The sequence below is a fragment of the Saccostrea cucullata genome, unplaced genomic scaffold (assembly GCF_032062105.1).
Source record: "Saccostrea cucullata isolate Sc308-1 unplaced genomic scaffold, CSIRO_AGI_Scuc_v1 ctg404, whole genome shotgun sequence".
Lineage (NCBI taxonomy): Eukaryota > Metazoa > Mollusca > Bivalvia > Ostreida > Ostreidae > Saccostrea > Saccostrea cuccullata.
The window spans coordinates 237154-309242 of record NW_026928866.1 but is presented as its reverse complement, the minus strand read 5'-3'; the positions used below and the strand labels follow the sequence as shown (position 1 = coordinate 309242).

The window sequence follows — 72089 nt, the reverse complement described above, 5'->3', positions numbered from 1 at the left end:
TTTTTAAAATACTGCCACAAGCCTGATACTTCTATCACAAGTACATGTAACAATGAATGAAAAAAAATAGCTTCAGAGACATTTTAACGTTTTTTTTTTTTAATTCGATGCTAAAGTCAAGATGTTAAGAATTATTCATTGCATTGAGAAAGATATATTTTGAGCAGAATAAATTTTAAAAAGCTTGTATAACCTTCTTTACATATAATATTTTGAAAATACGAGTGTATGCCTTTATGGGATTTTTTTTAATCATATATACCTGCCAACCCAACATTTTATAAACATGTATTTAAAGTATTTTTTTCTTGGAAATCATAATGGAAAAATTTAGTTACATTGTAGTAGAATGATATCTCATCAAGCTATTATTTTATAAACGTATTTTAAGATATCTAAAAATTAACCTGTGTCTGCATCTAGAATATTATCGGAAAGGCGCTAATAAATTAATGTCAAAAAAAATGCAGAACATAATTAAATGTACAATACATACATGAATATGAATTCTTTTTTCCAGAAAAGGTAAACCGGCGTGATTAAATTTTGTGCCGTGATACCCTTCCATATTTTATCCTTTTCTGTTGTTATTGAACATCCTTCTTGACTATGATATTAATGATATTGATACTTTCTTCTATTTGTATGGTAAGAAATAAGTTGAATTTTGATAGAACCCCCTCCAATCATTTATATCATTTATACATGTACATTCCTTGAATGAGTTTCATTGTTTGTGTGATTCAATTTAATATCGAAGTGAAATGTAATAAGCACGAATATGAACAGCTTTTTGATACTTGTAAAAGAGTTACAGTATCAATCAGGTATAGTGCAATTAAGAATACATAAATAAGAAAAAAGATGTGTCAACCCCAATTTTTATACAGAAAAAATTTTAGGAGCGTGAGCCCCCCCCCCTTCCCGTGCTTTAATACCAAATAATAGACAAGTAGACAGAATAAGGATTGAAAACGGAATACGCAGACTTTTGGCAGCATTTCCCTTGCACCCCCCCCCCCCCCCCCCGCTACATGTATTTATGGTATACAAATTGCTCTCCGCCGTAAGTTTGGTTAAAAGATTAATTTCGCTAAAAGTATAATTTTCTTTCCCTGATTTCTATAACATTTAAATTGAATTCTGTCAGTAAATCTGGTGCAGTTTTTAATGACATGACGTTTTTTTATGTTATGTTTTTTTATGTTTATGTTTTTATGTTAGGCTTATACATCCTTCAAATTACTCGCAGACGTTAAATGACGTAATTTTTTATTAATTTTCACTTCAGAATTTAAAAGATTTCTATTCGGTTAATTTTTTAAAACACAATTTTATCAATTAGAGCTTATTTATTTTGGGTATTTTGTAAGCAAAAGGAAACGTCCACGGATACGCCCCCGGAAGTAGTAATGCATTGCATTGTGGGATATTCCCCTAATGTTAATAAGTCTTTAATGAATTCTTAAATATTTAATGATTCATTAAGTAATAAGACTCTAATAAGGGTTTTGTACAAAACAATTTAATGATTTTGTTAAATAATGTATCATTAAGAATTTAATGAATCATTAGGCTTAATAATTCATTAAATTTAATGAATTGTTAAATAAATACAACCGGGTCCTGGACATTATTTATTGAACAGCCCTCGTAATTTGTACATCATTTGGGGGAGATGAGGTCACATTATATTTTACATCATTCAAACTAATGATCACACTATTTTGAACGACAATGAAGAAACAGGAAGATACTTTAGGTCATCTTATATTGTTAGTCAATAGGGAGGCCAGAAGACACCTAATATTTAACATAAATATTGAGACCAAAAGACTCCTTGTTTAGTCACCTGAATCAACTCATATGACTTATTGCTATCTGCTTTTCTCTGCAATCCCTTCAACCAATTTTGGTATAAAGATTTTATGAGGGAAAGGGAGATTTTTTAAATCATGTTCCCTGCCCTCCACCCACTGAGGCAAGAAAGTTTGGACGAAACTACTACAATTGATGAAATCTTTAAAAATCTTTTAAGCGACACACATACCGAGCAGCGTGTCGAGTAGTTGACTACTTGGCATGCCCAAGGACTCTCCCACAAAGATATAAAAAGAACCCGCGGCAAGGAACCTCAGAGCTGCAAAAATTTATAATAAGATCGGTAGCGCCACATTCCTCTCTGTTGGATGGTTGAATATCAAGCCAAAAAGGAATAGATTGGACTCTGGTCGAAAGCAAGAGCGAGAAAAAAAACCTCTTCCTCCATATCCTCCAAAGGTTCTACCGAACTCAAAAAACTCGTGGTCTCTTCCTCCTTCGCTGTTTGATATTATAAATGTTCAATTTTGTTCCGTAAGACGCCATATTGAATGTGATCAATATTCGCCAAACTTCAACACCTTTTTCAGATGTCTAACTAATTCAGCTCAAAAGTCAGACCAAACTAAGAAAGCGAGACTGAGACGACATAATTATTTTCATGGCACACCTAACGTGAGACTCAAACCAAAATCTGAGACCGTCTCAAATTCTAATCTCAAAAGTGAGCTGGTTAAGTTTTATGACCCCAGAGCCTTACATGAAAAATGGTTCTCTATTTTGTCACTCTATAGATAATTTTTTTCTTTGAGTAGAAAATTCCACAGTTCACTCTATTATAATTAGCAAGAAAATTTGTGAACTTTATCATCGTGAATCACATATGTGCATTTTTACAGGTAAAACTTGTATAACTGTGTGATCTAAATGCAACTTCAAAATTTTGTTATACCTTCTATATGTGTATCACGTACTTATAACATCTTTTTGTATTAAGGAAAGAGGCACAAACAAAAACTGCACAGCTCAGTCCGACCCTGCGCAAGATTGATAAAAACGTCATAAATAGAAGCCTGCATTTTTAGCAAATTACATGCGTTTTCAAACTGTTTTAGTGTCTTCAAATGTGTACACACCGTTGAAAAATTGTTTAAACCAATCTCAAATCAATAAACTAAATACATTAGTTTTGAGCATTTTACAAATTGATTTCCCTTCATCCTTCCAACGGCAGTAAAGCACAATTTATTTTGATTAGGCGCTGTCCCGTTCGGGACGGCCTACGACGCCTTTTTCTGTAGATATTTGACACATACTTGTTAGGGTTTTTGTTTAGTATTTTCACTGTCTATATAGTAAGCGATACTTAAACGATATAAAAAAATTAGTCTCTTCATTAGTGTAACATATAATTTTTTTTTTAAACTTTGAATCGTTTTATATAGAAATAATCGTTTTAAACACTTTATACAAGAGTGTATGGAATTTTAACCTTGGTCTGTGCGCACTATCTGGATCTTTAAAGACCCCGGTTTCTACAAAAATATTAAGTTATCGAGTGAATTATAAATAAATCATTCTGACCTTTTTTTCGTACGAAATATTTTGATATACAATAGATTTATAGAGAGACATTTATTTTAACAAAAACGTCATTGTTCTTGAACTTTTTGAACAATCATCCTACAATAGCTCAAAAAGTTTTTGTTCGATGATCATCTTTATCCATGTATAAAGAGAAAGTCTGCATTTTTTGCATTAGAACATTAGAACCAAGTACATGAATAACTAATCATTAAATACTTACTACTAATTATTTACTTTTACATGTAACTACTAAACTACTATCTATTACTTAAAGCACTTACCAAAAGCAAGATGGATGTCCGTGCTTTAGATATGTCCATTCACGGTTCAGGTTTCCTAAACCAATTTCGTCCCTTAGCTGTCAAAGTAAAAAATAAATCATATCATGCTTTGTTCATATTAAAACCACTCTTACAAACTGTATTTTGGTGATATTTGTAACAACTCTATCTTTCATTTGTTGCGAAGAAAATTATGTAAACCCATATCAATATTTCTCAAAAGCATAATACTTTAATGTGCTTCCTTTCACGTGTCCAACTGACGAGATAAAAACAATTCATTACGTGACCTTGAACTTTTCTCTCATGGCAGTGCACGGATCCTAAAACCCGAACCACATAGATACCATGCAATGTCAAAATTTCAAGGATTATTATAGTTTGTTTTGCTTCGCATGGAGATATTTTTTACATCTAAAGAAATCATATTCAAAATAAATTCAATAGGTATATAGTTTTAGGAAAAGAACGAAAGATATAGGGTTCTTGAAAAAAAAATGTTGCATATGTATTTGTAGTGACCTATAAATCTGCAAACTCAGCTACAGGCCTATACAAGGGCTTGGGAACCAGATGGATAACTAAGCCAGTATCAGGTTGCAAACTCAATTAGTGTTCCAAAGTTGTTTCATACCAAACTACTCCCCGTCATATATTTGTTAAAATGTACAGTGTGTATTTTTATTGTTAGGGAAAAGTTTGCTTGGCAAATCAATCCACTGACATTTTAAGCCTTTAAATATCCTATTTATCCAGATAAAGCCTTGAAATACTAAAAGTAACCCGTCATGACCTACATGTTTTGATAAAACACTGAGAATTCATGAGGATTCTGAGACAGTGAGTACCTAAAATATTTAAAACCATAAACTTATTGAGGTAGGTCACAGTGACCGATATTTCAGTACCATTACTTTCTCGGCCAGGAATGGGTCCTTAAAGTGTCATTTTTCTATTGAAAACAGTTTGAAAAAGGTTTGATCGCAAAAATCAATCGTCGAGAACTAGTTTATCCCCGTTAAATCGCAAAATAAAGTATTTGCAAATAAAAGTTGATTTACACTACATGATTTAATACATGTAGCATTTCACACTAAAACAAAATAAAAATTTTATACCATCTTAAAGTTACATGTATTTAAACTTCAAATTTTTGAATGGGTTTGATTTACACATCTTTGCACTCTCACAAATTTTACTTTTATTCTTTATACTTAGGTAAAGTGGAAATCTTGTTGTGTATTAATGAAAAATCTTAAAACTTTAATTCAGAAAAAAATAATTATATTCAGAATAGAAATGTTCTGAAGCAGAATCCCTTCACAAGTATCGTACTCTCGCGGTAAGTGTTGTGTACAGAGTTTAGCAAATTGAACACACCCGTGAAATGTACACAGTTTTTTAAAACAGGACACGAGCTCTGTTATTGTTTATGTTTGCGATTCTACGGGTGTGTTCAATTGTTAACGTCTGCTCACCAGAAATGCACGGACTGACAATATACTGTGTGCATGTTTTACGTTCGAACATTTCTACTCTGAATTTCCTAGATTAAAGTTTTAAAATTCTTAAATTATATACAAGAGTATTGCCACTTTTCCTTAGTATTATGAATAAAATTAAAATCTATGAAAGTGCAAGGATGTTAAAATCAAATCTGGTCAAAAATTTGAAGATAAAATATCATTTAAATGGACTTAATTTTTGATATACTTTTGTGTGGAACGCTATTAAATATAGAAGTCGTAATATATTTTAAGGGAATCTTTTTTTTTTTTCAAAATCATTTATTTAATAAAGTACAATATAACAAGGAGGCAATACTTCCGCAGAAGCCCTCTAGTAATACCACACCAGGGGTGCCAGGAGCTCCCTGGATCGATATAATATTATATAATGTATCTCCAATATTTGAAAACAGAATTTTTTTCATATTATACTAATATATATTATTATTGACGTTTCATTTTCATACATGTACATATACTTAAACATCCTAAGCAAATTGGAACCATTTTTATATTGCTATTAAAGTCTACCATTATACTATTATATGATTATTGACTTCATTTTCGTACATATACATAAATATCTCAAAGCACATAAGCATTATTTTTATATATAATAACAAAGTATACGTTTAACACCAACCGTTGAATGACCCTTGTTGCAGTGGAGATTGTGTGGGAAAAAAAAGTCTATATCAATCTCATTGTAACTAGTATTTAGGGCCAGATCACCCTCAAATACGGGTCTTTTTATGTTTTACAGCTTATAAACAATATGTAGAGTTTTGTAATAATATAATAAGATTGTAAAAAAAAAAAACATATCACAATGAATGAATCTTACAAACACATGAATATTTTTTCCTCACATACATATATATAGTTTGATCTGGCTTTACATCTTCATTTTAAGATATTCATCTTGCGCATGTGAGTTAAGACTACATATGGAAATTTCTATACAAAATATCTAATTAAATTCCATAATTGCTCTACTTACCGCACAAAAAAAAATGCTAAGACTTGTTTTCTAATACATTATTGGTACCCACGACATGCAATAGCCAGTTTACATTATGCCGTCATATTATGACGTCAATGACCTGTACTACACAAGGTTATAAGAAACATCAACAAAATCGCTTCGGCGCAAGGGCATACCTTACTTTGTTTACAGAAACAAGGTATCAAAAGACGCAGGATATTCCAAGGATTTAAGATATTGCTGCACAAATGTCGGCAGTGCAATTGGTTACTTACTATTCGTGCAGTTTTAAGTTTCAACAGGGTAAAAATTACTGTCCAGGGTAAGTTTCATAACATTTTTATCAATTGAGAAAGTGCATAGGATTTGTGCAGCAATTTTATTATTTTTAAGAATATTCACCTTAATATTATACATTGTTTATTTTGAATTAGATAGGATAGGCCCTTGCGCAGAGGTAATTTTGTTTATATGATTTAATACCTTGAATGGGAGAGAACAATGACGTCATAATATGACATCATATTGTACACTTGCATTGAAAATCTGTGTGTACTGAGTATGTATCAGAAAATCAATTTGAACCTTCTCTGTACATAAAATATACAAATTATGAATTTTCAGTAGCTTATTTGCAAAAAAATATCCATATTAAGCCTTAACTCACTTGCGTGAACATACTTTAAACATAAAGTTTCCAATTACATGAAAAATGACATAGTAAAAAAAAAATTGTGTGCCTTATAGTGGATTAAAAAATGTGAATACATGAATACATATACATGTTTATAGTTTATCACGGCATCTGATACTGCCATTTACAGAATTAATACTGTCATTTTACTATACCTAGTATTAGAAGGAATTTTGAAACATATAATTTATTTTCATTTTGAAATTCGTCAAATCATGTGATTGTAATAGTAAAAAATTCGATTTCATTTCATTTTTGAATGCATTTTTAATACTAAAGTCAGTTATTTTTATATTCTCATATTTAATTTTATTTCTTGTTTTCCATATGACCCATTTAAAGATACATATTAAGATGTTATTAACGGTTCTTTGGGTTTGCGGTTCCTTCAAGTATCCTAATATTATTGTTTGTTGGTCAATTTGTAAAGTTCCATTTATTTGTAGCACATTTTTAATTATATCTTCTAGTAATTTGAGTGTTGTTTTCACTTTTGTGCAATGGTAAAAGAGGTGTTGTTGATTTTTTTTTTTTATGATTTTTACACAAGTTGCATAAACCATTGGATAGTCCGATTTTACATAATTTGTCTTCGGTGTACAAAATATTATGCACGCATTTCCATTGGAATTCTTGAATTTTATTTTTAACTTTCAGTTTTGAAATACTGTCCCAAACTAAGTTCCACTGTATGTTATTTTGATATATATTTTCCCATTTTTCTTGACATTTTGGAATTAGTGTCTTGTTTAATAGTTTTTCTATGTTCTTTAACTTAATATCTTCATATGTTACCACTTTATTCGTATCTCTTTTTATGAGTAAATTATTATTCAATTTATAAGGGAGTTTTGTTTCGCTATTAGATATTGAGTTATTTCTTTTCAGTATTGGATAAAATAGTTTAGGAATGGCTGATTTTATTTTACTAACTAAGGGAATCTTAACTTCAAATCTGTGTCCATGCAGCCTTTGATATAGACATAAAATTTCAAAAGTAGGTCTCGTTGACCTACATACATTTCATCTGATCTGTTGAAGACCTTAGATGTTATTAAAAACATAAACCATTAATTTAAAATAATAATAATAATAATAATTATAAATCATTGTGACCTATTTTTTCTGTTGGCATACGCCAGGAACCCAAATGTATCAACAGACGGAAATTGATCATCATATCCATTTAAATTTCCAAAATATGTTTTGAAATCATTTGGAAAAAAATGATAGCTAAAGATAAAAAGTATGTCACTGTGTAATACTTTTTCAAGTAAACATGATATGACGTCCTTAGACTTCAACTGACAAGATTTCATAATCATAATCCCTGAAGTGAGCAAAATAGCAAAGTATTAACAAAACATGAATTTTAGCCAACTTTGAAATTACATTGAGATCACGCCTTTTGTCCAAAGGTGATGACTTGAATAATTTTTAATCTAAATAAATGATAATCTACTAAGTTATTTTTGAAAAGTAGATGTTATAGGAAACATAACACATGTTTTCATTTACTAATTGTCTTCCGTTGTTAAGGTTTTTCCACCCTAAAAATTTTGATGGTTCAAAGTGGATTGATTGATTGATTGTATATTGTTTAACGCCCCTCTGGAGAATTTTTCACTCATATGGAGACGTCACCACTAGCCGGTGGAGAGCTGCAAATTTTGTCCTATACTCGGGCCCAACTCAGGGCCATTGAGCAGTTAGGGATCTTTTTCGTTCCAGCACTTACTGCGACACGGGACCTCGGTTTATATGGTCTCATCCGAAGGACCTGGAATTCGAACCTGCGAGGTAAGGATTGACTCCTTATTTCGCGACTCTAGAGCAGACGCTCTAACTACTGCGCGGACAACTAGGTTCAAAGTAGAAAAACTTCATTTATTTTCACAGAATATTATTTAAATTAACTTATAATTGCATAAATTAAAGTTGCTATATTTTTTAAGACTATTTGACATCTCGTGCAAGCGCGGGAATTTTTTTTTATTTGCAGACAGCTTTATTAACCAAAGAAATCCTTGGAAATCAGCAATAAGTTAAGGAACATGTGTAAATATTCAGTACAATCTTCTTTTTTTATTTCTTTAATTTAAAAGTATCAATTAAATCAGCATTTTCTGCTAACGTGTTAAAAAGCAACTTTATTTTGATATCTGTTCCCTATGTCATACACAATGTACTATATGAATTTATTAATTAATATAGTCATTTTAATTGAATTAGAAAATTATCGTAATTGCTTTACTTCAAGTAAATCTTTCCATAATACAGGTGCTCTAGTTCTTTTACATCATGCAGCTGAAGCACAATGTACACATTCACTGTAATTGTCAGGGTTTTAGTAATAATTAGCTTTTTCACCCTAGGAGTATATGTTTATACAATCTAAGAGGTATAGAAATGTTTAATATTAAAGACCTCACATATATACAAGATAAAACAGAAACAAAAACAAAACAAAACACTGAAATGAATATTTTGGAAGTACACACCTTTGAACATTTTTTGGTAAAGCGTATAGCATGAAAGGTTTCATTTCACTTACTATATTTTAAGAAAATAAATTTAGTCATTAAGTGAGGTTTTCTTATAGCAAGTTTATTACTTTTAATTATGAGAATAGTATTTTGAGTTCGATGACATGATGCTTTTTAGCTGAAAATATGCACATATAGATTTTAAAGGGTTTGATGTCATCTGACGTTCTAGAATTTTCATTTTCACTCAAGAGTGAGATTATACGGCGCCGCTGGAGGACCAGATAAAAACATATTTTTATTTCTTCGGACAAATTAGAAATTCGTTAGGACGTATTAGATATTCGTTAGGACGTATTAGATATTCGTTCGGACAAATTAGAAATTCGTTCGGACAAATAAGTTAGTTGCTCGGACGAATTAGATTTTCGTTCGGACAAATAAGAAATTTGTTCGGACAAATTAGTTATTTCTTCGGTCAAATTAGTCATTCGTTCGGACGAATTAGTTATTTGTTCGGATGGATTAGATATTTGTTCGGACAAATTAGATATTTGTTCGGACAAATAAGAAATTTGTTCGGACACATTAGAAATTTGTTCGGACAAATTAGTTTTTTGTTCGGACAAATTAGTTATTTGTTCGGACAAATTAGATATTTGTTTGGACAAATTAGATGTTTGCAAAAATTATCTTTTATAGAGAGATATACAATTTGTCTATTCAGGAGGATTCATCCCTTTTTAATACATAAATAGCTCTTTGGATCATGACATACACACGTTGCAACTATACATGTGCTATTTAAGTCGGGTGGATTGATTGAAAATATTCGGAAATATTTTTTTTATACCGGTATACATGAATATTGTAGGCCTAAAGTCTGCCATTCTGAAATATATTATTTGAGAGCCAACTAGTAAATTCAAAGGGTCAGTTACTTCTTATCAAACATCTTTTCACTTCCCTCCCTGACACATTCATTAGATTTAACATTAAAAACATCATCTGGTTCTACCAGACAAACATTTGTCGGTGGTGTTAAATTGGTAACACTCTAGGTGCCAGTAGTCCGTAATCGCTTATTTGAAAAGATGAGATCCACTCCTTAAGGTTTTATTCATACTGCAGGCAATCGGTACGGAAAAAATTAAACATTGGAAAAGTACCCCCCCCCCCCCGAAATAGGACTGTCAACTATATTTAATAACTATAATAAATAAACTTAAGATTCAAAATATCCAGCCTCTTTTTTGATAGGTCTTAATTAAGCGGTTAGCTTTGCTAAGCACTTGATGGCATGTGTCCAATTTTTATCAAAACCGGAAACTTCCATAAGGCGCTACCTATCGACAACGGAAAATTGTCAATGAAATAAATCTATAATTGTTGTATTTAAAAAAGTTTATGCATTTGGTGTCGAGATTAAATTTCCGCGACATCAGCGGATGGCGATCTGGCCCTGTGACGAAATTCGAAGTCAGCATGAAGTTTAGCAGATAACATTATCAACGCGTTAAAAATAAACTTAAGGAAGAAATGTATAGCAAGAAATATCATATTTGAACCCAATGCTACAAAAAAAACCAATAAGCATTTCCGATTAATGTGTTAAATGTAAGCCTGAATCAAACAAGTGGTCAAAATGGCGTTGGACACCTTGTGTATTTATATATAGAAGGAGTAGAATGTTTTGATATTTGGCTAATTTAGAGACTTACTGAAAAAAATTCAGGTGCCTGTGATTAATTATAAGGCACCGCTCATGAACAATAGATATTTGACCGAATTATGCCACTGGGCACAGGGAGGGCGGGTTAATTACTGGCTAAAGAGGTTTAAAGTTATTACTGACTGCAAAACATCGAAGAATCCCTCGATCGAGTTTCATTTTCCAAAATATTAAGGCATCACTTTAATTAACTTAGGTAATACTAGTACACGAAGGAAGCCTTTATATAGAAATACTGAATACTTCTGTAAGTTGTATAGTTATAAAAAAGATGATAAAAGCTTTGTTTTCAGGGAAAATTGATTTTCAAAAAGTGGGAATAGGTAGAACGAATCCACATGTTGACCTGCAATGAGCTTACGAAACTGAAGCTCTCTGAAATTACTGTAATTAATTCTCTGCTTGTCCATCCGTTTTTCTCAGACTAGCCAGTTAAAAAGATCTATGTACCGTACTCCAAATCAATTAAACTAAAGAATTTGAATTATTTTTTATTTTTTTTTTTTTGAGTTGTTTGCTATAGAGCCTTTACAGTTACCTAATTTTAGAATCAATAGAGCATGAAAGCCAATAAAATTTGCAACATCTACATAATTTTATTTTCGTTCTGAGCATTTTGGACGCCACTAATGGAAAAATTAGGGACAATTTTTGAAATTGAACTTTCTGTGTTTCAAACTAAAAATCGGTTGATATTTTGAAACAAACATTTGTGATAACAGTCTGGGATGTTATTGGTTATACCATTTAGTTAAATACTACAACATTCATTGTGTCTGCTTCTTCACTGATGATACTGGAAAAAGATATGCATGCCTACTTTATTATCATCATTCAATGCATTTTTTGTTATTGTACACTGTACATATTCGATGAAAGCATGCTAACCGCTTTTAAGTACTTTCAGTACTTTGATTTTTTTGGTGGGGCTTACTAGCTGTGACATTTATAGTTTTACTTTTATACCGCTGTTTCCACATTTAAGAATGTCGTGATAAAGGAACAAAAAGAGGGAATCTAATAAGTCCATCTCCACTGGATTCTTTCTGAGATCGTTAAAAAGCTATTATTAAGTATCTATATAAATTTTATTCTATATCAAAATATCAGAAAAGTGTATGAATTGAAGAATGCAGATATAATATTGATCAAATAAAACACACGCCTCTTTCCGGGAAAAGGATAAAACAAATATATTAATACATGTACGTTCCTAGAAAGTGTAGTAAAGTTTAAAAACACCAGAATTTAATGCAAGTTAAGCTTCTCAATCATTAAGTCAACCGATCTTTCTGAAATAGGGGGTGGGTTGTTTCTTGAATATATTTTTTTTACATACTTTCATTTATACATTCATTCATGATTTATTTTTCCCATAAAATGGGTTGGTTTCATAAATCCCCTTTCTAGTAGGTCATTTGCCTTTCAAACCTTCGAACTGGTACTCAACTCTAAAAGCGTATAAACAAAATTAAGAAATGCTTAAAGTGAAATTAAATAGTTTGTTTGACTACATGCACCTCTCCAATAAAGGAAGGGGCTATAATTATGTTCTGTAAATCAATAGACTAGGGAATATACCAGATTGACCGGTTGACATCCTAATTTGCCGGCTTGCGAGTCATAGGAACAACATGAGATCAGTACTCACAGGTTCATTGTTGTAAAGTTTTCTTAATTCACAAACAGGAACATTTAATTGAAAACTCAATGGGGACCTTTTTTCATTTTATAAACATTATATGTACCAGATTGATTGATTGATTGAATGTTTTACATCGAACAGGCAATATTTTAGCCACATATCAGCCACGTATGTACAAAAATGTATTTCAAAAATCATGTAAATGTCATAATTTATAATTGCAGGGTAGTGATTATATACATAAAAATTATAAGAAAGAGATCAACATTAAACGACATATATTCAATATATTTATTGATGATGTTGTTCGTTAAAGTTATTATCTAAGAATAAAAATAAAATGAACCGTCTTGGTGCAAAACGCACATTAATCGCGGTGTCCTGACAATTCACATTTTCTCGAAATTGTCCTTACAAATTACGAATTCGTCCGAACGAATTTCAAATTCGTCCGTGCAAATGACTAATTTATCCGAACGAATATCTAATTCATGCAAACAAATAACTAATTCGTCCGAATGAATTTCTAATTTGTCCAAATAAATATCTAATTCGTCCGAACAAAATTCTAATTCGTCCAAACGAATTTCTAATTTGTCCAAATAAATATCTAATTCGTCCGAACAAAATTCTAATTCGTCCAAACGAATTTCTAATTTGTCCGAACAAATATCAAATTCGTCCGAACAAATATCTAATATGTCCGATCAAATAACTTATTTGTCCGAACAAATTTCTAATTCGTTCAAACGAATTTTTAATTTGTCCGAACGAATATCTAGTCGTCCAAACAAATTTCTTATTCGTCCGAACGAATTTCTAATTCGTCCAAACGAATTTAAACTGTCCGAACAAATATCTACTTCGTCTGAATAAATATCTAATTCGTCCGAACGAATATCTAATTTGTCCGAACAAATAAAAATATTTCTTTTTACCTGGCACTCCAGCAGCGCCTTAAGATTATACATAAACGGTAATATATTACAGTCATTTTTTAAATTAGTTATCACATCTTGTTATTTTTACTACAATTAAATCATTATTTGATTGAATAATTCATTAAAGGGGGTCAATGAAATTATGAAACACATTGCTTGCTGTCAGTTTCATTTAAAAATAAAATGTCTGTTACAAAGATCCACAAACCAGAACCACCAACAATTGTTTTTGCTTTTTCGAAGCTGTTAACCGTAAAAGGGGAAAGACTTTTAATCACGTTTACGATAATTACTATTTAAGTGAAATCTGAAAATAGTTTATGGCAACACCTCACAACTAGTGTATTCAAAGAGGTGATATTGTGAACTATGGTGCAAATGTATAAGAGTATATTTGCATCATTGATTAATTTATAACTAGATGTTAGACCTAAATAAGCAGAAGCGCATTTCAGCATTAAAAATCTTTCATATTTAGGTAAAAGCTTTATAAAAAATTTGTTAAACTGGTTTGAATACAATAATCCGATGCTGAGATTTCCAAAACAATTGTTTCTTTATGAAGATCTGTGCATGGGGAATGTAAAGAAAACTTATTTACAGGAGAGAGAGTTATTGCTCTTAGGAACATTTTTTTCAGGATTGAATGAAATATAATATATATTTTCAAAATTCTTTTTCTAAGGAATAATATTTACATGTATTATACTTATTGAGAATTTTTCCATTGAGTAGGAATTTAAATTAGTTAGTTTTTTTTCTCAACGGAGCTAAACGCTCAAGTGAGCTTATCTGATCACCCTATGTCCTCTGTCCGTCTGTTTGTCCGTCTGTCTGTTAACTTTTTACATTTTCAACTTCTTCTTAAGAACTACCGGGCCAATTGTAACAAAGGATCTTTCGTATAAGGGAGTTTAAAATGTTAAAATGAAGAGCGAAGTACTCTTACGAGGGGCAATAATAATTAAAAGGTAAAAGTAGGGTAGGGTTCCTAAAAATATTCTTCAAAAGAAACACTGGTCCTTAAAAGCTACAATTAATGCGGAAGCATCGTCATCAAACTTCATCACCTCATTACTCTCTAGGGTAGGGGGGGGGGTTAAGAGAAAATCAACGTTTTCCATAAAAGTATATTGGCAAAATCTCGAAAAATCTTCTCCTCAAGAACCATTGGGCCAGAATGATGATACTTATATGATAGCAACCTGGGCAAGTGTAGATTCTAAATTTTTAAGATCAGGACGGGGGACGGGGCATAAGTAGTATCACAATAGAGGGAATCGGGTAAAGAACTGCATCTTCGTAGCTTTTTTTCAGGTGAGCAATGTGGCCAATAGGCCGTCAATTTAAAATAACCATGACATCACAGGATAAGGAAATGCATGAAAGGTCGATATCCTTATTTGTAATGAAATCATAAAACAGACCTCTTGTGTTTAAAATACTCTGTGACAAATTTGACTAAAATAAGCAAAGGTTTGAAATCTGACGCATATTCTAAAATGTTTGTACACACGACAAAAATGGCCATAGAATTAAATGAACTTTTTAACCTTTTACTCAGAAGAGCTACAACATATGAAAAGGTTGATCTTGCCCCACTAATGTCAAAAAATTAGGTCCATACATCTGCAAGTTTTGGCATCTTCTCGTCCTCGAAGTGACGTTAAACAATTCATAACAAAAATAGAACAACAAAATTATTATTTAGCGATATACCTTGAATCGATTTGCTTTAAAAGACAAATAAGTTTACATTTACACATTTATACACTGAATTGACGACGAATTTTTCCGTTTTTCTCGATCATGACAATGAGCACACGGCGGGTGTGACCCGTCAACAGGGGATGCTTAATCCTCCACATAACCTGTTCTTACCTCCATATCCTTCTATGGTGACATCACAACTCGCCGGTGGAAATATGCAAAATTTGATTTATGCTTGGAATTCAGTATCTTTGAACAGTGAGCATTCTCATTCGTGTTAGCACTCACTCAACACATGACATCGGTTTTAATGGCTTGATCTAAAGGATTTATTTATCTTTTACGTTTCACAGTAGGATTCGACAGATATTAGGTAGCCGATTTGGGGGGAGGGGGTTCAAATGATCATATACTGAAAATGAATTTAGGCTCTGAAATCTGCTCTTTTGTTATAATCAACCATTAATGATGAGCAAAGGTGTATTCATTAAAACTGTGAAATGTCTGGCCCCAGGGTCAATGGTTCCTGTGGGGTGGCGTGCTTATGATTAAATAGTGGAAATGCAGTTTTATTTATTTCTCTGATCTGCCTCTTGGTACATGTTTACCGGTTAGATAATCGAAGTAAGCAAGCACAGTGTATTAATATGATTAGCAATGATTGCCATTTTCAAAATTGTAAATTTCCTGTCCTCGAGTTTAAAGCACGAACCAAACTGAAAGTTCGTACTTGACATATAAGTCCCTGGGCCTCTTTTCATACAAACATCAATTATTTATAGCGTATGACGTATGATCAGAATTTCCAAAAGCAATGTTTTGATAGGAATGAAATATCAAACAATACACATAGATTTGATTGTTGCTGCTGGTGTGTTGTGCTGTATGTTTCCAAACCATGATACTAAAAATACTATTAACTGGGTACGTTTTACTTATGAAAATATTTACTATGAAAAAAGCTTTAAAATTTGTTTTTGAGATAACAATTTGCTAGAATAAAAGATGTGCATGGAGTAACTTTAAAGATCTGAACAAGTATTAATTTCTAAGAATGTTTAATCAGCGATTAACAGAGGGCACGTTCTATATTATAATCTGTGCAGCATTTGTTGGCATGAAAATACCTTGTTGATACTGAAGTTAAATTCGTCTTTATCTTGATATTTGCAAGTCGGTCCATCATCCCTGTAATGAAAATGGAAACAGCATATTTTATACATATTCATTTCTACATGGTTTGTATCTTGATTAATGTGATTTGAATTTTTTTTAATGAGGTCTTCCAACCGAGAACCTTATGTTTTCGTGCTGATTCCTTTTCCCTTTTATCCCAATTTCACCCGAGACAATGTCGGGGAGACGTATTGCTATTGTACAAACAATAATGCAGTCCGCACTATTTCTAAAAGATTGCTTTGTTAATCTTGAAAAAACTCCAACGTCATAAACATAAGCAAGAAAATACAAAGCCCCGTGGATTTTATGAGGAAAAACAAAGTGAAAAAAATCAAATATCAAATAGGCAGCTGATTTTTACCATTTTACCTTTCCTATTAAAATTTACCTTGCTTGGTATATTTTCTAAAGTGTATGATACAATTCTAGTGCCAAGGTAGCATATTCTGAATTTGTTTTAATCTGTAAACCTTTACTTAGTGTGTTTTGTCCATATGTGTAGTTATACTTAAATATTATTAAAACTTTCTAAATCTATTTTATTCTCCAGTTCGTAGGAGGAAAAAATCTAAGAATTCTCCACTTTTCTAAACTTGTGAAATAATATTAAGTCTCCTCCAAAGAAAAAAAAAGTTTGTATCATTTTTTTTTAAATGTAAAGAAGCCTCAAACGAGAAACCTTTCTATGTTCGATTTCCCATGTTACATTATAAAGGTCTTCTCTCTTCACGTTATTTACCTTCTACTGATTCTGTTGTTTCTTTTCCACTATCATTAAGGTCTTCCGTCTCCAACGGAAGACCTTGTTATTCTTCGGATTCTTTTTCCCTATAATTATTTAGGTCTTCTGTCTCCAACGGAAGACCCTTCTATTATTCTATTTTTTTCTTTTACTTTTATTATTATTTTTCTTCTTCCTTTTTCTTTACAATTTTTGTTGAGAAGATTTCTCAGAAATGACTCGACCGATTTACTTGAAATTTTCACAGAAGAGGTATCTTTATCAAAACCTTATATGTTTTTTTCATTTTTTTGGAATTCACTTAGGGTCGGAAGTTATTGCTCTTTCAGAGATTTTTTAGGGTCTCCTTGTTCATGAGTAAACTCAAATACGACATTAGTTAGAGAGTTAAAATTTTCGGCGATGATAGACGACACATTGTTGAATTGCACATTGGATTTAAATTTTTTCTTAAAGGTCCAAAATGGAAGCTCAGTAGGGACTTAAATCTAAGACACGAATCATGCGTGGATTTTCGAGACATTTTGTATCAAATCTTTTAAAGTTTAATTATTTTGTCAAGAAATACTGGACAATATTTGTGGGGAATGCCGAGATCTTTAATATGATACCAGTAACAAAGTGCTGCTTCATCACATTAAGGACAAAATGTGGCCAAAAGTATTCATTCAATAACTGTTTAGCAATCAGTATTTTGTTATACATTACTGAAGCAAAAATGTTTATCTCAGCAATCTATAACTATATATTATAATTTTTAAGTTGTATGTTACAAAGTTAGGGGCCACAAGGGGCCAGAATTTTTAATCTTAGACGCTTTATATCTTGAAAATGAGAAATATTTTGATAAGTATTATTGAACAAAGGGTCTGGGCACTCAAATCAGGGGCCAAGAGGGGACAAAAGTCTTCAAACGATAACTCATTATCAGTTAATATTTTGTAATACATTACAGAGGCAAAGATGTTTATCTCAACAATCTACAACTATATATAATGATACCCATGTCGTGGTATATAATTAGGGGCCACAAGGGGCCAGAATGCTAAATCTTTTAAGCTTTATATCTGGAAAGGGGGAAATATTTTAATGAGTAATATTGAACAAAAGATCTTCAAAGGAATGTTCTGAACAATATGCAAACTTTCATTTATTGCTAAACGTCCCCATTAAGGAGTTGAAGGGCTGGCCAAAAATATTTCTTCGCAAATATCTCATAAACGAAAAACAATCTCTGAATAGTTGTTGAACAAAAAGTGTTCAAAATCCTAAGGACTTTTAGATAAAATCAAGAAAAAGGGTCAGGGCACTTAAATAAGTGTCCAAGAGGTGCCAAAAGTCTTCAACCGATATCTCATTATTAGTTAATATTTTGTAATACATTAATGAAGCAAAATGTTTTAATCAACAATCTACAACTACATATAATGATTTTCGTGTCGTATGGTACATAATTAGGGACCACAAGGGACCAGAATGCAAAATCTTTGAAGCTTTATATCTCGAAAGTGAGAAATATTTTGATAAATAATATTGAAGAAAAGATGTTCAAATTAATGTTCTGAACAATATGAAACCTTTCATTTTCGCTTAATGACCCAATTAAGGAGTTGGAAGACTGGTCTCCAAATATTCTTTTTGCAAATAACTTGAAAACGAAACGGTATCTCTGAATAGTTGTTGAACAAAAAGTGTTAAAAATCATTAGAAGTTTAAGGTAAAATCTAGAAAAAAGTCTGGGCAATGAAATTAGGGGCCAGGATGAGGCCAAAAATCTTCAATCGATAACTCTTTAGCAGGTTATAATTTGTCATTCATTACGGAAGTAAAATGTTTATCTTAACCATCTTCAACTATAACATGATTTGAATGTCGTATGGTGTTTAGTAAGGGGCCAAAAGGGGCCAGAATACTAAAACTTTGACGCTTTATATCAAAAAAGAGGGAAATATCTTGATAAGTGATATTGAACAAAAGATGTTCAAAATAATGTTCTTAACAATATGCAACCTTTAATTTTTAGCTAAACGTCCCCGTAAAGGAATTGAAAGGTTGGCCTCTTTCTTCTGCAAATAACTCTAAAACGAAAAAGAATCTCTGGATAGTTATGAAACAAAAAATAATCAAAATCCTTAGAGCTTTAAGGCGATATAAAAAAACGGGGCCGATTCCTATAATTAGGGGCCATGAGGGAACAAAAGCCGATTTTTTAAGTCTTTAATGTTCAATTTCTTAATTAATTCATTATTTAAGAATGAAAATCTCAATCGAAATCTTATCTCATCAAAAATCGGACGGAAGACCCACTCGTTGCTCGCAACGAGATCGTATCTACAGACCCTGAGACGTGCTACTACCCCAAAAAAGCGTGTGGCTTACGTGCGCTTTCCATTTCGTGCAAACCGTGTAGTGTTTCGTGTAAACCGGGCAGCGTTTCGTGCAAACCATGTAGCGTTTCATGTAAACCGTGCAGCGTTTCGTGTAAGCTCCAAAGCGTTTCGTGTAAACCGTGTAGCGAGCGTGCGAAAAGTGTGTGAAAAACGTGCGAATTTCGTGTAAGAACCGTGTGAAAAACGTGCGACTTTCGCGCAAGAATGTGTTAGATTCATTTGGAAGTCATTTCATTTTAAATATGGCTATCGATGGGTCAGGATGTAAAATTCTATTAGTATTTTGTAACTAAATTAGTTATGCTTGTGATATTAGAGGAGTAAAAACAAAAAAAAAATGGAACAACAAAATGAAATTAAACGGTAATGTATGATTTATATTTGTTTGACTTCGTTTCCTTCTATAGAAAATGTGTTCAAATAAATCAGCTACAGATGTACAACAATTTTAAAGGCATTGTATTCAATATACCATATGTATCAACGCGATCGTGGCTTCTTAAATATTTTTTTCTCAAAGAAAGAAATGCCGGTAATATATATTTTTTTTTTAATTTAAATCAAAAATATATCAGGACTCCTCTCTTGTCTTTTCATTTGAATTGATGTGTCATTTCATATCTTTTAATACATAAAACTGTTGATCAATATTGTCAAAAAATGGATTTTATAATTTTAATTCACATGCACTGACGACCATATCTTTATAAACGAGGGGGGGGGGTAAATTAAATTACTAGTCTTTCATTTTTTTTGTTTTAGCTTTCAATATAATGTTAATTTAATTAAATGTTTAATTTTCTATTCTTGTTTAAATTTTTTGCTAAATATATGCGCATATACACCCCTTAAAAATGTATTGGAATCGTCTTTCTGCCTTTCAACAACAGCCATCACGGGCTCCCAGTGCATTGCAACTGAAAACCTGTTTTGCTATATGTACATGTTGAGTTCACGGCTTAATGACACCTGAAAATTACGACTGGATTTTATTTTTTTAAAAATAAAATGGTTCTATAAATATTTGATTGGTACAACTTATAAATAAGCGGGTTTCATCTTTTCATCTATTTATAAATCCTAATTTCTAGCCGTAAACAGTAAAAAATATACTGATTTGATAGCCTTTTTATGAATATCATGTAAGAAAAGCTTAGGAGTAAATCATGAATAATTGTATATTATTTGTTTTATAACTCATGTACTTTTAATTTCATATAAGATATTTCAGTTTTCTTGTAATATACCTGAATGCCGGTGTCAAGATCGATCTATATTGTATGTACAATGTATAGTCAAATGCCTCGACTATTAATAAATGTACACATTTAAACATACGTTTAGTCCTGTTTTGAAATGAAGGGTTTTACAGTATGATGGGTATTCTGATGCTTTTTGATAAACTTCATGTAAAAAGAGTAGAATAGATTAATACATGTAGATCACATTACCCCCCCCCCCTTTACCGGTTTCCCTCCTATTGATAATAGAGAGGTTTAGTTACACGTTTTGCGACGAACTTGTACGGGTGACGTCATCAATTGTTGTGTTCTTTGAAATCATGACGTCAAATTCGACGTGTAGCTACAAGTTTAGAACGTGTAATACACTGTCTACACGTACGACGTAAACGGGTAAAGTTATGGATTAAATTCTTTATTTTTTTTATTCAGTTAATGGACTTTTATGCAATAAAACAAGAACACTTGTCTATCTAAATAAATATTGAATGATGATTTGATAATTCCATCAAAGTATTTGTATTTTTATCAGTGAAAAGTTAAACTTAAACTGATACCAAACAACAAGTTTATTTCGTACGCAGTTTTCATTTAAAGAAGATCCCGCCAATGCACCAAATAAAAATTCTTGGCGGTTATTTTTCCCTTCATATCATTTTTTATCAAAACCTATTTTAACACCTCTACATTCTTTAATTTTTTAAAAAAATATATTTTCTATCAAATGGCACTAGTAACTTAACAAAAATATAACCACTCGCCTAATAAGTTATATGTAGTTTGTGTAACGTCAAGTGCTTGTGGAGATTGTATTCATTAACTATTTTTATCCCTTTTGTACTAGCACTTGAGAAGATCTAAAGCAAACACGTATTTAAAGAAAGGGGGCGGTGTCTGATTTTGGTTTTAACAATGTATTGATGTATTAAATTTTATTCAACGTCTCCTTTCTAGACGTTATAGTCATTGAGCCCTCACGTTTTATCGATTTCAAAAGGTACTCTGTTGGAACCCCCACCCCTCCACAAAGTGCAAAATGTGGTCGTTTTTTTTTTATTCGTCAATTAAATATTTTTATGTTTGCCTCCATTTTTAAAATGATGCAGAATTAAAAGCTTGTCCTGTAGAGATACTAGGTGACAAAATATTTAGAGTACTTCACTGCAGTGAGATGGCAAAAATATATAATTTTTCATAGTTTATGATATCTATGATTAGAAGAAGTATAAATCCAATTCACCATTGATTTGTCTAAATAAAAAAATAAATACAATGCCGTTCAATTAATTTACTGTACTCTCCAATCACGAAATTTGCATACGTACACATGTACGTATAACTAAATCGTGTTATCGATGTTGACGTCAAATATAACGTGTACGTCAAAGTTACGCGTACACGTTGTTACGTTACTTGTAACTAAACCTCTCTAATGATTGCGTAAAAAATCTTTAAAAATGTATCAATAATCGTTAGTAAAGTATATCGGCAAATTTAATTTATAATTTAAAATCAAAATCACAAAAAATAATCCCCCTACAGAAATCAAACACAATGTAATCAATATTATTAAAAAACAATGAGTTTATTTTCCTGCGGTGAGAAATCGAATTTGTGTTCAATTAATTAAATCAATTTATCAAATTATACTCGTAAAAAAATTACATTGAAATGAATAACTAATACCTGTATATAAAAATTGTATTTTATTAAACAGTAATTCAGGATATCCGCATTTCGTTTTTAAACAGTTGGATAAATAAATAAATAAATTCGAACTGACAATTATTTTTCAATTAATTACAACTGTCAGAGTATTAAATATTTCTATCGGTTTTTATAATACAAGTGTACTAAATTTAATTTAAACAGCTGCTTAATGTGGCTTTTTGACCGAATTTCATTGAATTAATGATAAAGCAGTAACAATGCCCGAGATATTCCGTGTAGAAAAATCCAAACAGAGGCCAAACCGTGCGAGAATCGTGCACAAAGCGTGTGAGAAAAACGTGTACAAAGCGTTTCGTGCAGCCTTTCGTGTAAACCGTGCAGCCTTTCGTGCAAAGCGTTTCGTGTAAACCGTGTAGCGTTTCGTGCAAACCGTGTAGCGTTTCGTGTAAACCGTGCAGCGTTTCGTGCAAACCGAGTAGCGTTCGTGTACCGTTCGCGCAGGGAGCGCGTGGGGTAGTAGCACGTCTCAGGGTCTGTAGTTATTATTGAGGTTTTCCGTTTCCAACGGAATACCTTTTTGTTTTCGTTCGTTTTTTCCTATTATAAAGGTTTTCCGTCTCATAAGACCTTTTTGTTATTGTTTGGTTCCCAAATTCTTACCAATTTTGTGCACGTGATTTCTCGTGAACTACGGAGCCAATTCTCATGAAACTTTCACATCTGATAGATATTGATCTGAACCTTAATGGAAGTTTTTGTTGATGACCTCACTTTCGGTCGTGAGATATCTACAATTTCCTGATTTGAAATTGCAATTTTGTCTGAACTAAGTAGCGAAAACTGATTAAGATATGAACTGGAGACTTATTTGAGATGATATAACTTTACTCATAGCTTTGCAGAATCACCTTTTCATGTCCCGATAATACTTCCGGTCGCTACGAGAAGCGAAGTTAAAAAACTTAATTTTTCAACTTTTCTTTTATTATATTTTTGTTTTTGATATGAATAGATACCCTTTTACGGAAGCAAAATATGTAATTTGTTTGAAAATCGAAAAAGCCAATCTCGAGATATTTGCATTTGAAAACACGAAGCGACGATCCCTATGGCTAAATAGTTAGCGCGTTGGATTGTCCAGCGGGCGACCCGGGTTCGATCCCCCATATGACAAAAAAATTTTATCATTTTTTCTGCTCGAATTTTCGATATCATTTAACTTTGGACCATTTGGAACAATATATTATACACTTTTACGCATATCTTGCCTTATCAGCGGTCACGAAGGGCCAGAATGTCAAATCTTTGACGCTTTATATCTCGAAAATGGGGAATATTTTGATAAGCAATATTGAACAAAAGATAACGAGAATAATGTTCTAAACAATATGTATACTTTGAATATTTGCAAAACGGCCCCATTAAGGACTCGTAAGAGTGGCCCCTATATATTTCAATTTTGCATATCTCCACAACGAGTAGAAATCTCTGAATAAGTGTTGAACAAAAAAAATCTAAAAAATCACAAGACCTTTGATCTGATATCAAAAAGGGGTTGACCCCTCAAATTAAGGGCTCAGAGGGACCAAAACCTTTTATCTATAACTCTCTAATGAACAATATATTGTTAAACATTACTGAAACAGAAGTGTTTATCTTATCGATTTGCAACAATATATGATACAATTTTGATCATATGTAGCGAAATAAGGGGGCAGAATTTCAAATCTTTGACCTTTCATATCTCAAAAATGGGGAATATATACAAACCCTGAGACGTGCTACTACCCCACAAGCTCGCTGCACGAACGGTACACGAACGCTGCACGGTTTCCACGAAACGCTACACGGTTTACACGAAACGCTTTGCACGAAAGGCTGCACGGTTTACACGAAAGGCTGCACGAAACGCTTTGTACACGTTTCTCACACGTTTTGTGCACGATTCTCGCACGGTTTGGCCTCGCATTGGATTTTTGTGCTCGGAATATCTCGGGCATTTTTACCTCTTTATCATTAATCCAATGAAAATCGCTCAAAAACCACATTAAGCAGCTGTTTAAATTAAATTTAGTACAATTGTTTTATAAAAACTGATAGAAATATTCAATACTCTGATAGTTGTAATTAATTGATAAATAATTTTCAGTTCGAATTTATTTATTTATTTATCCAACTGTTTAAAAACGAAATGCCGATATCGTAAATGACAGTTTAATAAAATACAATTTTCATATACAGGTATTAATCATTCATTTCAATGTAATACTTTAAGAAGTATAATTTGATAAATTGATTTAATAAGTTGAACACAAATTCAATTTCTCACCGCAGGAATATAAATTCATTGATTTTTAATAATATTGATTATATTGCATGTTTTTGATTTCCGTAGGCGGATAATTATTTTTTTTATTTTGATTTTAAATTATAAATTAAATTTGCCTATAGACTGTACTAACGATTAATGAAACATTTTTAAAGATTTTTTTTACGCAAGAATTATCAATAGGAGGGAAACCGGTTAAGGGCGTAAAAGGGAGGGGGTAATGTGATCTATTAATCTATACTATTCTCTTTCTCTTTTTACATGAAGCTTATCAAATTACATCAGTATACCCATTCATACTGTAAAATCCTTCATTTCAAACCAAGACTAAAAGTATGTTTGTATGTGTACATTTTTTAATAATCGCGACATTTGACCATACATTGTACATACAAAAGAGATCGATCTTTATACCGGCATTCAGGTATATTACAAGAAAACAGAAATATCTTAGATGAAATAAAAAAGTACGTGACCTATTAAACAAATAATACACATTTATTCATGATTTACTCCTAAGCTTTTCTTACATGATATTCATATAAAGACTTCCATATCAGTTCTGTTTGTTTTACTGCTTACGGCTAGAAATTCGGATTTACAAATAAAAGATGAAATCCGCTGATTTATAAGTTGTATCATCAAATAGTTATAGAACCATTTTATTTAAAAAAAAATCCAGTCGTAATTTCCAGGTGTCATTAAGCCGTGAACTCAACATGTACATATAGCAAAACAGGTTTTTATTTGCAATGCCCTCGGAGCCCGTGATCTTGTTCACAGTTGAAAGGCGGAAAGAAGATTCCAATACATTAATAAGGGGTGTATCTGTGCATACATTTAACAACGAATCTAAACAAGAATAGAAAATAAAGCATTTAATTAAACTAACATTAGATTGAAAGCTACAACAAAAAATTAATGACTGAACTGTCTTGTAATTTAATTTAACAACCCCCCCCCTCGTTTATCAAGATATAGTCGTCAGTGCACGTGAATTAGAATTATAAAATCCATTTTTGACAATAATGAGCAACAAGTTTTATGTATTAAAAGATATTAAATGACTCATCGTTTCACATTTAAAGACAAGAGCCGAGTCCTGATATATTTTTGATTTAATTTAAAAAAAAAAGAGATTATTACCGTTATTTCTTTCTTTCTTTGAGAAAAAATGTTTAAGAGGCCACGGTCGCGTTGATACATGTAGTATATTGAATACAATGCCCTTAAAATTGTTGTGCATAGCTGATTTATTTGAACACATTTTCTATAGAAGGAAAAGAAATCAAACAAATATAAATCATACATAACCGTTTAAACTAACTTTGTTGTTCCATTTTTTTTACTCCTATAATATCACAAGCATAACTAATTCATTTATAAAATACTAATAGCATTTCACATCCTGACCCATCGATAGCCATATTTAAAATGAAATGACTTCCGAATGAAATTTACACGACTCTTGCACGAAAGTCGCACGTTTCTCACACGGTTATTACACGAAAGTCGCACGTTTCTCACACGCTTTTAGCACGCTCGCTACACGGTTTGCACGAAACGCTTTGGAGATTACACGAAACGCTGCACGGTTTACACGAAACGCTACACGGTTTGCACGAAACGGAAAGCGCACGAAAGCCACACGCTTTATTTGGGTAGTAGTACGTCTCAGGGTCTGTATATATAAAGCACTAAAAATGACCAACGACAGGAACAATAAAAGTTGTCAAATTTTCGGGACGTCCCTTCCTCAGGACAAAGAAAAAAGTTAAAAAGTGAACCCGAGTATACCCGATAGACCGGACGCATTTCATAGCGGTCCTAATTTCTTTCTTTATTAGCGTTCTTTAAAATTTCCAATTCAACATGTAATTAAGTATGTAAATATCTAGTGTTTAGTAGTTCAGTAGTAGTTCTAGTTGTTTTTGTTTCTCTTTTTCCTTTGTTCTTATGTTTTTTTAACTTTTTTCTTCGTGTCGTTGGTCATTTTTAGTGCTTTATATAAATTCTTCCGTGACCTTTTATCTACTTAATAGATCCGACAATTAGGATATACAGTGTTGTTGGTTTTTTAGTGCTCAATATATATATATATATATATATATATATATATATATATATATATATATATATATATATATATATATATATATATATATATATATATATATATACAGTTAATTCTCGATAAACCGCCACCTTTTGTAATTTAGAAATCATGGCGGTATAACGAATTTGGCGATGAATTGAATTTCCCATCTTTCAGGAAACAAGAAGTAGAGTTACCGTTCTTAGAAATACCATAAAGCGTTTCTATTCTTATAATTACATGTTCATGTATAAAAAACATATTTCTAAATTCTAAAATACTTCAAGTCATTTTTATGTACAATTTCTTTAGAACAAAATGTGCAGTTATGAAATAAAGACAAGTACATGTGCATCTATTTACATGTAAATCGGCACGTCTGATATTGAAAAAAAAACATGCTGGGTCAATCGTCATGATATATTGCTGACAGTACGTAAAATGGTTTCTTGAATAAATTTATTATTTATGGCATCATTGTTCGTGAAACGTTCACAATTTATAACGTATAATCATTTTTAAGCAAACTTTGCATTGTTTATATAAATCAGAGATCATCAAAAATAATATCGTATTCAGCATACTTTCACTACTACCGCTTTCGTGGCGAAGCCGTGACTAAATGATTTTTTAAACAAAACAATAGAACAAAATCATTGTACAGTTCATATTAAAATTGTTTGTATATATATATATATATATCACTTCAATGAATTTTCTTTTTTTCATTTCTGCCTGGTTTTTCATAAATAGCTGAACCCAGTTTGTCAAATATTGACAAATCGGATACCACTCTGTTACCGCTTGTAACTACAGGAATATTACCCCTATTATATCATATAAAACATTAAAAAAAAACTTGCTTTTCCTTACCAAAGCCCATGTATTTTCCACTTGTTCAACTCTGCATTATTGTTGTTCAGCTGATATTTTACTTCATTGCTACACTAAAAATAAAACATCCCAATATTATTAATGCCAACTGTGGTCTAGGAAATTCTTGTGACAATTCTTGTGAAAATCTTTGATGATCTTTAAAATATCTGTATATTGCCACTGATGTCACTGCACAATGAGTTACCCTCTATCTACATGTATTTCTATTTTGAAATTCTAACAAGAGTCACACTATATTAGTCATATAAGGGTAACAAATTAAAAAAGATGGTATTTTAATCGAGCGAGATGCAAAAAAAAAATAAATAAATGAAGACACTTATTCGTGGGGCTAGTGAACTTGACGTTTTTTTTCCTAAAATTTCTAATAGCCCAAAATATTTTATCATTGGAAAGTTTTTTTTTTATTTTTTATTTCTTTTAGATTCATTCTCATTTTAATTTCCTCTTCTATCAAATGTGATTTTTGACCTATTTTCTCTATTTTCAGTTTTTCTGAGTAATGAATAAATAATCAGAAAACATATGTAGTGCTGACTTTGAAAGAATGAACAATTCTGCTTTGGGTGCCTTCTAACATGGCAGTATTGATTTTTTTCTGATCATATTGACTTCCCCTTTTATAATGAGGTGATTGCTAGTGATTTGTTTAGATTATCAAATACAGTGTTAACCTATTTTTAATTACCCTTGTAAATATATATTCTTAGTTCATCAGTTGAGATTCAAGTTTCGAAATAGGAGATTCGAGATCCAAAATTTGAGTTTCGAAATTCAAGATCCAAACTAACCAATCGAAAGCGGGTTCAACATTAATTTTGATTAATCCCCTGTATTATGTTTTTACTATCAAAATATTGTTGAATATATTTATGACAAATGGGTCATTTGCTAAAATGATGAACAAAAAAAATGTATTTTAACGAAATAAAAATAAGATTTGGATAACATTTTAAAATATGTATATAATCTTTATTTTTCTCATTTACACAAAAAAGTAAATACTTATTAAATGGAATATCATATGGTCTTATCGTTGACTTGCGGAACAAGTACGTCTACTACCTTTTTTATCAGAATATTGCTGAGGGAGAATATTGTTATGGATTATAGTTAAATAAGAAATATTATGAATCGTCTCGACACTGCACAGTAATTCATGGGTATCCATTTCATATCATTTATAAAGGGTACAATTGTGCAATGAGACTTGACTACTAAATCGAACTTTAGTGTTATTTTACGAGGGTATTTTAGTCTTTGACCATTAAACTATTGTCAGAGACTAGAATATATATGTAATCATAACGCTCTAGCTCTTCATCTAATTTAGACTCATCTCCTATTTTATATCAGATAAAATAAATACCGCATTTATTTTGACTCATAATACCAATCTGTATTGTAATTTTTAATAAATTTAAGAAATAAAAGTCTTAGATAATGATAAGTAACTGAAAAATTGATTTTTATGTATTTCCTCTATTAAGAAAAACGAACGCGATTTTTATTTATCTAATGAATACAACGTTGTGGTTCAAGTTTAACATTGTCAGTGTATTTGGAAAAAATGTACAGGTAAGATTGGTAGGAGTGGGGTTGATGTAAGATAGTGTTTTAATATAAAAAAAACAATAATGTAGGATTAATCATTAAATATAAAAATGTAAGATAGTATATAAAATATTAAATATATTAAATAAATTAAATAAGTTTTATCAAAAAAAGTGTTGCCCCTGCTGGTGTTTGATCCGGGGACCTTTGGATTGTGGGGTGAGTGCTGACCCAATTGAACAGTAACACCTTGCATATAATGTCCATTTAACTAATACATTACACGTTTGAGTTCAAATACTCGGAATCCTATATTAAGAATATTTTTTTATGATAGAACCTGGTTTATTAGGAATATAACTATAGTGTAAATTTAATAATTAAGTAATTAAGAAAAAAATTATTTTTCAAAATATAATTTTCTTTGTGAAACAAACTTCCTGTAATTATCAGTAGAAGCGATATTCGCTTTGTTCGATCTGAAAAAGTACATAAAAGATCTTTAGGCCTTATTCTGTAATGTGAGTAAAATTGTGGTATTAAATATTTTATTTTTATATGTATAACAATGCAGTGTATGTAATAATGTGAAATATTTTAATTATTCTGAAATTTTTATTGAAAACATTACACATGATGGAAAGCTAATATGATGTTACTATTGATGACAGGTTGATGTAAAAATAAGTGTGTTGAATATTGGCTCAACCTACATCTCCTGTTTAATCCTTACTTAGGGAATGTGACAATCATAATATTTTGTTTTTTGTCCATATTACAGTGAATGATATTTATCATTATTATGGTACATAATGAATTATCCCATGACCGACAAATTTTTCTTTGATCTTCACAAGGGTGTATTTCTCATATCAACAAAAGTGTTGTGATATATTAAATATCACATATGTGATATAAAGCTAGTGATATCCAACCGTTATACCCTAGATGTAGGAGGAGCTATGCAAATGAGACAAAAATTCGTTTCTAGATTTTAATGAACTAACAGAAACAACAAAAAAAACACACAATACAGATAGTTAACACAGTTTAAATAAAAATGCACAAATCTTTACAAAAAAAGACACTGATACGGTCTGGTGGAGCAGTTCTCGAATCGGATAGCTTCATCTCCCATAGGCCCTAGGAATTCGCACATTGGTAGTTTCCTTCCGGGCATCGTCTGAAAAGTTCATTTCATGAACACTTTGCTCTTATGCACAGTAGAATATCGGAACAGATTTGATTTAAAGTCCTCGATCGGGGTAGGGAAATCCGTATGCGCCCCTGGCTTCAATTACAGTGTACAAAACATGATATAGTGTTCGAAAGTTCTTGGTATATAAAAGAGAGTATTTCGGGAATGATTTTAAACTCACCAAGTTGTTGTTTCGCTGAGATTTCAAGTCGTTGAACACTTGAACCATGTTGACTGCCCATAAACTGATGAATTGTTACGGCGTGTGGTTTTACTTTCTTGATTTTTTTAGCGCACTTATTTCACTGGCCGACACATGTTTTCCGAATCTGTATAGCTAGTATTTTCAGTCCATTCCGTTAAATTTTCCCGTTTCAATTCCGGAAATGATCCCAAACACCAACACGGTAAATCGAAATTCATAAAATTCCTGGCCACATGGGCCATTTTTAAATCCTATCGCCTGAGTTCATACAATCTGAACTGCTTGACTCGATTGAAAATGATCCTCGTCGTAGGCTTGCTGCAAAAACGGCGATTCTTTACGCTATAGACCCCTTCTACTTCTTTCGAATACAAATGAATTGATTATCTCAAGAAAATGATCACATGGTACAGTACTAAGAAAATTTAGCAAATTTGTAAATCCGTTACTTGGATACCAAAAACCCTTCGCGTTAAGACTATCACGTGGTACTGATTCAGAGTCTTTATTAGTTGATGCAAAGAAAATACCTAATATGGGAAGAGGTCAAATATAGCTAACGCCTCCTCGCGTGCAATAACTCAACGATATTTTGTATGCATCATCTCGTGTCATCATGTAACTATTACAAATAATATGTATAATTATTATATACCTAATGTGTATCACTCAATTTTACTGTTGATTTTACGCTATCACGTGACGTCGTGATCCGATTTTCCGGATCACCAACATGTTGTTTTCTGAATCCATATCACCACTCTCTGAAACTGATGACGTAGTACGCAGAAACGTGACGTTATTTTTCTTGCACGTTAAAAAGTCCCTTGTTATTACGCTTTGTTTAATGGATAAATATAATATAATTCATCTCTAAAGGTTTATTTTGCTAAATTTAGCTAGTTATAAATGGGTATATAATAAATTTATCATTATAACAGTAACTTGATCCGAAGAGCCGTATCACGTCTCGTTGACAGGCGCGGATCATCAGATCAAACTCGACACTTCGCGTCTCGTTTGATCTGACGATCCGCGCCTGTCAACTCGACGTGATACGACCCTTCGGATCAAGTTACTGTTATAATAATATATATGTATCTAATATGTTGAATTTCATGAAATTATTTATTTGTTTCATTACTATACTCAACAGATACATATGTTTAATTAGGAAATATGTTTTAGAAATAAGACGGACAAAGGATTAGTATGATTTTTGTTATGAACTTTCTTATACTGCATTAACTGTCATTGTATTTATATATTATTGTAGAAAGATACCTTTTAAAAAGAAGTTTCTAATAATTTTTTTTGAAAACCTAAAGTCTGGTTACATTAAATTGTTTATCATTAGACACTTGACACGCTGCACAGTTAAGGTTACAAAAAGGAGACGGAACCTCATTTGTACGGGTAAACTTGACTATGACATCATACAAAATATACGTCATACAACATTTCTTTAAAATACCACAAAATGAGTTTAGTTGCTAATTGAACCACTCAGAAATCATCAAACTACATAAAAACTAACTAGAGCGTGCTGTTTTGTCATAAGTTAAATCCCACACAACAAGTTATGAACAAGTCACTGATCGCAATACACATGTCAATATGACGTCATTTCTTAAAACGTTAAGGAATTTGTATGTAGTTAGAGACAGATCAACTGATATTTTCTCAACAAAATATGTATTCTCTAATTGAATAAAATATTATATACAGATATTTTGTGAGCTAATAACATAGAATTGAAAAACTTCTTCATTATTTCATTGATGCATGTTCTGTACATTTAATTTAATTATTTAATTTAATTGTCACTGTCGTATATTTGTATGCAAGCACATCAGAGGGTAATGTGGAGGTCTTAGTAACTCGATCTAGTGCAAAGGCATACATTCTTTGGATCATAGTAAGCTTTTACAATTCAACTAAAGAACTATTAAGGTATCTGAGAAGTTCTGCGATCCTGATGAAATCTTAAAAACAGTAAAATTATATCAATATTTCATGCCGCTGACCAGCAAAAAAAATAGTATTCGGTGATACAAATACAATTTTTACAATAAAATTGCAGAATAAAGATAGGATTGCAGCATTTTCTACAAAACTATAATGCGTGTTGAAAATATTTATAAACTGAACTTGGATATTTAACTCCGTTATGCCCTTGCACTTGTGACATTTATATGTAACAACAAAACTTCAAGTAAATGTGCTAAAATCAAGAATCAAGAAAAAAAAGGTGTTACACCGATTTTCTATGTATCGAGTGGTGTAGAAGTGAAACCTACAAATACATGTTAACAAATTACCTTTCAAATTCATATGTTATATAGTTCTAAATTATATTTGTTATTCTTTATGTTTTGTTAAATCGTAGTTTAAATGTTTGACAAACACTTAATTATGGTATATATGAATTAACCTATTGTACACTTTTTGTTCATTTATAGTAGTTGCACATTAAAAATTCCTCATGAATCTTTACCGGACATTTTCCAAAAAAAAGGATTAGATGATATCTTTATTACGCTCAGGTTTATTGAGCGATTATGGTTTAAATCAGAATGAAAAGAAAAATAAGATGACAAGAAACAATTGTTCTACCGAAATCAATATATTAATATACCGCCATACTTCAAATGAACACATGAGGTTTAAAATCATTTTAAAAAAAATTCAAAAACTTAAAGATGAATTAATACAGGTAAAAGTTAGACTTAAAAGTAAGTGTAAACTCCCATCATTAAACTGGATTTTAATTATAAAGCCGGATGATTATTCTTCTTTTTTTCTTTTTGTAAATTTGTATGTGTCATTGTTCCAATTCTGTACTCGAATTGTTTTCTACAAGCCTGTTGCAGGTATTTTTTCTTCAAATAATATACAGGACGATGTACATGCACATTGATCTTTTCCTGCCAAATTAAGAAGCCTAGATCAATGAATTTGATGTGAATTTTGATAGATTTGTAGGAGCATGTAAATTGAGACAATCGAAATAAAATAATTTAATAAAGGGCACGAACGTGTACGCTCGACATAATCTTGTACTGTATCTTGAGTAAATGCAATTATGCAACTTGTCAAAGACCAGTTATTTTTCTTTTCTCCTCTTTTATAGTGTAAAAATTGAAATGCCAATTATTATCTTTTTTTTCTTTCACGCATTGAGTGATATAATTACCATATTTATATTAAATTTTATCAACTGACTTTAAATACTGGTATAAAAAAACCTAAATCCAACATATATTACATGTACCAGCAATAGAAAGAGCAACATATACATGATTATTTAAGCTAGAGCATATGTACAAAAGCAATGCCTTGTTACTATGAATCAACATTGAAATAACGATACATTCGGGTCGTCTTTTGGAATTAAACATGTACCCGGAATGGTTTTTAAGTCACGCTATCAATATTTATAGGAGACAGGGCTATCGACCGGTGTCATTGTTGACATTTCTCTCTCTCCATTTCTCTCTCTAGAAATTCGAATACGTGTTTGTAGTAAAATCTGCGAAACGTTAATAAGGCAAAGGGTTAGATGACCTTCTTAAAAATTCAACGATAAAAAGGACGTATTTCCAGTTACCAAAGGTTGTGTGTTTTTGCTGAATGATTATACACGTGCACATGTTACGTTTTACCAATTGAGGCATCGAAATAGCTAACTAGCCTACAGCAGAGGGGCCGATGATTGATCGTAACGTCAGGCCTACAGACTGTATATCGTTTTTCGTGGTAAGTAGTTTGTACGTCTGTTCATAAACCAGTTAAAGTGTTTTGGTTTCCTTATAAATAACATAAAACTTTAAATTTAGACGGCGGATTTTTTATAGCCTAAATGATTAATAATACTCGGTCTTAATAGCTACTTTCACTTTTAAATACAGAGGTTTTTAAAAGATGGTGCATCGCAAGAAAATTTAATTTATGACGAATTAAAATAAATATCTACAATCATAGTAATTTCAGTCTATTTTTCCTTCACCAGGAAAATAAATTGAGGAAAATAATTATTTATTTCAAATTTAAAACCTTCTCCTTGTCAGGATGGACATGTAAACTTGTCCATTAGTGCATTACAAACCAGTAATATACTGATAAAAGTGAATAGTGAAAAAAAAAAAAGAAAACTCTGGTAAGTTTATGTTTCTTTTTGTTTGTTTGCTAGTTTGTATTTGTTTGTATGTCAAGTTAGAATATTCATTCAATTCTGAAAAGAAGGAAGAGGAGGGGTGGGGGGGGGGGGTTCTGGAGATTATTTGTACGCTGTTGTGCTAAAAAATTATGTCCAGTGGCAGGAATTTAGAAGTACTATGCCTCTTGTTATCCGGAAAATAAATTATTCAGTCTTGTGAGGGGTTGGGAATGCATAGTTAATTTGCCTTACAGAATATATTGCCATCATATTCTTACAAAGTCTTATCATTTGAAGAAATAAGTTTCAACTATTTGTGAACTATTCTAATCATAAACAGAGTTAAACTTAATGAAAAATTTGGGAAGAAAATAAAATAAAAAAAAAATAAACGGTAATTCTCGATTATTTTAAAAAGAAGTTTACTTTAATACTGCATGCATTTCTTTTTTCAGGTCAACACAGGTTAAAAACTACAATATAGACCAAAGGAAAAGAAAAAAAGATAGAGGATCAAGAAAACGCTTTATAATATGACATTAAATGAATAACTCATATTCACGACTGTGCCACTTTATTTCCTATTATATACTTTAGGAAAATATTTATACCATTATACATGTGCATATATCAAATGAATTTGTTTTGTTACATCAGTTTCAGTCATGTTTGAAATTCACCAAATTCCGTGCAGTGAAAATTTTAATCAATTAATTAGAACACTTGGTACATTGTTGTCAATTAACAGCCATTTTTTTTTATGCTGGCTTCTTTAAAATTTATAAAATGAATAACACTTTTGTGAAAAAAGACCAACTATCACCTCATGCACGTGAACGTTTCTTATGTCCATTACGACGCTTTATGGTTTTTAAATTATCTGGCTTCCTATTATTTTATATTCATCAATTTCAAGTTAAAATGATATTGTATATCATTACCAAGTATACATATTCTTGACACGATAATCATTAACAATCAAACGGCCATTTTTTAAAGAACAATTTTTAAAGTCAGCCAAGCCTGGGGCTTCAAGATCTACTGTGAAGAAGAATGAGGTGTATTGACTGATGTGAAGTCGGCCAATGCAGGCATTGATTGCTGCGCAGTCGGCCAATGCCTGCATTGACTGACTGATGTACAGTCGGCTAATGCAGGCATTGACTGTCTGATGTGCAGTCGGCCAATGCCTGCATTGACTGAATGATGCGCAGTCGCGGCCTATGCCTGCATTGACCAACTGTGCAGTCGGCTAATGCATGCATTGACTGACTGATGTACGAGGGGCGTTTCAAAAGTTCTGGCAACTGTTTAATAAAAGATTAACCGTTTTACGGAAATTATTGAGTTTGGCATCATTGGAAAGATCAGAAAAATATACACATATTGAGACGTCACTTTATAATTTTTATGACGTAATAACTCTAAAAATGACGTCAGAATATAGAATGTTTAGCATACTGAAAAGTCGCGTTTTTATCCACATGAGACGATCGTAAAAGTTCTGTCAAAGGCTTATTTGAAAAAATATTTCAAAGAAAATTTTAATTTGTAAAAAGGGTAGAGTAGGACTATGATACTGTTTATCAGCAATTCCATTATTCATTGTAGTGTTTGTTTAAGAGCACGGTTTATGTCCGGTTATGCTGTCTTAGACATTCATTTAAGATTTTTATTTACAAGATACGGCTGGATTTTCGGTCTTTTATGTAGCTCTCCATTGTTTGAAATAAAACATGTTCTGTATTAAACTGAAGTATATTAATGCAGTTTGCATCAAATATATTTTGAGTAACAGGAATCGTACGGTTACGAATAAAATGTACTAAATCTTGTCCCCGACTTAATTCTGTGCGTATTTTTTCGTATAAATTCAACTTCGGCGCCCCAAAACTCACTACTGCTTTTGACTTTTGAATCCAAAAAATGAATATAAGTTACTCAGACATGTTAAATCTTATTTATTTTCCATGCATTAAAATTTGCGAACATGTGGAGGTACGGTGGGGTTACAACTGCGCTGCCGCCATTTTGGATTTTACGAGAAAATATAGTGCACACTAAACTGAACTTCTCTTGAACCTTCATTGATCCAACAAATCAGGTTAAAATACCTGACGAATTTATGCCATCAAAATTTGTAACATGACCGCCTATTTTTCTTTGATTGTCATCTTTGTCTTTTTTTCATATTTAGATCTCTATTACGCAAAAGTTTGAACGAGATTCGATAAAACCATGCTAAGTTTGACACTCAATAAAACCATTTCAGAACAAGAAAATCTCCAAAATAAAATACCATATGATAGATTATAGTCTATGTAAACATTCCACCAACTGGCATTTGCGTCTGTTAACTTGCGACCGAGTAATGAGCAAAAGTTGTCTTGAAAGTTTTAATTTGATCAAATTGTGTCTTTTGTTACGTCGTTTTTATGGTCAGTATGCTAAACATTCTATATTTTGACGTCATTTTCGGAGACATTACGTCATAAAAATTATACAGTGACGTCACAATATGTGTATATTTTTCTGATCTTTCCAATGATGTCAAACTCAATAATTTCCGTAAAACGATTAATCTTTTATTAAACAGTTCCCAGAACTTTTGAAATGCCCCTCGTAAGGTCGGCCAATGCCTGCATTGACTGACTGTGCAGTCGGTCAATGCCTACATTGACTGACTGATGTAAGGTTGGTCGATGCCTGCATTGACTGACGTGACATTGATAGACATTATAATGCACAATACCTGACTGAGCCTGCATTCATACTGCATAATAATGGTAATCCTGCATTGGGGAATTGGGAAATGTAAATTATCTGCATTCGGATAAAGTTGCACAAATTCAGTAGCATTGCAAAAATGCAGGTAAGGAGATGTTAATTGGAAAAATAATTCTTATGAAAACATCTCCATCTGGAATTTTAGTATTTTCCTTTCACCAAATTAACTTTATTTTGCTCAACTTTGAAAAGCTAAATGTTGTCAATTCAAATGTCTGCTTCAGTAAGGTTTTTGTAAGGTGATACACGAGTCATTTATAAACAAAGCTTTAAACAATAATATTTGCATAAAAAAATAGTTGAGACAAATTAAAATTTTGTTGAAACTCCATTATTATAAAGCACAACATCTGATCCACAGTATGCAAATACATAATGAAAGCTCTGTTTCCAAAGATCAAAAAACACGTTTTGTATTTTAGATTGAAGGCTGAACTCATATTTTCATTCTTTTTATGCTAAAGGTAGTCAAATAGGTATGTTTTCTACAAATTTTAAGAACAACGCAATTTCTCAAACCTGTTCTCCAATACTTGGATTCTCAAAACGAAATTTTATTAGGGAAAATGAAAGCACAAAATGTGTACTTTATCTTGATATATGAAATGGGAAAGAGGTTGATAGTTAATTAATTGACATAAGTACAGGGTCATTTTATGCATAAGATGGCCCTTGCTTTTCGTCAAAACAAGATTGTTTGATTTATTTTGAATTTAGGTCCAGGGGCATCTGTGAAAAAAAAAACAGTATCGAACAGACCCAACCAGACACAAAACAGTCCCAGAGCAGTCCCGGGGACTACTTTCTGAGACTGCTTAAGCAGTCCCACAGCGGTCCCAGAGCAGTCCCACAACAATCCCCGGAGCGGTCCCAGCAGTCCCAGCTGTCTCAGAGAGCAGTCCCACAAAGCAGTCCCAGTGGGCAGGGTTTATTAATTTAATGGGCGAAGCTAACTCAGCGATGAGATTTCCAATAAACAATGGAACTATAAAAGGCAGTAAAAATCGATTCTTTGTAGTTTGTCAGGAATCCTTACATGTAGGTGAAGTTCATTTATGAACAGTATGGCATTCCCGGTATTTTCAAATGTTTTTTTTTTAAATAAATATACGCTTTAAATAACTTGACATAGTTATAAATTAAAAGCTATTAGTAATTCTTTCATTAATTCCCCAATAGTTAATCACATTGTTTATGTTACGGAAGAATGGTAGCATAATTACATCATTTCATGGTCATTTCATAAATTGTTAGGTTTTATTTGAGGGTTACATGGAATACATGTAAAATGTACTCTTTTTTAGCGTGGTCCTTGTAAAACGTGTAGCTTTTTAAAAAGTACCAATACAAATTTTAGGTACATAATTTTACACTGAATGATTAAAAAGACCTACATGTAGATATATTTTTCTCATAAATCTGTAGTCTATTTTCAAAGATAAAAAGTTTCTCATGACCTACTTATTTAACAATTTTATTTCTTTTTACATGTAATTTATTCTAAATTAGACATTAATTTTTGTAAGTATACAGTCCCTGAAAATATTAATTTACTATAATATTCTCTACTTATTAAAAGAATGTAAGAAACCTTTGCTTATTAAACAGTTTAAACTCATATCTCCTGCAAGAAAACTAAACAAAAGGGAGCCTGCAAATTCAGAAAACACAAGGGGGCGGAGTTATCATGCCACTCAGAAGCTTTTTCACGCATGAGTGAACAAAGCAGTCCCAGGGGCAGCTGGGACTGCTTTTCAGAGCATTCCCAAAGCTGTCCCAGAGCAGTCCCACAAGGCCCCAGAGCAGTCCCACAGCAGTCGAAGAGCGGTCCCAAAGCGTTCCCGGTTACTTCTTTAGTGTCAGTTTGAGTCTGGTCCGTACTGTGCTTAATCAACTCCTTTTTTTAAGTATTCAAGTAAAAGTTTCCTATCTTAGAGTCAACCATGTTTTTTTTATTTTTTTAAGGAAAAGCCCTTTCGTATCTTAATGAACATTTTATACTACATGTATGGTCAAATTTTAACAGTAATCATACTAGATACGAGGGTTGTCCCAAAAAGTCGTAGACAATGCTTATAATTTTTTAAACATGCAACCAATACTTACCAAATTTTGCATAGACATAATGTAGTCAATTTTCTTTAAAATTGTTAATTTTTAAATAAATATCTTTTATATTGTAATATTAGGACGATTTATATGAAGGCCGATAAGGCCTGTCGGCGCACGAACAAAATTTGGAATAATTTACGCATATAACTATCATTTTACTTTTATTTCTTAAGTACTATGTAATACATTGAACTCAAATTTAAATCACTGAAACCAGAATTAAAATCTTAATATTGTGTCAAAATTTCATTTAAATATCATTAGAAAAAAACGATTGGTGTAATTATTATCATAGTATCGTTGAAATAACGTATGATGAAAATTGCGTCGTCAAACGTATAGTCGGCGCAAAGAGATGTAATAAATTGTGATGGATATGGTAAATATACATCAGAGACGGGGAAAAAGGGTACAGAAGTGACATTACACACCAGAATTTAATAAAGAAGTTACTTTTTGAATTAGACGATATTCAATGAGAGTTTTTATCCTATACCAAAAATAATTAATTGCGGCATGTAAGAAGTAGAGTACTGTTTGATAAACGCAGACAATTGGGAACGATCTGGACGCAAAGGACGTCAAACAATGGGCATTCTCTGCTGCCTACAATGTAAGACAATCTTTCAACTAAATTTCTACTGAATTTGAATCTGCCCTACAAACAAAAAGAAGTAAAAAAACAACAAACGGACAGTAGTGAATTTAAATATGTCCCTTAATCAAGGGTTGTCTATCATTTTAAAAAAAAAATATAGAATATTAATACCTGCAAGTGAAGCAAACAGAGACCATGAGGAATATTTTAGGCTTTAAAGAAAATGTAGTTTTTGACTTATAAATACCGGAAGTGACGTTTGCAGAAGTACAAAACCTTACTTATGGGACACTTTTAGTTGTGCTATCTAATGGTAATGTTATAAATTACATGTATCCAATGATGCTCTTTAAAACACGAACATAAATCTGGTAGGTATAATAATAATAATAATAAAACAAGACGAAAACAATAGGGCTTTTCGCCTGAAAGCGAAAAGCCCTAATAATAATAATAATAACTAGACCTTATTTTTGTCGTTTAACAAACACGGAGGGCTTTTCGACCCCTTAAAATAACTAATCTTAAAAAAAAAAATATTTTACAATTTAAAAAAAATCTTATACTAAAATATTGCAAAAGTTCTTTTGAGGTCAACGTTTGAATGCAAACATAACAATTTTCAATGTTCGTCAGTGTTTACTCAAAGAGACATAACTCTTTCGTGGTTATAAAACAGATTCGAAAATGTACTGATTTTCAATCCACTAAAACTCCTATAAGGGATCAAAAAGTCACCCCACGGCCCATAATATTTAAAATGTACTCTTTATACTTCATGTAGTGTCAAAATTATTTTGAATATTAGTTGAGAATTAAAAATGTTACAGAGAATAAGGTGTTTTCTGTACTGAACCCCAAAATCCTTTCTATTTTAGGGATTTTTATTTTCATGACCTTAGCATCTGGAGACAATGAGAGAGTCAGTATTCATATGAAATTTAACAAGAATTGCTTGCCTAACTTTTGAGATAATGGAACAAACATGATTTCAAATTTAACATAGAAACCTCCATAGGCAATTTTAAGGTACTTATAAACCGGAAGTACTCTACATATCCATACCAAAATTTAAACATTGAGAGCATATTTGACTCCATACAGTTTGCCAAAGGGAGATAACTCTTAAAAAAATATTTTTAAAAATACACTAAAATACAAAATTCTGGGTCTCTAAAAGTTCTTTAAGGGAACAAAAAGTGACCCTACGGACAATAATTTTTAAATTGCCCTTTTTATGCTTAACTCAAAACAGAATTCAGTTTGAAGATCTATGGACAAATTAAAAAGTTATATACAAAAAACTATTTTCTGTACTGACCCCTAAAATCCCTTTTATTTTAAGAAATTTTAATTCAATTACCTAAGCAACGGAAGACAATGCTAAAGTAGTTTTTCATGTGAAATATTATGAGACTTGCTTGCTTTCCTTTGAAAATAATGGACATCGTATGATTTCAAATTTAACATAGAAATCTCCGTAGGCAATTTTAAGAAACTTATAAAACCGGAAGTACTCTACTTATCCATACCAAAATTGAAACCTTGAGAGCATATAAGTCTTCAAATAGATTACCAAAGAGGGATAACTCTTGCTCAATAATTTTTGAAAATACTTTAAATTACAAAATTTCAGGTTTCTAAAACTCCTATAAGGGGTCAAAAAGTGACCCCATGGACCATAATTTTTGAATAGCCCTTTTATGCTGAACTCAAAACTGATATCAGTTTGAAGATTGATTGACTAATAAAAAAGTTACAGGCAAAGGTCTGTTTTCAATGATGGCCCCTTGAAATCCCTTATTTTCCGGAATTTTGTTTTTATAATTTGTTAAAGTCGGGGCAATATCTGAGGCATTCTTACTTTAAAATATTAAAAGAAAATCATAATGATTAAAAAAGAAAATGGACCACAACTGATTTTAATTTAACATAGAAACTCCCATAGACAATTATCAAAGACTCTTTAAACCGGAAGTTCTACTCTGATCGATATGAAACTTACAGGATATGTTCTACTAATTAGTTCTAATATATTTTTATGCTCAAAATAATTTTCTGAACGTTATTGTGACTTTCAATAAATTCATCCCCCCTTCTTCAATGATTTAGGTCTCATATCTCGAAAAGTACCAGTGGTAGAAAATCACAAACGATGACTTTTTAAAAGGATTAGTTCTCTAGAATTCATTTATTGCATTTTTGGACACTAAACATTTTAAATAGAAATGAATTTAGGCTTTTTAGTTGATTCAGTTTTACTTTCCTTAAAACCGGAAGTGAATATACCAGAAATTCAAAAACTTACATATGGGAGATATTTCCATTTACTATATAGAAATCATAAACTGAAATACTTAATCTCAAAGGTACTCCTTAAATGCTGAGCGAAAAAGTGTTTAGTATAATAAGAATAATAAACAAGAAGAAAACAATAGGGCTTTTCGCCGAAAGCGAAAAGCCCTAATAATAATAAAACAAGACGAAAACAATAGGGCTTTTCGCCTAAAAGCGAAAAGCCCTAATAAAAATAGTGGAAAAGAAACCTAAGAAAAACAAGAAAGTCTTCCGCTGAAGACGGAAGACCTTAATAAAAATAGTGGAAAAGAAACCTAAGAATAACAGTAAGGTCTTCCGCTGAAGACGGAAGACCGTAATAAAAATAGCGGAAAAGAAACCTACGAATAACAAGAAGGTTTTCCGCTGAAGACCGAAGACCTTAATCATAATAAGAAACAGTAGAATCATTATAAGGTCTTCCGTGAAGACTGAAGACCTTAATAACTCTTTAATGTGATCTCTCTTACCATTATTTTCGTTATGTTTAAATTTTTTTGCAATTTCTTTTTTTTTCATCTCGCTAAACAATGAATATTATTTATAGTTGTACATTTTTGGGGGATTCCAAAAGGCAACTTCAAAATTCTTTTCTTTTCTGTAGATTTGACAGTATTTAAGACTCATGCTTTTTTTTCTTTTTCAAGTTTGCAGAATAGTGGATTTCAATATAGAAAATTAAAAACCTTAAGCATAGAAAAAAATGAAAAATATAGATTTCTTTCATTTGAGTTTTAAGGTTAAAGAATAAATAATAAACCTTAGTACTTTTGGGATTTATTTTCTTAATTATTTCAACACTATTGAAAGTGAATGCATGCAAAAAATTCTTATGCTGAATTCATTAAAAGAGTCCCCTTACAGTTTACGAAACATAATTTTCACTTACTGTTTGTTCGATTAAACAAAATGTTCTAGGCCACTGCAATGCCAATCTTGTTGGGCACAGTGTATCTGAAGCTGACGAGGTACTGTAAAAGAAATAAATGAGCAATTTTATTTTATTCAAAGATATTCGTCTGATCTATATATCTACTGATTGAATCTGTCACATTTAATGTCCAAACCGTGTATCATAGAATTCTACCCGTGTAATTAGTATTTTAAATATTAAACGTTTATCCATAGTCCTATTTTCAGAGGGTTTAAACTCACTGGACGGGTTAGGTTTTTAAATAGCTCGTGCTGGTCAGTTTGGACGTACATCTAAAATCTCATAATGCACAATCTTAATCCGCCAATAGCTTTTTTGATACTTTTATTTTGTTTTTGTTTGACAAAAAATGGTTTTCTCACAAAGAGAAAATGTTTATTCAAACAGCCGCAGAGTGGACACGGTCGCTCTCTGTCACAAAATAAACAAGGTATATAAATAGTGGTCAGTGAAAAGACAATAGGTGTCATTACTTTGTACCCCATGTCCCTTGTAAACAATCAATGGCTTTGAAGTCTTTCATAATCGTGTTAGGGTTTTGAATACCGTTTTTCTTTAAATCAAAACAAAGTAAAAATATGAAATTGCAATTGACAAATTAATATTGTGCATAATCTGACGATTATTTTGATATCCATCATGAACGTAAAATTATTGTAATTTGTTTTTATATGCTTATTTTTAGGAGAAATGATTTTCACATAAAAATAAAACTAAAACATTCAATTGTGGGTGTATATTTATCACTTTGTTGTCTTGTCAGTTACAAAATATATCAAATAATTTTTATTTATTGTGTTTATCTATGTATTTGTAGATAAATTGATTGATATATTCTTTGAAGCAACAATTTATTAATATTTCAGAGTTATTTCAGAGTTATAAAAAAACACAATTAGTCTCTTAACAGTTTTAAAAAAAATATTACCATGTGTTTAAAATAACTTTCAAAATATTCTTAGGTAATTTACTCTGTGTACTAAATTGACAATCTCACATCTAAGGTAACCTTACAGTGCTCTGGGAGTGTGTAAACTTCTTTTTGTTTCAATGAACAGATACAGGGGCGTATTGGGGCATATACTGTGGTTTATCTTAGTTGTCTGTAGGAAACAGTAGCCATACAGTGGCATACTGTAGGCGTATCAGGGCCTACTGTATGTAACTGTGGCATGCTGGGGATACATACAGTGGCATACAGAGATTTACTGTATATACAGAGCTAGCATACCGTAGCATACTGTAGATATACCGTAAATTACTGTGAAAATGCTGTAGGATACAGAGAAAGACAGTGGATTTTCATACGGACAGGGGTTTTAAAAGCCAGTAGTGTGATATTGCAAAATTAAAAACCATTGTGAAAATATTGACAGTGCTATGCTTGTATAGTATTGATTTGATTACCCATCCTACTGGCCCAAGAAATCGGTCCCATGAATATCCACCCCATGCAACTACTGAGCATGCAAAAAAAGTGTTGCCTTGGCGGATGAAGCCAATCTGCAAGGTGAGAATCAAAAGAGTAATAAAGACCCATCTAATACATGCTAATTAAAAGCCATGACAATTTAGGGGAATCTTAACTGATATTGCAAAATTTAAAACCAATGTGAGAATATTGACAGTGCTACGTTTATTTTTGGATAGCTGAGAATATGTATCCTACCGCCCCCAAAAATCCGCCCCATGGATATCTACCCCATGCAACTACTGAGAATGTGAAAGGCAGTGTTGCCTTGGCGAATGAAGCCTGCCTGGAAGGTGAGAATCAAAAGAGTCATAAAGACCCATCTAGTACATGCTAATTAAAAGCCATGACAATTTAGACGAATCTTAACTGATATTGCAAAATTTAAAAAACAATATGTGACACTACTGGCTTTTAAAACCCCTGTCCGTATGAAAATCCACTGTCTTTCTCTGTATCCTACAGCATTTTCACAGTAATCTACAGGATATCTACAGTATGCTACGGTATGCTAGCTCTGTATATACAGTAAATCTCTGTATGCCACTGTATGTATCCCCAGCATGCCACAGTTACATACAGTAGGCCCCGATACGCCTACAGCATGTCACTGTATAGCTACTGTTTCCTACAGACAACTACGGTAAACCACAGTATATGCCACAGTACGCCCCTGTATATGTTCTTTGAAGCAAAAAGAAGAAGTTTACACACTCCCAGAGCGCTGTATGATTACCTAAGATGTGGGATTGTCAATTTAGTACACAGAGTTACTTCCCTAAGAAATTTTTGAACATTATTTTAAACACATGGTAGTATTTTTTTTAAGTGTTAAAAGACTAATTGTGTTCTTTTTTAACTCTGAAATAACTCTGAAATATTAATAAATTTTGCTTCAAAGAATATTTATCTATCAATTTTTAAAATTAATTATTTAATTATTCTTTGGTTTGATTTATTACTAAATAAATTTATTTTGCAAAAACCTATTTAATCCATGAAATACTTGGAGTGACTTTGAACTTTAAATAAAAACACGGCCGGGGTAATGCTGAATTTTGGAAAATTGTAGTTTTTAAATTTGATATAGTTTCCTTGAAAAAAATAAATAAAATTAATTAAATGAAATTAATCATTTTAAAAACAAACCATTCTATTTCTTGACAAATATAAAGCTGCATAGTAAACTCAGCACAAAATAAATAAGTTGAGGTAAAAAGTGAAAATTAAATAAAATAAATGACTTAAAAAATACAAAATTAATAAATGAACTAATTATTTATCTTGTTGATTTATCAATTTATCAACAAACACATAGATACACAAAATAAATAAAAATTAATTTATTTATTTTGTAACTGACAAGACAACAAAGTGATTTAATATACACCCCCCCCCCCAATTGATTTTTTTTAGTTTTATTTTCATGTGAAAATCATTTCTCCTAAAATATGCAACAAAGTATTTTTTAAACATATGAAAACAAATTCCAATAATTTTACGTTCATGATGGAGATCAAAATAATCGTCAGATTATGCACAATATTAATTAGTCAATTGCAATTTCATATTTTTACTTTGTTTTGATTTTTAAAAAAAATCGGTATTCAAAACCCTAACACGATTATGAAAGAACTTCAAAGCCATTAATTGTTTATAAGGGACATGGGGTACACAGTAATGACACCTATTGTCTTTTTCACTGACCACTATACCTTGTTTACTTTGTGACAGAGAGCGACCGTGTCCACTCTGCGGCTGTTTGAATAAACATTTTCTCTTTGTGGGAAAGCCGTTTTTTGTCAAACAAAAATTAAATAAAAGTATCAAAAAAGCTATTGGCGGATTAAGATTGTGCATTATGAGACGATTATTTTGATATCCAACACGGAAGTAAAAAAATTAAAAGTAGTTTAAAAATTTTTCAAAAAGACTTTGAGAGACATTTTAGCGGAAACTTGTTTACATTAAATAAGGCAAATAAATCCAACTTTCGGGATTATAATTAATTAATTTGCTTGTATCGTCAATTTAAGAAATAAATAGATAAATATATTGTTCTTTTTACAATGATTAAATACGTGCTGTAAATTTGTTTTATCTATTTATTCACTAACCATTTAAAATCAATGGTTAATAGTAGTGAGTTATCGTTCGTGTTGCGGTGGCGCTGCGTGTCCCGGTCCTTGATAAACTTCCGCCTCGTGATAAACACATTGTAAATAAACTGGGATGTTAGGTTTACGATTGTTTTAAATACAAAGAATAATGCCTAGTAATTGTTGTTGTGTGCCTGGATGTCAGGTGGACATCAGTTCCCTACGGAAAAGTTAAGAAGAAACAAGTGGATTGTTGCGATTAAACGCTTGGACGAGCGCACAAACAAGCTATGGGAGCCTTCGAAGTCAGCTGTTGTTTGTAAACGACATTTTACTTCAGTTGACTACGTGTCGGAGACTATTCAGGGTATATTATAACGAACATTAAATTATTTTATACTCAGTTTTAGAATTATATATTGTATATAACAGAATTCAGGCAAATTCTTAAATTTATGTTGTCACTGTTGTGTATAATTATTTTGCATGTAGGTTTAAATAGGTTTCCGATATGAGATAATTTTTTTTTTTGTTTTATAGAAAGGAAAGATGTAACATCTAAATACACTTCACGTAATTTTTTTAGTACCAAATACCTTATCATCAAAATATGTGTGTGTGTGTGGGGGGGAGGGGGGGGGGCACTGCATTGATTTGAGCACAAACTTAAAACAAAGATCTATGGTTTGAATATTTTGTACAATTATTAAATGTTGTTGCATAGTGTAATATGTTTTACTGTTTATGTATAGGACAGAAACCTCTATCTGGAAGACTGAAGAATACTGCTGTGCCAAGCATTTTCTTTTGGACAAAGGAGACAGAAAGTTCATTTGCCCGAGCATCCAGGGCAGAAGGCAGAGATAGCCGAAAAAGAAAATTTGATGATTTCTGTCATGAAGAATTAGAGTGCAGTTTCACTGAATTAGACTGCGTGGAAGAAACTTTGCTAGCTGATGACTCAAAAGTGAGTGACGAGGAGGAAAAATTAAACTCTGTTGAATTAAGAGACACCTGTACACAAACACAGTCACAGCCAATATTTTCAGTTGAACAGTTCGAGAAGGATAATTCAGCCATACATTTTTATACTGGCCTTGAAACTTATGCCAAGTTTTTGTTTACACTGCAGTCACTTGGCCCTGCTGCTTATTGTTTAAGATATGTATTTTTTCAAGTTCAAGGGGTATCTATTCCCAATCAGTATTTTATGACACTTATGAAACTACGGAGGTATACTACCAATTTTGAACTTTCAAGATTTTTCAATGTTTCAGAAAGTACTGTTAAAAATATTGTTCTTACCTGGATTTTATTTATGTCAAAACATTGGCGAGAGATTTCAATTTGGCCATCTCAATCTCTTGTTCGTTATTTTGCACCATCAGATTTTAAGTCAAAATTTCCAACTACCAGAGCCATTTTAGATGCAACTGAATTTCCAATTAAAAAACCAAGTACACCTAGGGCACAGCAAGCCACATTTTCAACATATAAAAACAGAAATACAATGAAAGCTTTAATAGGGTGTACACCAGGAGGCCTTGTGAACTTTGTTAGTCCAGCATATTGTGGGTCGACAAGTGACAGGCAAATAGTTGAGAGAAGTTGTCTTAAAAATCTTTGTGATCAAGGTGACAGTTTAATGGCTGATAAAGGTTTTAATGTCCAAGATATTTTTGCTTCTAAGGATGTTACTATAAACATTCCTACATTTTTTAGAAATAGGAACAGAATGTCAGGAAGAATTATTCTTAATGATAGAAAAGTGTCAAGTAAAAGAGTTCATATAGAAAGAATTATTGGACTTGGTAAAACTTATAAAATTTTAACACATCCGTTAACAAGTACTGAAGCATGCATGTCATCAGATATAGTATTTGTCTGTTTTATGTTGTGCAATTTTCGCACTGGTATTGTATCATCAAATGCATAGAAAAAAAAACATTTTTCAAAATTTCTTTAGCTTTCATATTTCAAATTTGAATGATAGGCAGAAATATTGATGCTAAATAAGATAAGAAATGTAAACAACACTACATGTACTGTATTTGTTTAAAAGATTTCTATGTATATTTTATTGCACACATTCACAAAGATTCACTGTAAGGCTTGTAGAAATATTTCTCAAGAATTGCTCGTTTGACGTAGTCTTTGTAAAAGTTGTTTAGCTTATTAATCATGTCAGCTATGAATGCATCATCACGTTTGATTTCAATGTATATGATGTCATTTACTTTTAAATTGTTTGCTAAACATACAGTAAAAATACATGTGTTTGCACCGGTACACAGTAGTTGTCCTTGTATCTGATAAAAGTAGTCATGGTTGGGATCAAGACTATATTTTCCTTCGTTGGTCTGCTTTAAATATGGCACCGTCAGAGTTGAAATCTTTTTATTTCTACTGACATATGGACATTTGACTTCTACGAGCTCCTGTTGATTGATTATTCCGTCAGGTGATGCAGCAAGAAAGGGGTACTCCTTACAAACGACAAGACCACTTGATTGAACATTTTGGAGCTTATCCTGTTCAAATCTCTTGATCGCAACAGATTCATGCCTGCGACCATGCTCAATTGAATTGCTTTTAATGTTTTTGATAACTGTTAGTGACTTGGCAAGTTTCATTTTGTCAGTTCTATCAGTACACTTACATATCCTACCAAATATTGAAGATGTTAAACGTTTTGCTCTCTCCTCCTTCCATGTTTTGTTTAGACTCTGCCCTTTTGTTGCTGACTTAATATTTTCAATTTGGAGTTCTGATATCTTTGTAATTTGTAATTTTTCCAAAAAGTTGTCTTCAGGAGATAATTTCAGATAATCATGGTCATTTGCTACTGCAATCATGTTTGCTGGTGTAAATGTCTGATAGATGGGCATCTTAGAAATACCTGAGAAATTCAAACATACATTTCTAAAGTAGTGAGGATAAGATGGATTATTTCTGAATTCTTCAGGTCGTGGGTCAATAGCAATATTTGTTAATTCATCAGCACCAGGTAAATTCAGGTCATCAGATTTAATTGGACTGCCTTTGAATCTTTTAGACTTGTGGAATGTTTGCAAACGTTGTGTACATGTTTCCTCTGTCTTGATAAATTTATTCTTTGCAAACATAACAGCACCATACATAACTGCAGCTACATGTTTACAATGTGCATCAGGCCCCATACCTGCTGCACATTCGCACTGGGCCTCCAGAACAGACCCTTCATTGCTTAATTTAATATCTATTGTGTAACAAACACCCTTTCTCATTTCTGCACGACAGTTTCCTTTAATAAATGTACAGGCTGTATTGATGGATACACGGTAGTATCACAGGTCGTCATAAAGGTGAATAAAATGATTTTCAAATTTCTTCTCAAACCTCCCAAAATAACTATGAACGGTATCCATGGACAAACCAGAAAAGGGAGTGTCAGAATTTACGCCAGCGTACGTATCGTAACTTGGAAGTTGCATACAAAATTCTGGGTCAGTGTATTCAACTTTTCCGAAGTTGAAGTTTCTGTCATATGCTTCCAGTCTATGGAAAATTAAAAGAAAAAGAAACTGTTTTATATTTATTTACAATTTACGATTATTTAATTAATCGCCATATTGATATATTATATTTTAAGACGAAGAGTTCAGATTGTCGGCATGCAGCACGAGGTATTATCATGCGGTTTTCAGTATCGAATTACCTGTCGACCAGTTCTTGTTTTCGTCCCGTTATCCTGGCATTTCTTTTTCTTAGCTCATTTTTAAGATCTATAATTGTCATGGAGCCGTATTTTGAGTCGCTCATGATTAATATTTCGCGTGTATATAGAGACGGTATTTATATTACGTTTCTTGTTAATCGCTGCGTTGTGCTTCCAATGTAAACAAGAGATGTGATGGACCGGGAACAGTATCGCCATCTAGCGGGAAGCAGGGGAACGCAACTCACTACTATTTACCATTATTGAATTGATTTTAAAAAACTATTCATTTTAAAAAAAACAGCATTATTCTTGTTGTGAAGGTGTGTGTGTGTGTGTAATTTTTTTTCCAACAGGTACAAAAAGCCATTCCAAGTATTTTTTGGATTAAATAGGTGTTAGAGAAATTAATAAATGGTAAATAAAAAAATAAATAATTTATTCTAATTTTAAAATTGACTACACAAAATTGTTAGAAATTAAATAAGTAAAACTGAATTGAAGCAAATATTTTATCATTGTTAAGAGAACAAATTGAATATATTTATCTATTTATTTTTTAAATTGACAATACAAGCAAATTAATTAATTATAATCCCGAAAGTTGGATTTATTTGGCTTATTTGATGTAAACAAGTTTCCGCTAAAATGTCTCTCAAAGTCTTTTTGAAAATTTTTTAAACTTCTTTTAATTATTTTACTTCCGTGTTGGATATCAAAATAATCGTCTCATAATGCACAATCTTAACCCGTCAAAAGCTTTTCTGATACTTTTATTTTGTTTTGATTGAAAAAAACCCAGTTCTCTCACAAAGAGAAATGTTTATTCAAACAGCCGCAGATAGGACACAGTCGCTCTCTGTAACAAAATAAACAAGGTATAGTGGTCAGTGAAAAAGACAATAGGTGTCATTACTGTGTACCCCATGTCCCTTGTAAACAATCAATGGCTTTGAAGTTTTTTCATAATCGTGTTAGTGTTTTGAATACCAATTTTTCAATCAAAACAAAGTAAAAATATGAAATTGCAATTGACAAATTAAAATCGTGCATCATCTGACGATTATTTTGATATCCATTATGGACGTAAAATAACTGCTATTCGCTTTTATATGTTAAAAAAATACTTTGTAACATAGTTTAGGAAAAAATATTTATACAAAAAGCCCTAATAATTTTCTTTTTGAGGGATATAAAAAATTAATTATTTAGTTGTATTGAACGTTTAAAAAAATATAACTAAAAAATTTGACATTATTATGGTGATGAATTATTTATTTCATTTATTTACCATTTATTTATTTCTCTAACACCTATTTAATCCATAAATTACTTGGAATGGCTTTTTTGTACCTTTTAGAAAAAAAATAAACAAAAACACGCACTTTCACAACAAAAGTAATGCTGCATTTCAGAAAATTTTAGATTCTAAAATAAATTCAATAATTATTGATTTTTAAATTGTTAGAAATAAAATAAATAAAACTGATTTTGAGCACATATTTAATACTTCTAAAAAAAAATATATTTATCTATTAATTTTTTGAATTGACGATAAGAGCAAATTAATTAATTATAATCCCGATAGTTGGATTTATTTGCCTTATTTAATGTAAACAAGTTTCCGCTAAAATGTCTCTCAAAGTCTTTTTGAAGCATTTTTAAACTACTTTTAATTATTTTACTTCCGTGTTGGATATCAAAATAATCGTCTCATAATGCACAATCTTAATCCGCCAATAGCTTTTTTGATACCTTTTTTTTGTTTTTGTTTAACAAAAACCGGTTCTCTCAAAAAGAGAAAATGTTTATTCAAACAGCCGCAGAGTGGACACGGTCGCTCTCTGTCACAAAATAAACAAGGTGTAGTGGTCAGTGAAAAAGACAATAGGTGTCATTACTGTGTACCCCATGTCACTTGTAAACAATCAATGGCTTTGAAGTTCTTTCATAATCGTGTTAGGGTTTTGAATACCGATTTTTTAAAATCTAAACAAAGTAAAAATATGAAATTGCAATTGACTAATTATATAAAATTATTGTGCATAATCTGACGATTATTTTGATATCCATCATGAACGTAAAATTATTGGAATTTGTCTTCATATGCTTAAAAAATACTTTGTAGCATATTTTAGGAGAAATTATTTTCAAATGATAATAAAATTAAAAAAATCAATTGGGGGTGTATATTTAATCACTTTTTTGTTTTTAGTTACAAAATAAATAAATTAATTTTTATTTATTTTGTTTATCTATGTATTTGCAATTAAATTGATAAACAAATAAATAAATAATATAAATAATTAGTTCATTTATTAATTTTGTATTTTTAAAGTCATTTATTTTATTTAATTTTCACTTACCACCTCAACTTATTTATTTTGTGCTAAGTTTACTATGCAGCTCTGTATTTGTCAAGAAATAGATTGATTTGTTTTTAAAATGATTAATTTCATTTAATTAATTTTATTTATTTTTTTCAAGGAAACTACATCAATTTTAAAAACTACAATTTTCCAAAATTCAGCATTATTCTGGTCGTGTTTTTTGAAGTTCAAAGTCACTCCAAGTACTGGTATTTTATGGATTAAATAGGTGTTTGCAAAATAAATAAATTTAGTAATAAATCAAACCAAAGAATAATTAAATAATTAATTTTAAAAATTGATAGATAAATATTCTTTGAAGCAACAATTTATTAATATTTCATAGTTATTTCAGAGTTCTAAAAGAACACAATTAGTTTCTTAACACTTAAAAAAAATACTACCATGTGTTTAAAATAATGTTCAAAAATTTCTTAGGGAAGTAACTCTGTGTACTAAATTGACAATCCCACATCTTAGGTAACCGTACAGTGCTCTGGGAGTGTGTAAACTTCTTTTTGCTTCAATGAACATATACAGGGGCGTACTGTGGCATATACTGTGGTTTATCGTAGTTGTCTGTAGGAAACAGTAGCCATACAGTGGCATACTGTAGGCGTATCGGGGCCTACTGTATGTAACTGTGGCATGCTGGGGATACATACAGTGGCATACAGAGATTTACTGTATATACAGAGCTAGCATACCGTAGCATACTGTAGATATCCTGTAGATTACTGTGAAAATGCTGTAGGATACAGAGAATGACAGTGGATTTTCATACGGACAGGGGTTTTAAAAGCCAGTAGTGTGATATGCTTATTTTTGGATAGCTGGGAATATATATCCTACCGCCCCAGGAAATCTGTCCCATGGATATCTACCCCATGCAACTATTGAGAAAGTAAAAGGCAGTGTTGCCTTGGCGGATGAAGCCTGCCTGCAAGCTGAGAATCAAAAAGGTCATAAAGACCCATCTTATGCATGTTAATTTATTTAAGGTGAATCTTATCTGATAATGCAAATTTTAAAAACCATTGTGAAAATATTGACAGTGGTATGCTTTTTTGTATAGACTGGATTATCCATCCTACTGCCCCTAAAAATCCGCCCCGTGAATATCCACCCCATGCAACTACTGAGCATGTGAAAGGCAGTGTTGCCTTTGTGGATGAAGCCAACCAGCAAAGTGAGAATCAAAAGGGTCATAAAGACCCATCTGGTACATGTTACTTAAAAGCCATGACAATTTAGGGGAAAGTTAACTGATATGACAAAATTTAAAAAACTATTGTGAAATTATTGAAAGTGCTATGCTTATTTTTGGATAGATGGGAATATCCATCCTACCGCACCAAAGAATCCGCCCAATGGATATCCATCCCATGCAACTACTGAGCATGCGAAAGGCAGTGCTGCCTTGCGGATGAAGCCTGTCTGCAAATTGAGAATCAAAAGGGTCATAAAGACCCATCTTATGCATGTTAATGTAAAGCCATAACAATTAAGGGGAATCTTATCTGATATTGCAAAATTCAAAAACCAATATGAAAATGTTTGTTTTCGGATAGATGGGAATATGTATCCTACCGCCCCAAGAAATCCACCTCATGGATACCCACCCCCTGCAACTACTGAGCATGTGAAAGGCAGTGTTGCCTAGGCGAATGAAGCCTGCCTGCAAGGTGAGAATCAAGAGTCATAAAGACCCAATTAGTGCATGTTAATTGAGGTACATTGATACTCTGATAAGAGAAATAAGTCTTAATGACACAAATGTCTTTTTTTTCCTTTATAAATTTGTCACGTTTAAGTGCCATTTTTGTCAATTTTTCCCCCGCAAACCATGCTAAATTGTTTGTATTTTATTCAGCATCGACATTTCCTTTGGAAAATCATTAAAGTTAAGGAAAAATTTCATATGAGTAAGCAGGGGGTTAAAAACCTTAAAGGACATGAAAATTTAGGGGAATCTTATCTGATATTGCTTTAATTTCAGAGTTGTAAAATTAAAAACCATTTTGAAAAATATATAGATATTAAGGTGTTCAAATTAAGGGACTATTCAGTAATCTATCAGCATATGCTACCTGCCTTATTTATGCAGGCAAGAACTAAATTCTTTAGCAGAAACCACTGTTGTTTATTTTAAAATTTATATAGGAATATAATATAGGCATTATTGCCTCTGCTGATGGGGCATACCAAAAACAGGTTCTCGAAAAAGTCACAACAGTCTTTCAGGTACCTACATATACATAACTAATAACTCAGAATAAGAATCTATTTTGAAATTGATGAAACCAAGGATTAAAGATATGAATGAAAGCCAAGTTTAAAGTTTTTTAATAAGTACAGATATCCTCTAGGCAAGAATAGGTCTTGCCACAAAAAATACACATGTAAAGTATGGAAGCCCTATAGTCCTAACCATTCAGAAGGTATGGCCAAGGTTAAAAATTTTAGAAAAGTAGGTCAAATTCCAAGGTCAAAGGTCAAGGTTCTTGGTATCGAATGAAGAGTCTTCTCACAAGGATTACATACGTGAAGTATAAGATCATTAGCCCTTAGCATTCAAAAGTTATGGCAAAGGTTAAAGAAAGACAGCTAGACAGACAGACAGACGGACGGACAAGATAAAAACTATATACCCCCAAAACTTTGTTTACAAGATGCTTATTGCAAAGCATATGTGAGCTTTCAGCCAGGACGTCAGCTAAACGAATTTAAAAGAAATATTACAGATATCTTGATTAATTAACTCTCTTAATATTTTAGGTACAGCAACTCTTATAGGAAAAAGAACTGGAAAAGTTATTGCTGCTACATCAAGATCCAAAAGATGCAGAACTTGTACAAAAAAGAGGAAGTTACCCCAAGGAAGCATAAATGTGTCAAAAACTTGACAGGGTCAGCGAAGTCAATGGGGGCTGATATGGTGGTGGAAATGCTTAAAGATGTAAAAGAAAGGAATGCCACAGTTACTACACGGATAGGGGATGATGACACAACAGGATTTCAACGGGCAAGAGACGAGGTTTTTGAAGAGAGGGAAAAAGTCCGTGACAGCAATCATGTTAAAAAATCATTTCCAATCAGCTGTTTAGATTAAAAGGAAACTTCAAAGAAATGTCTGTAAAAACCATCAATGCTGTTATCAAAAGCTTTGAGTACATGCTAGCACAATCTAAGGGTTCAACGGATTTGATAAAGAAGAACATGGATCAGTAGTTACTTCATGAAAACTGTGGAAACTGGTGCAGAATGAAGAGTGATGGATCCAAAAAGCACAAACATTTACCATGGGGTGCTGACCTGAAGAATGAACAACTGAAAGAAGATCTTTTTAAATTTTACAGAAAGTTAGATGACATTGTGCAGAAATGCCAATGAAAGTTTTAATAATATACTTCGATCCAAAGCACCCAAAGACAAGCACTACAGTGAAACTGGCAGTCTACAGAATCGGCTTGCAGTTGCTGTTAGTCAAAAAAATGAAGGCTACGGTTACAATTTCAAGGTAATTTTATTGATACTGGTCACCATCTACAACTGTAAATGTACATGTACTGCCATTTTAATTTCTTAAATAATTCGGTCCAATATGCTTCGTTCAGCTCAGCATTGTTAAGGCTTGAATAAGGGGGCGTGGCCTAATTTATACGTGAAAAGTATACTATGACGTCACACAAAAATATGACATTTATGTAGTTCTCATAATACGTGTAAATGAAAAAATTTGCAACACTGAACAGTATTAGCATAATAAACAACATTATAACTTATCAATGCTTTAAAAAAATTGCTAGTTAAATCCCTTGTAGCTGGTTAAAAAATTATCACTCATCGCGATGAACTTGTAAACATGACGTCATACTGGTAAAAATGACGTACTTCGTGTGCTGTGAGAGGCAAAATGAGAAATTGTTTATCAATGAAAAATGTGTTTTATTATTAAATGGAATAATATTTACAGAATTTAAATAGTCGATTAATACCAAGTTATAGCCTTTGTTTAGTGCGATTGTTAATTAACTATAAGGGGAATGTATTTTATTAATTATGTCGTGTTTTATGTACAGGTTACGTATATTTTACATCGAAGTGCCTCATAAAATCGTATTTTCGCAAGGGCATACACTACATAGATCTGAACCATTTTTTGATTATAGATAAAGGATATATTCCTTAACTTGAAAAGTGCTGCTGCTTTCTTTAAATCGAAGCCGTTATTTTATAAGTGCACAAAATATTTGGTGAAATTCTAACATATTTCCACATTGGCCTGTTTACTTAAATATTTAAGTATTAAAACACGAATTCTATTCAAAGCAGCAACACTTTTCAGAAACTACAAAGTACACATAAACAATTTATAGCTTGAATTTTTAATTTCAATTTGGGTATGCCCTTGCGATATTGAAATTTGTTATTGACCTACATTCCGTGTACCTGCTATGCTTTCATCACGTGACTGTCCATCGATGGGACCAAACTCTACACAGTACAGAGTATGTTATACTATGTTATTTCCATAAGTATTTAAGTTCTGTGATAATAGTATTGCTGAATAAAAATAAATTCAATTTTAAAAATTACCCCTTTTTTGCACTTTTATTTTCCGTTGATTTCTCATAGTAAGCCTTAACAGTGCTGCGAGATGTCAACTTCGGATGTACTTGATAGAGGAGAGAGAAACCTTTTGAAATCTTCAATGTTGTGCAATTGAGGTTAGAATTAGGAAGAATTTATCAACAACTGAGCGCACTTTTTCGTGCGCAATAAATATACATTTTTTTTAATTTGTGGCACTGTAGCTATCCGGTCTATCAATATATATTTTTTTCGGAAAGCTACAGATCTGCATCTATGCATGAGCAATACATGTCCCCTACCCGGTTCTCCTTTTTCTTCAGGATGTAATTTTATTATATGCAAAACTTATTTCCAGGGATAAAACTGCTTGATTTTCAGGTTGTGAATGCCTTTAACCTAATAAAATAATCCACATTTAGACAAAAGTTTTCCTCATTTTTCCATCGTCTTTTCCTTGCTTCATATTTATGTCGACAATCGGAAATTAGCGCAGAACGAACCCGATCTTAATTAAACGAATAAAAAAATCCAAAATGCCAAATTCTTACAAAAATCAATAATGCGATACGAAATTGTGAATGCCTTTATCCAAATAAAATAATCCACATTAAGACGAAAGTTTTCCTCATTTTTCCATCGTCTTTTCCTTGCTTCATATTTATGTCGACAATCGGAAATTAGCGCTGAACGAACCCGATCTTAATTAAACGAATAAGAAAAATCCAAAATTCCAAATTCTGATAAAAATCAATAATGCAATACGAAATTCAAATTTGATCAGTTACTTATCGAGATACACTCACATACCAAAATTCAGCTCAATATCTGGAAGCGTTTAGAAAAAAGTGCGGAAAACTAAGTGGAACAGACTGACAGACAGACGGGCACAGCTAGATGGACAGACATACAGCTAGACGGACGGACGGACGTATGGAGTAATAAATAATCTGATCTTAACTGATGGTATTTAAATGTTGTAAAAACACCTTTCTTATTTCAGTGTAATTTAACATAATGATTGTCATCTTCAATTCAGTATGTTTTTGGCTCCATTCGCTTGTCATTCAAAACCAAGTTGTATAATATCATATTATAAAAGGAAAAAAAATCTTTGTGCACGTAACACAATGGTCGACTGCATCAATCCGATTGACAATGTTTTCATATAAATGTGAGAAGACAAAAATGCATGTATGACTACACAAGGAGGGAGAAAATAAGAGACAAAGCAGTAAGCGTCATTGATGATACAATACTTGCGATACTGACTGGATACTAGTAGTGAACCTGTAGTTTATTTACAAGACAGTATTCGCATATCCACTGCTCTCTCCCACTATAAACATGAAGTCATCAACTGCATTCATAGCTCTATAGACCCAACGGCTTCTGTTATGAATGCAATTGCTCTTCTACACTCGTGTAGTATAAGCTCTTCTTCAGTTATATAGTGTGTTTAGAAGTATATATGTGAAAAATTTCGTTAAAGGAATAAATATAAGTTTAATTTTATTGAGAAAAAAAAATTCAGAGCAATTTAAACTTGGGAAAATGTTGAGTAAATTAAAGCCCAATCACACAATTTTTTTATATTATTCCTGTGACGTCAAGAATTTTACTGCTCCGTGAATTAATGATATGTAATGATAAATCATTCAAAATCGATACCAATTTATAATAACATTCTGATATGAAATTTTGAAGACCATGTAAGTCGAGCTATTTTAAAATTATGTGCGACATTTTGCCCGGTTATGTCGTCAATTTTTTTTTCTGTGCAACAAGTACGCATAATTTTTGAATGGCCCTCGCATAATGAAAACAACATTTAATAAAAACAAAACAACTTACATGCAACTCCCAAATGCCAACATGCAAAGGACATATCTCAAAGTCATAACGAAAGATCAAGATCTATAATAAGAAAAATAATAGAGTAATGAAATATGCCTGGAATTCTACTTCCGTAGTTACTAAATAATTACAATACCGTCTCAAACCGTCTTTACCGATCGTCTTGTCGCTAGTCCCGAAACGTAATACTTGCCAATTCCCGAAACAGTATGCAGCCACTCGCTTGAATATTTAAGACTTCGATTAACATTTTATTTAAAATATTTTAACAGAACAGCAAAAGAAGTAGATCAGAGATTCAAACATCTTTTTACCAAAATAATTCATCATAATTCATGATATAGATTTATACAAAATATATACCGAAATACGGCAAAAAAGGCATTGGGCATTAAGGGAAATGCCCTGTAATAATACTAGACAATAACCCAAGTAAACATATTTGAAATGTTACAATTTGTAGCTTTTTTACAATATTTATCATGCATTTGAATGAAATGGAAATTCCTTGGGCAGAAATACAAAAACATATATGGTTGAGTGGTAAAATTTGGCGCCTTTCCAGTAAATTTCCATAGGTTTCAAGAGTAGGAACTTTTTATTGGGGATTATAAAATTTGTTTTTTAACTTAAGATAATAAGCTTCATAGTAAAAATTAATTTTACTTGGCCTTTTTAATGTGTACTAAACACATGTAATATCCTATTATACCGCTTAATTTGTTAATGCTCCTTGGAATATCGCGCAGAAACAAAAAGCAGATGAACTGACATTCAGACAGACAGGCCCATATTAATGCCCCCACTTAATGCTCTCACTTTGATTGAAAATTTGGGACAAGAATTGGTATGAAAAAGTCAGGCTTACAAATGTTTTATTTCTTAAGTAGATCATTATGATGCAGAATCCGGTTCGTTCACGGTGTAAAAATAAAAGGTAGGGTTATCTTTTTATAGAGACAAATTGAGGAGAACGACTCCAAAATATATTTTGTTTTCATTAATGATAATTTAAGAACAATAATTTAAAATGAAACCTGGTCTTACCTTTAAAATGAAATCTGGTCTTACCTCTCAGTCACATTTAAAATTGAAAACAGATTTAAATTTCTTTAGTTTAAATAACCTTTTAAGATTTACATATTTTTATCTTCCCTTATATCTGTGTTTCCATTGGCTCGCTCAAGGTGAGGAGTTTCTGAGAAAACGCACACTGATGTCCGTATTTGTATTTCAGAAAGGCTCACGATACATTTAAATCCCTGTATTGTCAAGTCTATCTGCATAACTGGCTTGAAAACTCCAATACATATGGCCATATTATTAAAAAACATGAGTCTTTTCAGTGAACAAGTTATTTATAGCATACAGTGTATCGACTGTAGCCAACCCCTGTCCCAAATGCCATTGCGTCTAATCTATGTACTTCTCAAACATTACTATATTCTACATTATTTTACAATCCGTACAGTTTGTGTACGGCATATTTTAAAATTAACTGATTTGCTGTATCTCAATGTTTAATATGCTACTTGGATTGTAGAAAAAACTGTAAGAGTACGTAAGAATCTCTTCTTTATTCTGTTGCCCTTTCTCATTGTTTCTTCGTCTTATCAACACCACCCATTAACCCACATATGGTGTTGCGGAATTCGAAGTGAAATATGCAATGCTCGTTGACCTGATTAGCTTTCCTACAGTGATTGAGATGAAAATAATCCTAAATTCACTTACAGCGGAACGCAGTGATATCCCAGCTTACTGTTACTCGTTTCCCAGCTTGGGTCTCGTCCCTGAAATACATGAACACTTCTGTAATATCTGCAAGAGCATGCGAGAATGCAAATTTAACCGTTTCTTTGTGAAAATTGGTGCATTATATATCACTCAGCTTCCTTTTTGTCTGTGTCAAGGTATTTTTAAAGAATATTAAACGCACTTTTTAAGGATTTTTAATTATTTTACTTCAATAATTGATATCAAAATAATCGACAAAAGACAATAGGTGTCATGACTATGTACCATGACTCACTGGTCTATCAATGGCTGATGTTCAGAACCGTGTTTTGGTTTTAAAACCATTTTTTTAACAAAACGAAACAAAGAAAAAGCATCAAAATGTAATTTACGAACTAAGATTGAGCATAATTAGACGATTATTTTGATATCCATCATGGACGTAATTGAAAGTCGATTTAATATGCTTAAAATACTTTGTAACATATTTAAGAATAAAAAGAATATACAATAAAACTTTAAAGAAAAAGAATAAAACTGTTTATATACAATAAATCTTTTTTAAAAATTATGCATATAATTAATTGATTAATTTGTTGTTATTTCTCAAGAAATACATTTTAAACCCGCACGTTTCACTGAAGAAAATGCAGCTTATATAATTAAAAGATAATCCGTCTTTTCCTTAAACTTAAATATGCCAATAAAGGAATTGACGCGGTTAATAATGTAATAAGGTAATATTCTTTATCACAAAAGGGTCCAGTCTTGTATTCCACAATATTTCAAGTTAAAGACTACGCCTTGTATTTCCTACAAATACACATCGACCATTGCTTCCAAACTTTTCAATTACAAAAACACTTTACATGGCCTGGATATCGACTATCTGAAAAATAATCCCCTTTCGTGTTCATGTTCTTCTTCGCCCTATAACTATAGTCCTGCTGGACACGTTATTACAGGTGACGTAAAAATAGTTCGTAACGAGGACCTTAGATCCTTTATTTTAAAAGGTCCTAAATATAGGGAACCCCGATCCTTCAACTGGCGTCGGAATTTCATAAATATTATGGATTCTGTTGAAAATAACGCCAGACGATGTGCTAGATATGAAAAAAAAGAAGACCTTGACATCTTGTCAGAATGGATTAAATGTATCAGATCTATGTTAAAGTCACGTATTAAAAGATTGAGGGGCAAAATGAAAACCATCTATCCTTCTGTGTTCAATAAACCAGAAGTGAAAAAAGAATTAGATAGATTACACGATCAGTACGTACTGGTTCCTGCCGACAAAACAGGTAACAACATTGTCTTCGTTTGTAAGGCTCATTATATAAATTGCATTCTAGAAGAAACTGGATTTAATTCTACAAGTGGTAATCCTACTTATACTCATACTTCTCTTTCTATGGAAGAAATTCTTCAAAATCACCTTTCAGTTTTGAATACTTTTAATATTCCACAGAGCCAAAATGAATTTGAACTACCTTATACTTCATAAGAATCCTTACAAACAAAGATACACTGCAGGTTCCAGTAAATGTTCAACCAAGCCTCTTTCGTTACTTCTCACTAAAATATTGACAGTACTGAAGGAAAAACTTCAAGAGTACTGTACAACTATATATTCAAGAAATGGTATAAATCAGATGTGGATACTTAAAAATTCTAAAGAACTTTTGGACAATTAAAAATCACAAGACTTTACAAAAATCGACAGCATAAAAACTTACGACTTTTCAACTTAATACACAACAATTCCCCACGACAAATTAAAATCCAGGCTTTTTGATATCATTGACAGCTGCTTCTTCAACAAAAATGGAACTCGTAAGTTTACTTACCTCGTCATTGGTCATTTGAAAAATTATTTTGTTAAAACAAATTCTGATTGCACACATAAGTACTCTGAAGTTGACATCAAGAAGATGCTTCGGTTTCTGATTGACAATATCTATGTTGTTTTTGGAGACCAGGTCTTCCAACAATCTATTGTAATTCCCAAGGATACCAATCGCGCTCAGTTATCAGCAGACCTCTATTTTTGTATTCCTATGAAGCAGAATTTGTGCAGAATCTTTTGCGTGAAAAGAAGAAAACACTTGCTGTGGCCTTCAACTCAACATTTAGATATATCGACGATGTATTGTCAATTAATAATGATAATTTCCATTCCTACGTCGACACGATATATCCTGGTGAGCTTGAGATAAAAGATACCACAGAGTCCGACATTTCTGCTTCATACTTGGATATTTTACTTAAAAAAGACACTAATGGTAATCTAACAACCAAGCTATATGATAAACGTGATGACTTTAACTGTTCTATCGTCAACTTCCCTTACTTATGCAGCAATATATCTTCATCACCTGCATACGGAGTATTTATATCTCAGTTGATTCGATACGCAAGAGCATGCTCTACGTATGAACAATTTCTTAAACGATGTAAATTATTGACAAGCAAGTTGATGAAACAAGAATATCAATAGTCTCGTTTAAAGTCATCATTTCGTAAATTCTATGGTCGATTCAATGACCTTGTCAGCAAATACAATTTATCATTGAATGAAATGCTGACTGACGTTTTTCATACCAATTATTAGTCCATTATTTATACACTGAATTGACCACGGATTTTTTCCGTTATTTCCTGATTATGACAACGAGCACACGGCGGGTGTGACCGGTCGGCAGGGGATGCTCACTCCTCCATGGCACCTGATCCCACTTCTGATGTTTCGGAGGTCCGTGTTTGCTCTGCTTTTGTTTTGTATATTTGTTTAATGGACGTTGAGATTGAATACTGTTCGTTATTTCCATATCCTTCTTACATTAAACAGAATATAGAAACTCAATCTTTTTAAATGAGACTTTTGCAAATCGTTGAGATTTGACATCAAGTATTCCTATATGTTAATGTCTCAAGAAAAAAAATGAATTTTGTTATAATTGAGATTCAATTTTCACCCACAAGTTTGCAAGTTTGATGGACTGTAAGGCATTTAACTCACCTTGTTCAGCCATGTTCTTTGTTTTTTTTCTTTCGATATACAAATAATTATACAGAATAAAATTTTAAATAATTTACTCCCTATCTGAATACGCATTTTGAATAAAGTTTGGAGAGAGGGATAGTATATTGAGTATGACGTCGTCTGTTTGTGTGATATTGCAGTAATATTTTTGCTTGAAGTTGCCCATGTATCGCCGAACAGCAACAAAAAGGGGATGGGGCATACGGCATCCAAATAAAAATTTACATATATACATATTAAAACTACATAAAAAGGTCTGAGACCCCCCCTGCATACTTTTTGATATTGTTATACGAGGGTCATTCAAAAAGTTTGTCCTAACAACTTCTCCATAAAAAAAAAACTGAACGTAGATCACTTCAAACACACTTGTTATGGTTCATTGGATGCATTATCTACCACACCGTCCTTGCAGAAAAATAATTGCTTCAGTTTTTGAAGATTTAACAAGTTTTGAAAATACCTTACACGTGATACTCTATAGTTTAATCATTGGAAAGAAGGTAAATACAACAGCAGAAATGAGAAGCTATATAAAAGCTTGAGCTAAACTTACGCAGGTACGATAAGGCTTCCCAGAGAATATTGTAGTGTACTCTGTGCATGAACTTCTCTGAACTACAAATGTATGACGTCATAATTGAAAATGACGTCAAGTCACAGCATACTTGAGCTGTAATGATTGGGAGAATGTCATAAACTTTACATCTGTATTTCAATCTGTATATAAAGTTGCAGAATTCTAGTTTAAAATAAACGTGTTTTTATCATTTTTTTTAAGTGTAATATATCCGAATAATATAGATAACCTTGCTTTGTTACTCTTGCTTAAGAGTCAGCGTGTTCAAACTCCCTACGAAAATATACGTTTGACATTTACCTTTTTTTTATACCCGTGGACAAAGGCACAATTCAAAATATGTGTGTAAAAGAGTCTGGCGCAGGTTGTTTATGAGGATTCATTTAACGTCTTTTATGGAATTATGTAAAAGAGGTTCCAGTCTAACTGAATCTTGCTTGGGAAATATGGATGGTGGCTTTGTTTTAAAACAGTTGACGAGAATCGGTGGAAAATACCCTCAGATTTGCCGGTAAGTTGAAGTTAATCTGAAATAAATTGTTCCAAAGAAATAGTATAACTTTTCCCAAGCACATTTCGGTTTCACAGGGATGCAACGAGTTTATTTATGTAACAAATGTAAATAATAATTGTGCTAACAACCTGCGCCGAAGCGATTTATGTGAAACATTTCAATAAAGAAGAAATAACCGTCACGTGATCAACAAGGTCATGTGACATCGTAACAAATATGTTTATATATAGCCTTGGGGATCCTCTGTATGAATTTGGCGCCCTGAAGTACATAAACTAAAAATAAAACTAAAAATCAACTTTGGAAAAGAGTGTTATGTTTAAAATGCATTTTAAGCTCCGGGTAGCCTTAACAGTACTGCGTAAAAAAATCAAAAAAAGGAACCATTTGAAGAGGTACACAATATCTATGGAGACCAACAGTCGTCATACAGAACCGTTTCTAGGTGGCTGAAAAAATTCAAAGATGGCAGAAAAACTGTTAAAGATGATTACAAAAACGGTTAGTGATGCAAAATACTTGCTGAAAATCAAAGATCTAGTGGAGAAAGAGGGCAGATACACTGTTAAGGATTTAGCTCGAATAGTACCGATATCAATGGGAGCAGTTCACGAAATTCTTAAAATAGATCTGGGTTATAGGAACAGCTCTGCAAGATGGATACCTATTTTACTGAAAGAGGAACAGAAAGCTAGTCGTGTTTCCTATGCGAAAAAATTAATCCAACTATTCAAAAAGAGGAAAAATCGACTATTTGCAGATATAGTTACAGGAGATGAAACGTGGGTTCATTATTTTCAGCCATTTTTTTTATAGAGGGGTGTTGTGTTGCAATATCCTATTCCCAAGAAGAAAAGCTTTACTGGAAAGATGTACCAATATAAAATTGGAATAAACTTAAACAGCAATACAAAAACAAACGTCCAAAAACTGGTTTTAAGGGCCTCTACTTGTTGCACGATAATGCTCCAGCCCACAAGTCCAAATTAGTCACAGATTATCTCAGTAAAGAAGGGGTTATTTTCATCCCCCATTCTGCTTACTCTCCAGATCTTTCCCTTTGTGACTTTTTTTCTGTTCCCACAACTTAAAAGACATTTAGCTGGAAGACGCTATAACTTTAGGACATCACTGGGCTCTACAATTCATCAGTTTATGAAGGGTCTGCCGAAACAGGAAAATTGAAAAGCTTTTCAGGAGTGGATTTCCCGAATTAAAATGTGTATACATATTAAAGGAAAGAACAATGACGGAATGAAATAAAGAAATGCAAATTATGTTATGTCTTTATTTTTATTCAACTAAGGAGAAAACTTTTTACATCACCCTCGTATGCCTTTTATTCGAACTTCCAAACCAACAAAACACCACACACACACACACACACACATCCTAAAATCCATATAAAAATTTTACTAATTTTCTCATTTTTTTTTTCTATCGTTGTATATCATTGAAGCCATGTTTGCAATAGGAAACCTGGATTGTTCGTGGTAAATGCACTAAAAGTTATCGTACATGTACATTTTGCTACATAGCTAATGTTAAACCGAGTTCTCAGGACAATATAATTTTAACACTATCGAAGGTATTCTCTACGTTTATTGCAGAATTATCACAAAATTTGTACATTTGTACATTGACTTTTTCACAAATTAAATGAGCACATCATAAGAGGTAAAATTCTTTCATAGCGGAAATAGAAAGTTTTCACACTGAAAAAAAAAACAATTTAAAGAAATTAGTTCTTTTAATCTTTTCAAGTAAATTTATTCGAAATGTCATACATTCAGCACCGAAACGTATAACCTCAGAATACAGTTCGTCTATTTCTTTTTTTTTTGGGGGGGGGGGAGACATTACTTAAGTTACAGATTTGTGTTACAATAAACGTTATGTCATGCATTTATACGTAGTACAGGCCAGGTTTTATTCAGAAGAATAGTTTTCTTCATCATATTGAAGCGTAAAGCTTTATTTTCTACTTTTATTATAGCAAACGTTATCGCCCTTGTTATTTTTAATTACTTATAGTATGCATTAAAAATAAATACCTAATTAGCGTCGAATTTGAATCAAAATTATCAATTATAAACATTGTTTGTTTCTTTAGTTGGTTTGGTAAAAAGTTGTTGATTGCAAGCTTGTTTAGTGTTTTAATAAATTTGTAAATAAATAATCACTACGTATTTTACAGGGCATTATCACAGAAACGGAATCAAAGGTCATTCTAGAGAAGTCTAAGAAGGTAGGAATAAGTGTGATGACTTCCCTGCTTGTATCGTACTATGATAAGCGATAAGTATGCAGTTTTCTCTGCTTATTGCTTGACAGATTGTGCGGTCATACTTGCTCTGTACTTAGCAGCATGATTTCTGCTGCGTAATATTAGGTGTGCGGACATCCCTGCCTGCATCTTGTTTTAGAGCAATGGTGAGCAGATATCCCTGCCAGAGAATCTTCCCAGAAACGCGTGTCTATAAGATATAAGCATTTGTACTATCTGGATTGATTGATTGTATATTGTTTTACGTCCCTCTCGAGAATTTTTCACTCATATGGGGACGCCACCCCTTGCCAGTAGAGAGCTGCAAATTTTGTCCTATGCTCGGCACTCAGGGCCATTGAGCAGGGAGGGATCTTTTCAGTGCCAGAACCTACTGCAACACGGGACCTCGGTTTATTCGGTCTAATCCGAAGGATCGGTCTCCACGTCTCACAGTGGGATTTGAACCCGCGACGTAAGGATTCACTCCTTACTTCGCAACTCTAGAGCAGACGTTCTAATACTTCTAATAATAGAAACAAGTTTATCATTTAAAAAAGATAAGTGAGATAGCGCCGTAGCAATTTTTAAACACAGAAAGGAGGATTCGTGATCAAGTGATTTATTTTGCTGAACTCTTTAATTTTTATCAAAGCTGGAGAATGATAAAGTTATATTTGTTTTGTGGATTGTATTTTATAGACACATAGGTAAAGAAAGGAAGGGGGTTGTGTTGACCTGCTGGACTTTAGGCGCAACCGAACATTTATGACCTTTACTGGAGAGGGGGGACTCTATATAATATGAAGAAGATGCCAATTGAGTTATTGTAATATCTGGTTTGAGAATAAATTTCTTAGCAATGTAGCAAAGAAAATACAGGAAAGTTAAAAGAATATAGAAAATATATCAAAGTGTAGGTTATGTTGTAAAGAAATCCAGTGAGTTCTGGATGTGAAGTAGTTTGATCCTTTTGAGTCATCTTTCTCAAAAACGGAACGGTTATGTTAGAAGCCATACACATCAGAATTTTTCAAATATAAATAAATGAACCATTGTTACTTTATTGCTACATGTTTCTGGAATTTTAATTTTGGCTGAATTGACCAATCGGAAACGCAGCACAGTTAAGGTTACAAAAAGGAGGCGGACCCTAATTTGTTCGGGAAAACTTGACTATGACATCATACACAATATACGTCATACAACATCTCTTTAAAATACCACAAAATGAGTTTATTTGCTAATTTTACCAATTCGAAATCTTCAAACTAAATAGAAACTTTCTACAGCGTGTGTTGTTTTGTCGTTAGTAAAATCCCACATAACACATTATAAACAAGTCCCTGATCGCATTACACATGTCAATATGACGTCATTTCTTACAACGTGACGTAGTTTGTATGCAGTGAGAGACAGATCCAGTAATATTTTTCTCAGCAAAATATGTATTCTCCAATTAAATGAAGTATTATTTACAGATATTCTATAGGCCAATCACTTGAATTTAATGTCTCCTTCGTTATTCAATTATTATATTTTCGGTACATTACGTATTTAAGTGACACTTCCGTATATTTGTATGAAAGTACATCGGAGGGTAATGTGGGGTCTTAACAAATCGATCAAGTGCAAGGGCATACACTCTATGGAACAAAGTAAGTTTTTACATTTCAACTAAAAAATATTAAGGTATCTGAAAAGTGGTGCGATCCTAATGAAATCTTAAGAACAATTTTGTTATATCAATATTGCCTGCCGCTTACCAGAAAAAAATATAGCATTCGGTCATACAAGTATAATTTTAACAATGAAATTTCAGAATTTAGACAGGATCGCAGCACTTTTTAGAAACAACAATGCGTGTTGAAAATATTTATAAACTAAACTTGGAAATTAAACTTGGCTATGTCCTTGCACTAGTGATATTTAAATGTAATATCAATACTTCAAGTCAATGTGCTAAAATCGCGTGACTAGCCTAAATATAAAATATAATCGTTCTCGATATGAAGTTATTAATCATAATCACAACTATCCGATAAAAAAAAATGTAGAAAAGGCCTAAATGTTGGATTTACCTATTTCGTTCTCAAAAAAATATAGTACCCATGTTTCAGAAAAAAAGATCAATGAACACGAACTACTACTGTTTACTTCATTGGAGAAAAGTCTTTCTTACAACATATGTATTTAGTTATATCCATTCTGTTAAATGTTCACAATGAATGATTTGACAACAGATTTCAGAATAGGCGTAGCTTTCAATTTAGATCCAGGGATAGATCAATCTACTTGCAGAAAAAAAAACAATTGCATCATCTCGAGTCTTTTCTACAGATGTCAAACTCGAATGTATCGACATCATCGGATGTTAAATATTCATACATTTCCTGTTCATAGTAAAAACGGAGTTAGAAGTCCCTTATATAGTATATTTTAGATAATATCATTACATTGAATAAAGTTAACTCCATTTTCCACAGAAAATAGGTCTAGATATACATCATCCATGCTTTATTTCAAAGTTTGTGAAAAAAGGGGAGTGTCATGTTGTATAAATAAACAATACATTTGTGTTCTCCTTCCCTAGATAAGGCCCGAGGAGTGGGACCGAAAAGTTGCGATTAGCAGGAAACCCACGTACATTAACCGTTCTGTTAACAACTCCTCAGAATGCAGCAAAGGCATCGTTCTTTTACAAGTTAAATGATTAAATGTGTTTACAAGGTTCTCAAATAAAAAGACATATTTCAAACACAAACAAGAGGTCCAGGGGCCACATTGCTCATCTGAGCAATTGGCTAGGAAAAAGCACAAATCAGATCAAAACTGAAAGTTTACTGAGGAATGGGCTTGAATTTTAACCCCCAGGGGAACATGATTTTAACAAAGCTTGAATCCACACTACCTAAAGATGAATCCCTTTTAATATCACTAAGCATTGCTTTCAAGTACAAGAAAAGCAGATTTTAGAAGGTTTCCCTAGATATTCCTATGTAAAACTTTTATCGTCCATTTGGCCCCACCCTACCTCCGGGGGTCATGATTTGAATAAACATGAATCTACTTAACCTGGGGATGATTCCACAGCAGTTTCATCTTTCCTGTCTCAATGGTTCTTAAAAAGAAGATTTTTCCTATATATTCCTATCTTAAACTTTGATCGGCTATTTTGGCTCTAACATAAACCTGGTGACCATGATTTGAACAAACTTGAATCTATACTACCTGAGGATGATTTCAAATGAGTTTCATCTTTCCTGGCCCAGTGGTTCTGGAGAAGATTTTCAAAGATTTTTCATATTTCTCATATTTTCTCATGTAAAACTTTGATCAGCCATTTTGGCTCCATCCTACACCTGGGGGGGGGGGGGTAAAAATTTAAACAAACTTGAATAGATTTTTCCTATATATTTCTATGTAAAAATTTGTTCGGCCATTTTTGCTCCACCGTACCCCTGGGGGTCATGATTTGAACAAACTTGAATCTACGCTACCTGAGGATGATTCCACGTGTGTTTCATCTTTTCTGGCCCAGTGGTTTTTGACTAGAAGATTTTTTTGAATATGCCATCATTTTTTTTATAATTCATTTTATCTCCCCTTGGAAAAGGGCGTGTCCCTTCAAATGAAGAAACTTGAATTCCTTTTACCCAAAGCTTCTTTGTAGCAAGTTTGGTTGAAATTGGCCCAGTAGTTCTTGAGAAGAAGATGGAAATGTGAAAGGTTTACGACAAGGCAACCTTGTCAACCAGAGTCAATGCAGAATCTGATTTTGCCATTAGGTTTAATGACAGTGACCATAGAGTTTACCCGGTCAGTGGGTTTTTCCTGCTTGACCACAACAACTTTTTCCGTCATGCGATCTACTTCTGCTTTCAAATTGAATTTTGGGATCTTTCTGGGAGGATGAACTTAATGACTGAGGTTCTTGTCAACTCGTATAGTGTACATACCAATTAAGCAATCTAGGACTTGGGGATAAATTTTTGAATGTACAGTAACAATTGCATTTGCTGACAAGCTTTAGCCCCTAGTC

General features: G+C 32.2%; 1 protein-coding gene across 1 annotated transcript; it reads left to right on the top strand.

The window, feature by feature from the left end:
- The first annotated feature begins 47415 nt into the window (after window positions 1-47415).
- LOC134278957 (uncharacterized) lies at window positions 47416-49324 on the top strand. Its single transcript, XM_062761264.1, has 2 exons — window positions 47416-47755; window positions 48141-49324. The coding sequence occupies exons 1-2, from the start codon at window positions 47587-47589 to the stop codon at window positions 49322-49324; spliced, it is 1353 nt and encodes a 450-aa protein (XP_062617248.1). The 5' UTR covers window positions 47416-47586.
- The last annotated feature ends 22765 nt before the right edge of the window (window positions 49325-72089 follow it).

What these genes read in the sequence shown, in the direction of transcription:
- LOC134278957 (XM_062761264.1), top strand. Translation starts at nt 47,587, where the DNA reads ATGTCAGGTGGACATCAGTTCCCTACGGAAAAGTTAAGAAGAAACAAG. An exon ending in CGTGTCGGAGACTATTCAGG is followed by an intron (nt 47,756 to 48,140) that starts GTATATTATAAC and finishes GTTTATGTATAG; the next exon opens with GACAGAAACCTCTATCTGGA.